This window comes from Brassica rapa, chromosome A01 (assembly GCF_000309985.2).
Source record: "Brassica rapa cultivar Chiifu-401-42 chromosome A01, CAAS_Brap_v3.01, whole genome shotgun sequence".
NCBI lineage: Eukaryota > Viridiplantae > Streptophyta > Magnoliopsida > Brassicales > Brassicaceae > Brassica > Brassica rapa.
This window is the reverse complement of record NC_024795.2, coordinates 19,065,078-19,137,166: the sequence shown is the minus strand read 5'-3', so window position 1 is coordinate 19,137,166 and position 72,089 is coordinate 19,065,078. Positions and strand designations below refer to the sequence as shown.

The 72,089-nt window shown below is 32.5% G+C and overlaps 6 protein-coding genes across 18 annotated transcripts; 2 read left to right on the top strand and 4 right to left on the bottom strand.

The window, feature by feature from the left end:
• Positions 1 to 15,280: 15,280 nt before the first annotated feature.
• LOC103830530 lies at positions 15,281 to 27,241 on the top strand. Its single transcript, XM_009106334.3, is given in 3 exon segments — positions 15,281 to 15,907; positions 15,910 to 16,378; positions 18,064 to 27,241. Coding segments are annotated over 3 exon segments (906 nt in total). The 5' UTR covers positions 15,281 to 15,814; the 3' UTR covers positions 18,408 to 27,241.
• Positions 27,242 to 33,669: 6,428 nt separating this feature from the next.
• On the top strand, positions 33,670 to 34,179 carry LOC103831469 (RING-H2 finger protein ATL16-like). The gene is made up of 2 exons (XM_009107353.1): positions 33,670 to 33,901; positions 33,971 to 34,179. The coding sequence occupies exons 1-2, from the start codon at positions 33,670 to 33,672 to the stop codon at positions 34,177 to 34,179; spliced, it is 441 nt and encodes a 146-aa protein (XP_009105601.1).
• A 4,115-nt stretch (positions 34,180 to 38,294) lies between these two features.
• LOC103830519 (secretory carrier-associated membrane protein 3) lies at positions 38,295 to 40,773 on the bottom strand. Its single transcript, XM_009106323.3, has 12 exons — positions 40,554 to 40,773; positions 40,289 to 40,417; positions 40,126 to 40,188; positions 39,883 to 39,916; positions 39,687 to 39,809; positions 39,525 to 39,587; positions 39,367 to 39,460; positions 39,237 to 39,282; positions 39,086 to 39,153; positions 38,836 to 38,884; positions 38,661 to 38,726; positions 38,295 to 38,548 (listed from the first exon to the last, which is right to left on the bottom strand). Exons 1-12 carry the CDS (start codon positions 40,611 to 40,613, stop codon positions 38,462 to 38,464), a joined length of 882 nt encoding a protein of 293 aa, XP_009104571.1. The 5' UTR covers positions 40,614 to 40,773; the 3' UTR covers positions 38,295 to 38,461.
• Positions 40,774 to 41,479: 706 nt separating this feature from the next.
• On the bottom strand, positions 41,480 to 45,190 carry LOC103830459. 12 transcript variants are annotated; one of them, XM_033277980.1, is made up of 18 exons: positions 44,963 to 45,190; positions 44,375 to 44,386; positions 44,252 to 44,309; positions 44,084 to 44,179; positions 43,867 to 43,977; positions 43,733 to 43,768; positions 43,553 to 43,663; positions 43,380 to 43,463; positions 43,174 to 43,292; positions 42,986 to 43,087; positions 42,779 to 42,895; positions 42,637 to 42,702; positions 42,481 to 42,547; positions 42,347 to 42,400; positions 42,162 to 42,257; positions 42,032 to 42,058; positions 41,892 to 41,927; positions 41,480 to 41,794 (listed from the first exon to the last, which is right to left on the bottom strand). In XM_033277980.1, exons 4-18 carry the CDS (start codon positions 44,153 to 44,155, stop codon positions 41,606 to 41,608), a joined length of 1,287 nt encoding a protein of 428 aa, XP_033133871.1. In that variant the 5' UTR covers positions 44,156 to 44,179; positions 44,252 to 44,309; positions 44,375 to 44,386; positions 44,963 to 45,190; the 3' UTR covers positions 41,480 to 41,605. The 12 variants fall into 12 exon arrangements, with proteins under 12 accessions (XP_033133871.1, XP_018508263.1, XP_033133858.1 ...); XM_018652747.2 differs by having other exon boundaries at positions 43,867 to 43,968; XM_033277967.1 differs by adding an exon at positions 44,581 to 44,614 and having other exon boundaries at positions 44,252 to 44,386; positions 44,963 to 45,185.
• Positions 45,191 to 54,358: 9,168 nt separating this feature from the next.
• On the bottom strand, positions 54,359 to 57,153 carry LOC103830449. Its single transcript, XM_009106233.3, has 5 exons — positions 56,425 to 57,153; positions 56,027 to 56,076; positions 55,862 to 55,939; positions 55,218 to 55,797; positions 54,359 to 55,132 (listed from the first exon to the last, which is right to left on the bottom strand). Exons 1-5 carry the CDS (start codon positions 56,593 to 56,595, stop codon positions 54,566 to 54,568), a joined length of 1,446 nt encoding a protein of 481 aa, XP_009104481.1. The 5' UTR covers positions 56,596 to 57,153; the 3' UTR covers positions 54,359 to 54,565.
• Positions 57,154 to 57,511: 358 nt separating this feature from the next.
• On the bottom strand, positions 57,512 to 64,303 carry LOC103830433 (katanin p80 WD40 repeat-containing subunit B1 homolog). Of its 2 annotated transcripts, none has more exons than XM_009106213.3 (19): positions 63,980 to 64,303; positions 63,539 to 63,669; positions 63,280 to 63,397; positions 62,850 to 63,076; positions 62,673 to 62,775; positions 62,472 to 62,542; positions 62,290 to 62,364; positions 62,056 to 62,199; positions 61,790 to 61,952; positions 60,976 to 61,389; positions 60,623 to 60,880; positions 60,297 to 60,353; positions 59,168 to 60,207; positions 58,870 to 58,983; positions 58,668 to 58,742; positions 58,472 to 58,584; positions 58,238 to 58,354; positions 58,093 to 58,161; positions 57,512 to 57,959 (listed from the first exon to the last, which is right to left on the bottom strand). In XM_009106213.3, exons 1-19 carry the CDS (start codon positions 64,002 to 64,004, stop codon positions 57,899 to 57,901), a joined length of 3,375 nt encoding a protein of 1,124 aa, XP_009104461.1. In that variant the 5' UTR covers positions 64,005 to 64,303; the 3' UTR covers positions 57,512 to 57,898. The 2 variants fall into 2 exon arrangements, with proteins under 2 accessions (XP_009104461.1, XP_009104469.1); XM_009106221.3 differs by having other exon boundaries at positions 60,976 to 61,383; positions 63,980 to 64,301.
• Between the last annotated feature and the right edge of the window lie 7,786 nt (positions 64,304 to 72,089).

Below are 72,089 nucleotides of genomic sequence, written 5' to 3'. Positions count from 1 at the left end.
TTATATTATTTGAGGAGCATTATAGAGAATTAACCTTAAGTTTATGTGTTATTTTCAATATTGTAATTTCCTACGTGGCAGCACCACAAGCTCTCTCACATCCTATATTTAAAAATCCTTTGTTAACTAGAGTAATTACAAAAATTACCATTAATCATTAAATTATAATTTGACTAATATAATATAAGCTTCTTCATTATTGACTAACAAAAAAAATAACACGTCTACGTTTTAATGCTGTCATTATTATTTTCCTATATTTACAAAGGTAATTATATATGAGATTACGATTTTGTGAGTGGCTATACACATGAAGAGGACTGTAACGATTTATACACTAAACCCTAGATCAAAAATATTTGTTCTAGACAGGCCTGGTCCTATGTAGTATCTTCACAAAAATATTGTTTTTTTTTTACAAATATTATTTATCATACATCATTTTATATATAGTTAGACATTATATATATAAACGCAATCTAAGTATAATGTATAACTATAGTGTATACAAATTCAATGTCTAAATATAATGTCATCACCATAGAAAACCCATATAAATCCGTTAAAGGACATATATAGAAATTCTGGAGCCTATAAAATTTAAACTTATTGTAATCAATATTAAAATACAAATTCAAATCTTGGTGATATTAAAGAAACGTGATTTGAAAGGAAAACCGGGCACACGATTGTTAAAAACGAAACTTCTAATAACTTTGATATATTTTTAATTTACGATTTTGGTACCATTTAATTATTTTGGTAACGTTAATAATGAGTCAATAATCTGTTACACATTCAATTTGATAAATTTTTTAATATAATAAGGAGTCAATTATGGTTACAATTGTTTTCAAATAATTGACTGTTGTATATAAGGAAGTTAGATTATGAATTAAAATTATTTGAATTAATTAATAATTGTGCGCCTTGCAAACTTTTTCTCAATTTTGTCATATATATAGAAGTTTGATTATAGTGTCTACAAAATTATGATAAGTTTAGTTTATAATTGGAGCGCAAGTTATGCAAAATTAAATAGGTAATATCAGTATTAATTACGGCGAATCGATTTTGTTTCATTAAACCTACACTGGTTTGACTTCTTAATATAAATATATGTTATCCACAATTCATAAACTCACCACATCCTTATTTTCTACTCCCTATTTATCTAAACATTCTCTCAAGCAAACATCAACATGATTAACATTGATTGGTTTTCCAAAATTATTTTTGAACTCAATGACGTTCTAGAAATCGATGCTTTCAGAAAGAGGTATATCAATTCGTTTAGTGAATTTGGTAAGTAGGTATGTTTAGTTTGGTAAATTAATTATTATTTATTTCTCTCTATAGGATTGCAAACCAGGAGTTCTAAAGACCTTTTTCACGGCATTTTGGTTTTATCAGTTTTTTATTTGTTTCCTTATAATTTGTTTCTTTCGTATTTTATTTTTCTATTACATATATTTCTTTTAATTTTATAATTATAATTTTATTATGAAAGCAGTAATTCTATTTTCTATGTTTTGTGTTGTCTTAAATATATAATAAATTAATATAAGTTATTGCATATTATTATACACCTTTATATACAATATATTTAATTTACACATAACCAATTACACAAACTTTTCTAAAAAAAAAAGCAATTAAGCTTACATTATATATACATGCAGAATTTCGTTTGATATATATCATTAAATCTAATATTTGTGCCTATAACTTTAAATTTTTTAATATCAATAAATTAAAAAATAAAAATCGCTTTTGTTTATTCGCTCCGCGCAGGGTGCGGATCATCACCTAGTTTAGTTGGTAAACTGCTTTATCTACCGAATATTGTCGTATGTTTTGGTATCAAATACAAATATATAAATACTTTTTTTTTTTTTGAAAAAGGGCTTTCAAAAAATATATAAATACTTTCCTCTCTTTGTTTTAATAGAACCAGTCAACGATGAGTATCTATCACCATTTACTATACTTGTCCGTTTTATCACTTCCGTAAATTACTCGCATCAACTCTGTCGAAAATCTCTGATCAAGTTTGCTCTAGCTACACGTGTCATATCTAGTTAGCTCTGGCCGGTGAAATAAGTAACGTATCTTCAGATAGATTCTCCTCAAACCATTTTGACCCACGGGATGTTACCCCTTCGAGATGGCATTATACATACGTGACTCCCAATCATAACGTCGTAAAACGACACGTTGAGTTTTACTCTTCTAAACATTTAAACCATCGCGACAAGAATGTGACCATCCAAAAAAAAAAAAAAAGTGACCATCCAACTCCTATGTGTGAATACTATCGCATGGAGAGATTCTCTAGAGAGTTAAATGTTGACAAACACAGATACAGTCTATACCGTTGGACGAAACTGACAGAGTTACCTATCACTCAAAAACATTTGTCAACTTAACAGTTGAAACTTGTCGTTTTGCTCTTTGGCTATTTCTACGAAAATTTATGTAAACTGTCTTTTGAAATGTAAACTGTCTTTTGAAATGATTCAGCAAACTAAAATAGTTGAACGTAAAAACGAAGCTTTATGATATTTGAGCTTCTGGTGCAGCTATTTGCGACGCCTCGGTCCAGCCTTGATTTGTGTTGTAATTTGTCATCGATCAAATCGTGTTTATAATATGCTTTTAATTATAAGCTCAGCGGGCATACAAATACATATACATGTAGATCATTCATATCATCCTAAATAATTATGGTTTACGAGAGTTGCTCTACTGAGACGTTGCTAACAAAAACTCCTTCGTTTGGTAGTTACTTGTGTCGCATTTTATCTCAAATGGCTATATATCTTAATTAACCATTACGACTACATGTTATAGAGAATTTGTCTTCCACTGAAGAAGAATGAGCTAGAAAATATCTTTGGAAACTTAATATCGATGTCAGGGCCGGGCCTGACAATTTCGGGCCCAGAAGCAAAAAAAAATTTTTTGGCCCATAATCTTAATAAAACATGAAAATATTAAAAGGTGTTCCCATGTTATTCGAACCCATAACCTCTCACTGTTATATATCTAGCTCTTACCACCAGAACTAGAGAGAAACTTCATTTATTTTTGGCCCCTAAAATAAATATTCTCTTGTTGGCCCCAAAGCCAATGCTTGATGGGCTTGGTATCAGGCACGGCCCTGATCGATGTATACATTACTATAATAGACACGCGACAGCCTCACAGCGATTTGAGAATGAGCACGCTGAGATGTCACGTGTATAGAGTTTTTCAGTCAAATTCTATATAAATATGTTCACACTATGTACTTTACGTTTTGTTTTTAAATATAAAACTCACATGTAAGGTTCCAATAAAACTCATACTATCCAGATTTTTTTATTCGAATCAAAACAGATAATGAATCGAAAGTCCAGTTATATATATATTATTTTTATTATTTACGGATAGGCTTAGCAAAATATTCATAAATTTTTTATTTGATTCGTTATCCATTTTGATTAGAACCAAAAAATCCGGATATCCGTAACACTACGAAAAAAGTCAAATACTAAAACGCAATATATGTAAAAAAAAAGCAAATAAAAATACTAATATGTTTAGGAACCTATATATGATTCTATCCGTTATATGCATATATATATACATATATTTAAAGAATTATATATAGATAAGTTATATATATATATTATAGTTTATATAATTTTTACAGTATTTTTATGTATTAAATTTATTATATTAGGTATTGGAGTTTAAAATTTTCATAACAATATATTTTTGTAATGAAATATTATTATTTTATATTATTTTTTTGATTTTTTATTTATTTTTAAAATTTAATTTTGGTTCAAATCGGATATCCGTGAAAATTCTAAAATTTTCGGATATCGATATCGTATATCCGGGTGGCTACGGATCAAATCGACATAAATACTTCCAAATACCAGATATTTGATCCGTGTCCACTTCTATTTACATATACAATTTCATTTTCTTTATATGAAAGAAAATTCACTAATGTCTTGATTTATTTTAATTTTAATTAATTTTATTTTAAGATTTTTTTTTTCATGTGTTATTTTGAATAAAAATTTCATTTAATATTAACAGTATCTTTATATATTTTACCAACCACTTTTATACTTTACTACACATATATATGAACATTCACATGAACACCTATATAACTAAATATTCACCACAAGTGGAGTATCTAATTCTCTTGGAAGTTGAAATATTTTTTTTAATGTTTCTTTTACTGTTGACCAAATTGTAGTGAAATGATTTGCCTTAATAATTTTTTTTCCTTTTCTTTAACTATTATATTTTTAGAAACTATAATTTGAAACCATTGAATCGGCATCAAGACTATCTAAAATTCATATAACCTGAAATCTAACAAATAATAATAATTTTTGGCTATCAGCAAAAAACCAAAAACATCAACAATTTGAACCGAACAAACCAAAATAAATATTGATATGAATTATAGCTATATTTTAGGAGATTAAAAACTAAATAAAACCAACCTAAAACCGAACTAATATTCAGATTAAATACATTTAATGTCTTTTTATTAAAAGAATAACAAAATTAATTATCACGTCATACACAAAGTGCGGGTTATTACCTAATTGTATAGTATTATAGAGCGGTGATAATATATTAGCCAATGAATAATTCATTTATAGAAAGATGGCGTGTAGCTTTTTTTTTAACACTATAGCTTTAAAAAATGAATAGCGTATATACGTTCATATTTAAAAATAATTCCACGGAAATCCTAAATAAAACAAAATTTTCATATTTCAGTTTTCTATTTATACTTCGCAAAAAAACTTGCAGAACAAAATTTTGTATCAGGAAATATTTAATGTTAAGTCCATTTTAAATTTGTTTTACACACTTGGTTATTTCCGTAACCATTTTGTGATTCCAGTGTTGTTTTGCCATTGTCATTTCAGTATTCTTATAATATTATATTTTATTAATGAAAAAGGGATAAAAATTACATAAATAAGCAATATATATATATGTTGACGGAAAACATACACACATACAAAAGCCCTACGTACGTCAATGTGATTTAGTAGACCGACCAATAAGTTTATCCTTTTATAATGGTGAAAATGAAAATAAGTTATCTTCTCAAGTTTGTAGTGATCAATAAAACTAAAGGAAAAAAGAAATTTAGTGGGCACTTCACGCGTTTAGACTTTACAATTTTCGTTTCAATAAGATAGTCCCTTTCAAATATATAAAAGAACTCCTAAACATTATTAACAGACTTGATTATATCTTTTTTTTTTCTTCAACACAATATTCCGATAATGATGTTTTCAGGATCAGGACCACGTGCCTTATCGAGCTGATGGTATAGCGCATTTAAGAGCTGAAGTGAAAGTTTGAATTAGAAATATAAAAAGACTTTTAATCTATTAAGAACATAAACCTACATAACTATAAATAATGATTTCCGTTATTTTCTACTTGTTCATAAGAGAAAATAACATAGAAATACGTATTTTTGTACGCAATGAGACAATGACACTGACTGGTTAAACATTATTATAAAAACAAAAAGTGCGTAGATAATCAGTAAGATGGTTGGTGGCGGACCAGAGTAACAACGCGGTGGCTGAAAAGATGACGCGGAGAAGACTTTAGTGTTCGGAATAATATCTCCGGGAGGCGGAGGCTATCGCAGATCCGTCGCCGCCGGTCTTTTGTCTTCGTGGCGGGGAAGCTCCTTCAGTTCCGCTGTCATTGGATATAGTCTCCGGGGGGTGAAGGCTTCTTCAACCTTGCGTCGCCGGCTTGTGGCTCCTAATCTCCAGGGTTTAGTTTATTTCTTTTTTCTTCGGTCTGGCTTTAGTTCTGGTTGTTTCTGTTTGATGGTGTGTTCGTCGGAGGAGATGGAAGAACTCCGGCGGAAAGAGTGAGGATGCATGCGATTCCTCTGGCGGGTCTCGGCGGTTAATGATGATGGAGGAGCTCTCGCTACGGCGATTGAGCCTCTCCAGTTTGAGAGGCCCAAAGTTGGTTGAAGGTAAAGAGGAACGGAGCGATGGAGCTCCGGTTTGGCCGTGTGATCCGAAGGTTGGATCTCCGGCGACGACGAGACGCGGTGGTATTGCGCTGACCTGGTGACACGTGTTCCCTCGCGGATGAGGATGGCAACACGTGTACAAGCGGCCAAAAGTGGGATTAGAGAGGCGGCCGAATTCATTTCCGCTCGTTCTCTAGGGTTTTCTCGAAGTGGGCCGTAGGTTTTAGCCCATTTGAGAAAATAGGGTGTCCTAATAGTTGTTGGGCTTCTGTTAATATATTGTACTGGGCTTGGCCCGTTTCTTTCAAATATTAAAAACCTTTGACGGAAAAAAAAATCAGTAAGATGGTGGAAGTTGTGGCGCCAGTTGCGAAGTAAAACTTTGGAGTTGGGTCACTGAGCAATACAGCTGGGCACGAGCGGTGTGAGGCTTCACTGCTGACCCAAACGGAGAAGGAATTTTCCTCGTATAACGGTCCCATATGTTACCGCGGTAACATGCAAGCTTCATATCTTTTTTTTTGGCAAGCTTCATATCTCTCTACACATTTCTTCAATTATTCGCTAATTTATATCATTCATGAATTACAAATAATTTGTATCTTAAGTTTCTTATATACCTCTATAAAATTGTGCTTACGTCTTCGTCTTTGTTTTATTGATATGAGTTTAATTTTTTTCAACTTCTTCTATGAATTCGATAAATTACATAAGTGTCAATTTAAAAAGATGGATATCTGTAAAAATTAGTTCCACTTCAGATACATATCTAAAATTCAAAATTTTTTAAAAAAAAATCACGGGCAAACTCTATTAACATGCTAATGTTCAAATCTAGTATATCAATCTGTTATAAAATATAAGTGCAGACTCAAAATATAAATGTCCGTCTAGTATATATTCACCAGTTCAGTCTAAAAATCATCTAATTCTAGAACAATAAAACAAATTACTTATTTTATTAGCCTACACTTTTGAGGTTTAGTTACTTAAAAGTATATATATATATATAATATATAATACTTTACAATTCTAGTATATGTAAACTATGTATAAACTAAAAACTATTTGATGTATTAAATGATAAACCAAAAAACTTATAATAAATAGTTTAAATCTCTCATTCTTACAATTATAATAGGTAGATAGGGTATTAGGGAGAAACAAATATTAGACGAATGATCAAATCTCTCATTCTTCGAACAAATTCAAAAGGAGGTGATTCATGATAAATCATTAAAAGCTTTTTAGGGATAAAAATCAAGACTAAATAATTTAATCTGAATGAAATAATATATATAGTGCTTCTAATACAAAAAATCACTTCAATTTGAAGAAGTGTGTTTCTAGATTGTCAGGATCAAATAAGATATAAGAAACCATCTATTTTAAAAATAATTTGTATATATAAAAGTATATACATTAAAGTAAGCACATAAATCAAAATCAATACCTTTTATAAATTTACAATCACATTTTTCGTAAATAAATCAAAACAATCATTTTATTTACTTTATATGGTATAAATTAAACTTTACTGATATTGACATATATATATAATATGTTTTAATAGAAATATTTATTATTGACATTTCCTACTCATATGATTTTTTAACATTTGTATATCTGTTGTAACAAAAATTTAAACCCTTAATCACAAAACTTTTAATATGAGATTTTTCAATGCAAATTTTAAAATTTAAATATTAAGATCTCAATATTGTTTCACTACAAATTTTGAATTAACATATTTATATATTTTATAGAGTATATGATTTATTTCAAATAATATATATATATATATATATGTATGAAATCTATTACTGAGACTTTATATTCATACGATTTATTAGGACTGGATATTTTATCCGATACATGAGCCTGTATTTGAATCCTATCCGAAAATTCAAACCGAAGTAGTAAAATACCCGAACGGTTATTGAATTTGGAGAGAATGGATATACAACCCAAACGGGTAATATCTGAACCCGAACAGATAATATCCAAACCCGAATGAATATCCGAAGATAACCAAACACAAGTATATGTAGCCCTATATTTATAGTTTACTTCTCTCTTTTTTTCTAAATATTTATATTAATGATGAACATTGCTCAAAATTAGATAATATACATATAATTACGGACAAAATCATTTGCTACTCACTTAAAATAGTATCAAGATCTTGTTATTTGCATTAACAAAAGTTGCATTTAAAATTTCAAAATAACAACTAAATAAGTGTTTTTCTATTTTAAAGTTTTATCTCCAAACCTATTAATAGTTTAATCTTTTAAAAATAGAAAACCAGTTAAGTTAAAAGTATATTTTAAATACAAAAAAAACTTAACAATGAATAATTTATTTTTTTTCTTCAAAAATTAAATATCCAAACCCGACCCAAAATATCTAAGCCCGAAAATAAAATACTCGAACCCGACACGAAGTGTAGAAATACCCGAATGGGTTCTATTCCTTTATATTGAAATATCCAAAATTCCCAAATATCCGATACATACCCGAACGGATATCCGAACGCCCACCCCTACAATATATTTGTATCTTGCCTGAACAAAAAAAAAAGTTAAACCATTGATCACAAAAATTTTAATGTGGGACTTTTACTATTTTTAATAATTTACAGTAGTTTTTAAAAATTAAAAATATAATATATAACAAAAAATCTATTTTTTATTATATGCTTAATGTGATTGCTTAATTTATTTTAATAATATAAATTAAACAAAAAAAAACAGAAGATACAAAAATTGTTATTAAATATGTATTATTCATAATCATTAATTGTCATATATATGTTAATCATATTAGGTAATTTTGTAGTTTTTGCTTAAGGAAATACAAAAATATTATTTTGTACACTACTAATTAATTTGATAGTTAGTTTAATAAAAACATAGTATATATTTATATGAACCAACTTGGTTTTCCAAAAATTCTAAGAACCATCTTGGTAATGAAACGTAGCTACGAAAACGAAAACATGTCGTAATGTTTCAGGATTAACATATAGGGAATATATATTAGTTTTATGTTTTTATATTTTAGAATTTGCAAAATGTCAATTGTCTTATTTTCTCAGCGGACAACAAATACACAACCTTTTATATTTGGAAAATTAATATTAAATAATTTAGCTATCTTTAAGCCTAAAATTGTGGTGTTTATTTATTTTAAAACATACTCCCTCTGTTTTAGAAAGATATATATTTTAGATTTTTCACACTTATTAAAAATAATATATCAGATTTTAGTTACCACTGCATTTTTTCCGATATCAACTATTTCCCACAACTTTTGACCAATAAAATTTTAATAAACACAATTATGTTTTTCGAAGTTTACAATTAGCATTTATTTTATGCATTGAAAATGTAAAACATTGTATTTTTTGAATTAATTTTTTTTTTCTAAAAAAATGAATCTTTTTGGAACGAAGGAAGTATACGGCAGTTTCGAAATCAAATCTTGTTTTATACTTATTTATTTTAAGATATCTATTAGAAAAAGTGATATCTTACCACTTCCATTGAGAAACAAATTTTTTGGGTCAAAATAATATGGAAAACTATGACATCAACATGCTTAGTCCATAAGCTATATTTGAGCTTTTTCCGCGTCAAGACTCTTGTCCCTTCAACACTACAATAAAAAAATGCATTGTTTAATTTTATACTGTATGTAGTAAGTAGTACCACTATTTAATTTGGCCGCACACTCATGTCATTAATATACACCACTTCACTGGTCTCTAGACTAATCTCGTTAGTGGTTATACATCACTAACGCTGGAACGTCCTTAGGAATATACCCTATTGATAATCAATAGGTATTCTCAAAAATTGACAACTTATATTATACCGATGCAAGAACAACTGATTCACAGTCGAAAAGCTTATTGAGTTGCGTATTGAACGAATTAAATATATGATTTGGTGTTGGTATATCAAATGGTCGTTGCTTGAGATCTAAGAAAGCAAGATATTTAATAAAACTAGAGCAGAATTCGCACGGCCGCAAATTTATCTCTACTAATATTATTTGAAAAGTTTAGATGAACTATTTGATATATTCTTTTTTTTTTGTCAACTGTATTATATATACTATACTAAAAGGGGGATATAAGCCATGGAGAGGATGTCCACATAGGATAGAAAAATCAACCAATCAGAGAACCCGAAATTGCCATGTCATCTCATTTACTTTTCGTAAAAAATAAAAAAAACAATGCGAATGTGAGAATCGAACCCGGGTTAGTATGATATATATATAGGACAGTTACCACTAAGCCATTGAAACATTCTTGGCCACATATACAAGAACCACTAAGTATATAATCACAAACTCTTATGTACATTTACAATAATATAAATTCAACTTTCAAGACTCCGATACTTTGTTTTGTAAAAAAAAAAAATAAGTAAGTGACTAAGCTAATATATTCTTAGAAAGTGTGAGAACGTTGACAAATATGAAAAAGCATAGATTTTTGTTTTCGTGACAAAGTTAAGAATTTTGTAAAAGTAAGTTTAACATATAAATTTTCGTGACAAATATGAAAAAGCATAGGAAACAATTAAAATATATTTCTCTAATGTCTTAATAAAATATTATTTAAGGGTGTAATAATTAAATATATTAATTCAATAAATTTTGTAATTTATAGACAAAACAATAACACAACAAATTTTGAAACATTTGTTTAACCTATCGATTTTTTTCATGAGAATCCAACTAAACAAGATAAAAAAAATAATTAGATTTACAAATATTTAATTACCATTTTATTCAATTTTGATTAATTTCAAATTGTCATAATGTATCTTTTTGAAGTTACAAATATGAAAAAGCATAGATTTTTGTACAATTTGACAAAACAACTCAAACATATTTTTCTAATGTCTTAATAAAATATTATTTAAGGATGCAATAATTAAATATATTAATTCAATAAATTTTATAATTTATAGACAAAAAAATACCACAAATTTTTTTAAAACATTTGTTTAACCAATCGATTTTTTTTTCATGAGAATCCAACTAAACAATTAGATTTACAAATATTTAATTACCATTTTATTCAATTTTGATTCATTTAAAATTATAATAATGTATCTTTTTGAAGTTACAAAAAAAATAATGTTCTTTCTTTATTAAACTAACATTATATATAGATTCTATATACACAAAATAAATATAATATAACAACATAAGCTTGCTTTCCCAGATTCATATGAAAACTTTTTAAGTTATCCACCAAAGCAAATTAATTAAATCAATGAAATTGTTAAAATACAGCAAATTAATATATAATTTTATTTTAAATTAAATTATTTAAAAAGTGTATTTTCGTTCAAACAAAATAATAAATAAGTAAAACTGATTTGATGGTAATTTTTATGATATATATATATCAATTATGTGAAAGAAATAGAAGTTTAATATGAAAAAAAATCTTAAATACAAAAACCTCTAAAAAGTAACAAAAAAACTAATAAATTAAACTATGATATCACTTAAAAACTTCTTAGACCATATTAATAAAATATTTAAGTGATAATAAGACAAATTTGATTTTTTTTCCAGCAAAAGTTTATTATTAATTAGCATCAGTTATTTCAAGATGTTTAAGAAATGGTGGACAAAAAAATAGGATGGACATTAATGATATATGAACTATGAATAGTACTTTGTGAAGCAGACTTAGATAACATATATGCATATCCATTTCCAGTCCTTTTTGATGCCTAAATTCAATTTCTTCAGAGTAGTTATTCCACAAGTAGATCATATGAGATATTGTTTTGATATGTAGATTTGTTTTTTCAATGTTAAGAAGATTGATAACTGTAAAAATGTCTCCTTCGAATATGATATGTCTATAACCGAGTCCCCAACATGAAACAAGTTTGTTTAAAAAGTAAATAATTTTATTTTTCTTATATTATATAATCAATATATATTATTTACTGATAATAAAAATATAGTTATTCTTCTATCACAAATATCTATGCAAATATGTGAATCAAGTACAACAATCAAACAACATAATGATTTTCATAAAGAAAATTTAAAAAGTATATTTATGTTATGTAGTCATATTTTATATTCTTTAAATAATGTAATACAATATTATACATTATTTTTTTAGAATTGAGAAATACATATATCAGTTAGACAAATTAAGCGATAATTAAACAAATTTGATTTTTATTTTGTGAGCAAAAAGTTTATTATTAATTAGCATTACTTATTTCAAGATGTTTAAGAAATGATGGACAAAAAAATAGGATGGACATAAATGATATATGAACTATAAATAGTTTTTTTTAAAGCTGACTTAGATAACACATATGCACATCCATTTCCAGTCTTTTTTGATGCATAAATTCAATTTCTTCAGAGCAGTTATTCCACAAAGAGATCGTATGAGATATTGTTTTGATATTCAGATTTGTTTCTTAATTGTTAAGAAGATTGATAAGTGTAAAAATGTTTCATTCGAATATGATATGTCTATAACCGAGTCCCCAACATGAGACAAGTTTGTTAAAAAGTAAATAATTTCATTTTTCTTATATTATATGATAAATATATATTATTTACTGATAATAAAAATATAGTTATTCATCTATCACAAATATCTATGCAAATATGTGAATTAAGTACAACAATCAAACAACATAATGATTTTCACAAAGAAAAAATAAAAAATATATTTATGTTATGTAGTCTTATTTTTTATTCTTTAAATAATATAATACAATATTATACATTATTTTTTAGAATTGTGAAATACATATAATATCTTATCCGCGCGTAGCGCGGTTAAAAAATCTAGTAATATTAAACAGCAAAACAAAAGTCCATAAAAAAGGTAAGAAACATTACAGTAAAAGTCCAACCGATGGACAACAACAACAAAAAGACCAAATACGGCCCAATCAAAAAACTAAAAGAAGACGCCTTTCCACGTACCATCACGCGAAACTGATAAACGAAAGTGGATCAACACGTAGAACAAAGAAAACACACATGTCACACAAAGCAGCCACCATCTTTACAGACGGCCACCAGAACACACCGGAAACAGGACGCCGCAGAAGAAGAGACCGTCGGACGACTTTAGTCAATTAAGAACCACACCACCATCAGACGACTTCACCGAAAAGAACATCTCCGATAACCTCCAATCGTGTGTTCCACCGGAAACAAACCAGAACAAGAACCCAATCAAAGAGATCAACGGGAACGATGATAGAAATTGAGAGAGCAGTCGCCGAAACGCCTTAGCCATTAACATCGGACCTCTAAACAACAGAGGAAACTCGATCGAAGAAATCCAACCGAAGATCGTCCTGCGAAGGCCAGCAAAACGGGAACAAAATTCGGGAAAAACCCCGGAGGTACGCCAACGATTCCACCGGAGAAGAAGGTCGTCAGAATCGAAGCCAGCGGTCATCGGAGAAGAAGATGCTCCGCCGGAGCCAGAAGCTGGATTGCTCCGCCTAAGTAAGACGCAAACAACCGGAGCCAAAAGCCGGCCAACTGTGCTAAGGGAGTCACCAGATGCCAGAACTGGATCTTCATCGCTGGCCAAAGGAAGCCGGAGAAGATCAACAGACGAAACCAAAACCTTTCTCTAAAAGATAATGAAGAGATAAGAGAGAGGTTTTTGTCTTGCTTCCTTTCCATTTGATATGTTCTATAAAGTGATATTTTACATAATTCAGTATTGATTTTTAATTTGGTTTGTGATTAGAATTCTATTTAATAGATTTACTATGTCTTACCATGTATATTAATCAATCATTTTAAAAATGTAAACGTGCTTAAAGCTATGTCGAAACTTTTATACCTATTAAAATAATAAAAATTTAATATGTATTATATTGATTAAAATATTATGTATGTTTTATCTCCTCTCAAGTTTTTGGATGTATATACTGATATTTTGTGCTAAAATAAAATGAAATAATAAATTTTGTACCTTATTTTTTTAAAAAATACTGAAAAATATATATAAATGGATCGAATAACTATTTTATAATTGTATACAATTTTTAAAACACTTATCATCAAATGACATCTTCCGGATTGCGTGTGGATTATAAAAACTGAAAATTCTTTCTATTTTTTTTTTAAATACAAATATTATACAAACAATGTACACACAATAATTGTAATGTCAGTGATGCATATATTTTAGATATTTAATCAAAAAACTTTAATCTAGAATTCTTGATTGAATTTCGCAGCTATTTCATTCATGTATAAACAATCCTTCTTTTGTAGTGGATATATATCCCCTATATATTATTTGAGAAGCATTGTAACATTTTTTGTAGCCACGTGTGATAACTAGAATGAATCTTAGAATCGTTAGAGAAATAGGTTGGTCCATCTAAATATATAATAAGATTTTTATTAAACCATAATAAATACATTATTAATGTGCTTCATTATTTCCTTAAATAAGATTACGGAATTGACTAATGTGGCTAAATTGTATATGACAATTAATAATTTTGAATAATAAATATTTGATAAAAATAAGTGTGTATTATAATTATATTTGTTTAATTTTAAGCTATTAAAATAAATTAAACAATCATAGTAACCATATAATAAAAAATTTTAAAAATTATTTATATATTATATTTTGAATTTTTAAAAACAAGTATAAATTACTAAAACTGTTAAAAGTTTTACATTCAAATTTTGTGATCTATGATTTAAAACTTTTGTTATGGCATGATACAAATAATTAAAAAATAATATAAGTTGAAAGTCTCATTTAATAAGTATCAAAAATAAAAGATATATAAATATATGTATCATTTTAAATTAAATTATATGCCATATAAAAATACATAAATATCTTAATTTTGAAATTACTTTGAACATTTTTTTGATAAAAATTTTGAAAAAATATTGACTGCTTAATTTCTTAAAATATTATAAATTACTTAAACCATTAATCTCACAGTAAAAATTTTGTTATCACTAATTTAGACTTTTTGCTATAACATATACAAATGATAAAAAAACAAATATGAGCAAAAAACATCATCTAATAAATATTAATATTAAAATACACTATATATATGTTACTATCATTTAAATTTAATTATATATCATATCAAGTAGAAAAAATATTTTTTCGATTTATAAAATTTATTTATATGTTCGCACCAATTTAATTATATAAGTAGTAAATAATGACTTTTTAATTATTCAATATATATTTATTATTTCATAATATGTTTTAAACATATAATATATAAAATAATTTATATATATATTGTTCATCCCGCGCAAGGCGCGGATCTTAACCTAGTTTATATTAAATTTGTAACTTGTAACATATTGTCATCTATCTATATAATCATCATACCGACATTTTAACATTAGAATAAATTTACAAATTCCACAAGTAACTTTCAACCGGGAGTGATCGATCATACATCAGTATTTATTACACATATCTAAACATGTAAGAGATAGTATTAATTTTATGGTCATCCTTAACTATCATGATAATGTAAATTAAAATTCCTGTGTTAACCACAGCACCAAAATTGCAATCGTTTTTCATTAATTCTAACCGTCCATTTAATCAAAGCGTAGATCTAACGGCAGATATCAAATCAGAGGCTACTTCACATAATTTCCCTCCCTATATAAATCACAACATAATCCTGAGCTTGTAAGTTGTAACACATATCCCCACAATCGTGACAGAGAGAGAGAGAAGAGAAAATGGTTTCGTGGCTGATGACTCTCAAGGCGGTGCTAATCTCGAGCGGCGTCGCTTCCGTCGGACTGTTGCTCAAGGTCTATGTTCCGATATGATGGCTGTTGACTTCTCCGTGTCGCAAGCTCCGGTCCTGTGGAGCTCTTTGCTTTCGTGGCTGAAACCGCCGTATCTCTACGTCCTCACAAACGGAATCATCATCACTATCGTTGCTTCTTCGAAGTATTACCGGAACTCTAGCCACCATGAACAGGAAGGCGATGAATCAGCTTCTCCGCGGATGCTGGAGGTGAAGGATTTGGATCCGGATGCGCAATTCAGTTTTGTAGCCGCCAAGGAAGAGAAGATAATAGATGCAGTGGCGATGGTGGAAGATGAATCGGAGCTTAAGAACTTGATTATGGTGGAAAATTTCGATTTGGTTGGATCTGGTGGAGATGAGGATGTCATGATGGCGTCGGCGAATTCAAATCGGAGTCATGTGCCATTAAGGATGACTGAATCGGAAAATCTCCCTCCCAAGGATTCAAGATTTGACCACCGGGAGTCGGTGAAAGCTAGTACAAGAGGTACGATCCTTATTCTTTTCAAATTTAATTTTGAATTTGATACTTATCAAGTTCATTAAAAGAAAAAGAAAACAGAGGAAGAAGATGATGACAGTTATGTTAACAAACGGTTAGGTAGATTTTAAATTGTTTTTGAAAATTCAAATTTGGCGTCGGTGGTTTGAAAAGGAAGTTTCGGAGGGCCCAATAGAAAATTATACATCGTTTTTAAATAAAACTATATTTCGACCCGCACAACCGTGCGAGTGTTTATTTTCACCTTATAAACATATACATCTGTTTTTATATTATTATTGGTATATTTTTTTTATTAATTAATCATATATTTAAAGTTTATATACTTTTTTAGATACAATAATTTTATAGTGTGCATGTTTGTCTATTCAATTAATTTTTTCGAACTATTACATGTAATTGTGACTTATATATTTATCTTATTAGATTTTCTCACTAATATATGCAAAGTTCAACAAATTTGAATATTATTTGTATTTATATTCTTTTATTGAAATAGAATACTACCTATAATTTTTTAATTAAAATTATAAGTAATATAAATAAATATTTTATTATTTAGTAATTTTATTTGTATTTATGAACATATTAAAATATTCATCTACACTAATATTTGAATATTATTACTATTGAACATTAAACGAAAAACACTGATATCTGTTTTTAATATGTTAAATTAAAAACAAAATTCATGATATAATATACGTAGAAATTCATGGTGAGATGAAACTATTTTCTAGTAACTACCAGTGGACTCCATCAATTTAAGTTTAGTGAAATTTTTAAATCTACGACCAATATAGCTGCGGGCAAATAATATACCCGTAATTTGAATTTAGTAACTTTTTGAATTATATTATTTAATATTGGAATATATTTTTCCTTGATATTATGCTGGTAGTTTTCCAATAATGTTACAGTAATAGAATTATAGGATTATACCATTTATATATGATTTTTGTAACAAACAACAAATAATGTTGTTGTTAAATGAATATACCCGTATTTGAAGTTTTATTATTTTGAATACAACTAACTTCATCTTCTCCAAATGATGTATGTGTTTCAGTATATAAAAATTAAAGATCATATAATACAAAGAGAACAATAACTCAAATAAGGCTAACACAAGTGCAACAATAAATTCAAAGAGCATCGTAACTCAAATATCACTGAAGAATGTTTACTAAAAATAAAACGCTGTTAGTAACAAAGTTAGTTTGGTCAAGCATTGTCATAGAAGTTATGGCCATGAGATACGTTTATATGTATATGGTTAAATATAGTACACGATTAAGTATTTAATGAAAACGACAGAGACACATGAAGTAAGACTATCATAAATTTATGAACTAATATATACCCTTAGTAACAGAAAATGTATGGTCTTTTATAATAAATCTGGTCTATGAGACGCATGTCATTGATTTTTTATATAGTAAAGAGAAATCATCACGATTAATAAAAGATGAGTTGGTAATGTGAGATTTTAGGTGATATTAATTTGAAAATAAATGACAAAACAATTAATATGATAAATGTAACATGATTTTCTAGTAATAGGTCCATTAGGTCTATTTTAAAAAAAAAATCACACATGAATTAAAGTTGTGACTTCTCTCTTAATATATAAGATATATAAGATACAAAATACATTGTGTTTTTTCAAGGTGGAAGAAGAGGGGTGTTGAGAGTGCATAACGATACACTGGAGAATACTTGGAAGATGATAACGGAAGGTAAGTCAACGACGTTGCCCAGACAGCTATACCGGAGATCGGACACGTTTAGCCGTGGAAATTCCGGCGAGGCGAATCCGGTTTACAGGAAATCGGAGACGTTTAGGGACATGACTAACCATTACCAGTCTCAGGTGAGGAAGGAGCCGTCACTGAGTCAGGACGAGTTGAATCGGCGAGTTGAGGCATTTATTAAAAAGTTTAATGAGGATATGAAGTTGCAGAGGATGGAGTCACTGAGACAGTACAAAGAAATAACCGATCATGCGGTTTAGTCTTTTTTTTCTGCTTTTTCGTTGGTTTTCGTTTAGTATTTTATTGGTTTTTTATACACAGTTACCAGGTTTCTTTTTAACCTTCTCTTCGTTGTTGTTGTTGTTGTGTATATAGCTTTAGTAGCTCTACACGTTTGGTTTGTGTGGATAGTCTTTTCTTTTGTGTATTTTATGTTCGTATGTTTATCTGTGTAATGGACTTCCCTTGGGCCTATCTTTCCGGCCCCAAGTTTATGGTTTTAATGAATTAACTATACATCCGTCCATGAACCCAAACATTTTTTAAAAAGAACCCATGCATATTCACTTCATTTCCCTTTTTTGGGAAAATTGTTTTTTTATAAAACAAAAAAATGATAACTATATCACTTTAGACTAATCTCATATACTTTATATCTCATTAAGTTAATTATTTTCAAAATGACAATAATGCCCTTAAAATTGTAATTTTAAATAATGGGTTCGATCAAGCGGGATCGATCGATCTGAAATTACAAGGTCGAACGGATCGATCGATCCTGATCATTATGCGGAACAAAAAAACACGGAGCATATACTGATCGATATGGTCTATTTCACTCGATCGACAAAGGTCGATTTCATACAGATAGACTGATCTCGAATTATAGACCGATCGATCCTGTGCCTAGGTAAGTATTCCAAATCGATTTCTTGGTTTTCTTCGGTTATATCCGGTTTGATTCCCACTTGATTTGAACCGACCAAACACGCTTTCAACTCTTTAAACTCGATTTATTTGGGATGAAACTCATAAATTTCTCATCTCCTTCACGAACAAAGGGGGAGAAAATCAAAGTCTCAAGTTCATAAACTCTTAACTCACTCAATTTTCACACTGATTTGGTTGAAATAATGTGAACTTTTTGTGAAAATTTTGTGAACAATCAATGGAATATAGAAGACGGCGTGAGAAGAAGGTTACCACGTTTTTTTTAAGTTTTTTTAAGTTTTTTTTTTAAATCGATTTTCAAAATATGAAAGTGAATATTCCCAAATATTTTGTTTCCATATTTTTAGGAACTGATTTCTTATCCGTAGAATACATCTAATCTGTAGAAATCGGTTTCTACAGGTTTTTAGAATTATAGTAATGTGTAGATTTTGATTTCTACATGTTTTAGCTTTACAAGAAATCTGTAGAAGTCGGTTTATACGTGTTTTAGATTTATATTAATGTGTAGATTTTGATTTCTAAAGATTTTAGATCGGTAAGTTAAGCGCGGAATGTGTATTCTAAATATTTTTAGAATACTCTTATTACGTAGATGACATATTCTAAACATTGCAGATTCAATAAAAAAGTGGATTTCGTTTTGCTAATTCGTAGAATGTCATTTCTACTTTATTTAGAACAGAATATGAAAATTATGATTTAAACATTTTTAGAACTGAAAGAAACACCACTAAGTTCATATATGTATTTTATCAATAGTTACTATTTTTCTAATTTTTTTATTTGTAAAACTCTTTACTAAATTTATTTTCAACTATAAAAGGGTATTATAGAGAAAAATGACACAAAATATATATTAGTCTAAACAGACATAATTATCATTTTTTGCTCTAAAAAACAATTTTCTCTTTTTCTTTTTGCAGTTCCCTTGTATCTAATATTCAGTGACGCGATTTTAAGAATATTTTAATACCATGGGAGTCGCTGAATTTGATGTACCCTCTAAAATTATTAGAAAATTTCATTCGACCAACCTTTTTTTTTCCTTCGACCAACTTTGATATAATGTAATTTTTGGGTAACACCATTCCAACATTTTTAACAACAAAATATATACTTGATTTCTAAATATTTTAATTGTTTATAACTGAGGAATTTAAACTTAACAAAACTAAGTTATATAAACATTTTAACAGCCAGACTAATTACAGAAATGTACAAAAGTCCATATGAAAAATCGTTTTCATGAACCATGTGATAGATGGCCTTTTTTAGTTGATAAATAACTCAGATTCGAAAATATTCCGATGCATTCCATCATATGTTCAAGTGGATATGAGTCTATTATTTAGAATCTATTTGAATATTAGTGTTGGTTCTTCTATAAATCTAGTACTAGATTTTGATCTGTGCTTTAAAAACGAGAGATTATTCTCGTTTCAATTCTATTTTGTTTTTTTTTTGGTTTTAGTTTAATTTTTGGTTTTGATTTTTTCAATACAAGATATAAGAACCGTTCAATTATTTATGTATTTAAATTTGGTTTCAGTTTGACTATTTTGGTTAGGGTTGGACAAAAAAACTCGAATCTGAAGAACCAAACCGAAACCAATCCGAAAAATAGTATCAAACCAAAATTGGTTATATATCCGAATAGATTCAAAAATTTTGTATTTATATAACCAAACCCGATCTACACCAAAGTGTTTTAACTACTTAAAAATATCCAAAATAAATTTATATACTTCAATATATTGATTAATTTTAGATTTAATATATAAAAAGTATCCCAAATATACATGATATTTGAAAATTTTCAAAAGTAAATGTCTAAAATAGGTAAACAATACTCAAAATACCAAAAATACTTGAAATATCTATCGATTATCTATCAAAATATTCATACCAAACCAATTTATATGTTAAGTTTAGGTATTTTGGCATACATTATTCAAAGTCATATAATATATTATTTTTATTTTTAAATTTTGAGAAATTTACAGTATATATGAACTTTTAATTTTTAAAAATAATTTAAATGGTTTATCTAAACCCAAACCAACTACCAAAAGATCTAAACCGAATCTAATCTGAAATTTATAAATTAACTGAAATCTTTAATCATGAAAACCCAAAACCCAAATAGACATAGGATCAAACCCGAATGGGTACCCGAACGCCTACTCCTAATTCTTTTTTTTTGCTTGGTTAGAATAATAATGCGAAGAATATTTGGTAGATTAATAAAAAGATTTAATTAGTTAATGTACATATATCATCTTAAGATTCTTAAGAAATCGGATACAGCAACAATGTGTATCTCGGATTAAACTTCCCATTTGTATTCCCATTTTTATTTATTTATTATATTCAAGAAAACTCTAGTTGCATAACATTAATATTGTAATTATAAAAGAAAGTTATAAACATGGAAGAGAGATATTTAATCTTCATTGTTATACACTTGATGTATCATAACATTTTGTTTAGATAAATTTTAAATAATTAATAAATATATTCTTAAATTTGATAGAATTCAAAATTATCAGTGTCAATAATAAAAATATTGATAGACATATATGAAATATCTGAATTAATACTAAATTGGTTTGAATTTTGCTTGGAGCTTGGTCTTCAACGTTAAAATTTTGGTTTGATTTTCAAAACATAAACATGGAAGAGAGATATTTGATCTTCATTGTTATACAATTGATGTATTATAAATTTTGTTTTGATGATTATATATACTAATGTCACATAAATAAAGAAAAAATACACTTTAATGAAAACCCCTTCTTAAATACATTTATTGAAATTAAAATTAAATGATAATGACATGCCGTGTTGTCAAAAAAAAATGATAATAGCATGCCGTTATAAATAAATTGTTAATAAATGTTAAAAGAAAAATAAAAATAAATTGTTAATCTAAGGGCAGAACCCTACTGCTTTAATAGTATAGATACCTCTATATTAATTTAAAAAAAAATCGTTTTCGACTTTTTTTGTGGAGTACGATCATACGCTGGTTGGACCAAATATACTCGGTCAGTAGACATGTAGGGTAATCTTTTGAATGAATTTTCTCTCAGTTGGACTTTTCTTAGAAAAGACAGAAAAAGGTCCAAACAAGTTTGTAAAGCATTGAAGATATATATTTAACTCCCACAAAAAATACTTAAAAAATAATATTATAAAATAGTTTATCCTGTACAAAAAAACCCAACCACAGCCACTTAAGGTTACAAGAGAGAGAGAGAAAAAAAAATAGACGACTACCGAACACACATGGAAAATTTAGTTGAAATAATTTAGATATTTATAAGATTTCTAAATAAATAAATAAGATTATAGATGAGGAATGGCACATTTTTATAAAATATATATATATATATATATATATATATATATATATATATATATATATATATATATATATATATATCTAATCTAACAATACTAAAAGGGAGATATGCTGAAAGGAGAGTCTGTCCACGTCAGATTTAAAATTCATCCACTAAAAATCGTCCAAACTGCCATGTCATATTGATTTCTGTAGAAAATAAAAATTACTCTCTTTGCTGGGTTCATTATACATGTTAAAGGCCCAAGATCATCCTTCGACTTCGTCTTCTACTTTCCTCTTCATCAAATCTCCGTTACTGAGCTGAGTCTCATCTGCTATCAATCAATGGTGTTCTTCAATACTTCTTAATGAGTTCGTTTCACCTTCTTCTCTTTCTCTTTCTTTATAAACCACTTTGTCTTAAATTGCTTCCATTCAATCCCGAAAACCTCATTTCAAGAAGTTGACACTATAGCGATGAAACCAAAAGGCAAGTTCACTTGCTGGTACTTTTGTCTTCATGGATGAAGCTATTTGTTCTTTAGCAAATACTAAAGGCATGACCCACTATCTTGCCTTTGTTTGGTAATTCCTTATTCAATTAACCAAAATAGTGTCAGTTTCAATTAAACTGCCCTGTTGATCTTAGCAGCCGTTGTTTGCCATTGCTCTTGCGATGCTCCCACTGATTTATTCTTTATCAATGCTGATTTAGTTTTCTCTTCTTCTTTTTTTCACACCAGGAGATGTGTAAGGGATTTATTTTGGGAACACTTTTCTTACAGCCTAGCTTCCTGGTTTCGGTTTAGGTAACGCAAGTCTTTGCTCGATTTGGTTTAATGATGTGGTGGTAAGGCTCCTATTTTGTTGCATATCTGTTCTTCTCCTGTTGGACTTGTGAAGAATAGTAATTTTGTGAGATTAATTGAGCTTAGAATCATAATTCTGTTTTCTTTGGCCGTAGTTTTCATTTGTATGTTATACTTTCACTTTCCCATTAAATTTCCAATCTTTTTAAATAAGCTTTTTGAATTTTTCAGGCAGGAATTTATATTCAAAAAAAAAAAACAATGAAGATCCTTTTTGAATCTCCAAATATATAACTTTCTCAGCAGATTCGTAAAATGCTCCTAAAGTCTTAGATCTATGCTGGCTACTCTGAACTCCAATGAATAAGACATGCTGGATAATCTAATGATAATAAAGAAGAGAATGGAAGAACTCTAGAGAAACAGAAAATTATCGATGCTTTTTTGATATATATTATTAGTACAGGCCATGAATCCTCTGGACTCACCATTATTTGGGCTTCCATTTCTCTGCAGGAACACCCTAAGATTCTCCAGAAGTTAGAGGTAACATGAGAATATATGTTTTTATAATCCTTTTCCATTTCACTTTACAAGCTTTAATAGTGATTTCATTCTACACAGGGAGAACAAGATGCTATTGTTGAAAATTGAGCACCGGACCAGGATTTGACTCTTAAAAGAGACATGTAAAATGGACTAACAATCACAGGTGCCTCATTGCAAAACAAGTTTATGGTGTTTTTAAAAAGGTATGATTCGTTACATATTCTCTCACTGAATACAAAATGAGGCTTTTTATGAAGGTTCTGATGAGACACTTTGGGTACATTCTATCTAAGGCCTTCCGGGAAGCAAAGAGGGATGGCCAAATGAACGGTCAGTCTATGCTCATCGCCTACATGGAACACAACAAACAATCTTTAAACCCTTTTTGTATATTCATTTCTATGTTTCTGTAATTAGGCATACATCATACCAAAAGGCTGGAAGGTGATGACTTGGTTCATGTAAGTTCACCTGGATCTTGAGATTGGCATGAATCCAAATAAATATGAACCTTCAAGATGGGAGGTATGTAGATATAATAGATTTGTGACGCATTCAACAATCTAACTGTCTTTGTAATTTGAAGTTGGTGTTGCAAAAGAGTAACTGAACATGACAAGTTCATTCTACAGGGATACAGACCTTTACCAGGCACATTCCTTCATTTTCATTTAGGAAGCGGTCTTTGTCCCGAGAAAAATCTTGCCAAGCTCGAGATTCCAATTTTTCTTCATCTTTGACCATTGAAGATGGGTTTAGCTACGCTAGCTTTGAAGCTGTGGGTTATGACTTCAACACTATTGAGCTGAGTCAGCTGGTGAGAAGGGTCCCGTTCTTTGATTCCAAAAGTTCTCTGTAGCCATGCACTGGAGTGGAGTGAACGCGTACAAGCCGGAGATTAGTGTATACTTGGAGTATTGTGGGTGCGCAGAGAGAGAGAGAGAGAGAGAGGACATTTGAGTCTCGAGGAGAAGAGGGTAGGACAGTGATGTATCATATGTTTGACTCACAGGACAGATGTTTATAGCTATGGAATGTAAGTTCTTGAGATGATTGGTGCAAGGAACAAAGAAAGCGCTCATCTCTGCCTCTAACACAAGTTCATCAAGGAACAAACGGTTTGAGAAGCCTCGCAGGCAGTGTGCGTTGCCTAGCTACCTTGAAGTGGAACTGGAGCAGAAATCATTAACTGCAGCAGCAAGGACACGAGAGAATCTAAACTATTTTTGGAGCTTTCTGTTTTTGCATTTTCTTGGTGTAATGAATAATGACTTGTGAAGTTGAGGTATTCCTTTACGAGAATATGTGTTGGGTTTTTCGTGCTGTATAAGTTTTGATATATGGAAGACTTTTATGTTTGCTATGATTTACCGCTTTTTAAATTACTCTAATTGTGTTTTTTCTTTAGTTGTAAAGGACTGAATGAAAAAAGACATGACCATCAGGTATATTATTCTTGAAGTTTAGAATCTGCTCATATCAAACAAACGGGAGTTTCTTACTAAGACATGTTCTTCTTGCTGGTTCACACTATCTCAAAATCATTAGCTTCCTATCAATTGTGCAACCTACACTACCAAATATCTCACTAAAGAGAAATGTTGTGAGAACGAAAACGAAAAACTACAAGGCAAACTTTAAAATTTATTACTCATTGCATATATTGCGTATATGTATTTTACCAATTTTAAAACGAATATTTTGAATTTTTCCCAAAAAGAATATGGTAGTCAGGAGTACTAATCTCTAAACATTTAAAACCATATAAAATGTTCAACGCAGAGCAAACAAAAAAAAATAACAATATGATCAGTGAGGAGTTAATCCTAATTTCTGACCAAATAATTATAGTTTTCCTGATTTTAAGGGTGCCATCAATGGTATAGTAAACTATTTATTTACTGTGTTCTTGAGTATATGAAAAATGTTATAGTTGCTTATAAGTCTATAAAAATTATTATTTGCAAGACTGCAGATATCATAAGCATTATCTCCAGATATAATGAGATGATTGGTAAAATTTATATAAATATTTTACGTTAGTAAACCATATACGTACAATCTATACTACTAAACTAGAATCATGATTTTGACCTAACCTTAGTTCACTATGTGATGTTATCAAATTTGAACCTAAATAGTTAATGGAACTTTGTGGCTTGTGGTTTGTACCACTGAAACAAATAATCATATACAATGCGATTAAACTAAAAAGCAGTTAAGATATCTTCATGGTTACATTTTTTTTTTGATAACCGTGGAGATCCCAAAAGTTTTCTAGACCCAAAAATTAATCCCGCAAGACCCATAGAAATCTCGGTTTTCTTGCAACTTAAAGCGTCTATGGGTGGACCAATGCTATTCGAACCCCTGGCGGAAACACCCAGGCGACTTGGTTAAAAAAACAAATTGTTACCTCCAGTATATCATATATACCAAAGATTTTCCCATCTTTTTTTATAATGTTATATCAAATAAGTTTGTGTAAAGATCAATTTAGGTTAGCACATCACCAATCTATTTGAGTGAGCTTTATAGTATTTCCATAATTTATTCTATTTTTTCCAAAATAAAATATCTTATAATATAATATGGTTATACTCCAATGATATTCTAACTTAGAATAAACAATAGAACAATAAACAAAAAAAACTTTATATATATATAGAGTAAACTCATTTTCTATTCTATTATAAAGTCGAATTAGAAATGTTTTTACAAACTTTAGAAAATTAGTAATTTTCTTCTCGGTATTACAGCTCCAATAATTTATCGAATCATTCTTATCGGTCACCAAAATTTAAATATTTAAATATTCAAATTAAATACACATTTAATATATATATCTATATATATATATAATAAGGTTATTTACCTATTCTTCAAATAATAGTTTGATATTAACGCAGACGATGTATAAAAAAATATATGATACATAAATAATAGAAAATTAGAAAATATTAAATATATAATATTTGAAATTTTACAAAATAGTTAGACATGATTACTAACAGATTAATAGAAACTTTAATTATGTTTGCATCTAAATATATATATATATATATATATAAATATAAATTAATGTTATTTCAAAAAAAAAGTTATTTCAGAAACAAATTAATTATATAACACAAAAATAAAAATAATTTATTGATAAAATTGTGTTCTAAATTATATTTAACATTTAAAATATACATATATATATATATATATTACAAATAAATAAACTGCGCGTAGCGCGGTAAAATTTCTAGTATATATAATAATGGCACTTTTGTTCAGCTACGTGAGGTGGAAATATAATCTGCCAACACATTAACTGTTTTTTTTTTTTTTTGGTAAAAATGTTAAGATATTATTACCAAGTTTTTAATTTGTGACAGAAATACATAGATAACAAGAAGCAGAATAAGAAAAATAAAATCCTAAACACACACTCGATCGAGTAGCGATAGATAAGCAAACACGACCACCACAACCACAGTCCCAAGACACAGCTTAGTCCGCACCAACAGCTTGCCACAAAAGGATGAGCCAAGTTCAACCGAGAGTCGGAACCCAGTAATTTTGGCCTCCCCGGTGATCCGCTCTTAAAGATAATGACCCACCCGAAAACAGCTCGCCGAGCGCCTCAAAGAAATGCCCATACGAACAACAGCAGCAGTGCAACTCACCCACAACATCCAAATCGAGCAATTATTAGACCCGGAAACGGCCTGTACACTACGCCGAACCGAGCAAAGTGGGCCGCCACCTCCGCTATCCCTAATCAGAGCCCAAACCTGCACACAACTGCCCCGCACACCACCACAAGAGGCTCAAGCAAACCTATGAAGTGCTGGGATGTGAGCGAAGACCGAGCATTCGATGCGGCGATCAAAGACACGAGAACCACCACACGCCCGTAGCCGTCGAGAACCAACGAACCGAAATTGGCGCTGTTAGAACCATCAATTGCGACCGCAAAGATGGAAATAGAACCAGGGCTCAAACCAACCCAACAGTCCCCGACTTCCACAACAATCTAAAGCCGGCGACATTGGAGAGAGACAATTAGGGACCACGAACAGGAGGTCCGAAGGTGAGGATTCGAAGCTCACGGCCACTGAAGCAGCATAGACGACCGCCCTTTAAACCGCAAGCAAGACCTACGCGAGCCGGCCACTGAGCTCGAGCACCAACCCGCCTGCGTGCTCAACCCCACAACCCGCCGCCATGGTAATAGGACCCACCAGCACACACCCCGGCGAAAGGAAAAGGACCCAGACTCGACGAACCATCGAGAACCTAGAGCATCCTCTCGAACCCAATGGCTTCCTTGACCAGAAACAGCAAGCCACCGCCGAACCAGAGAAGCCACACCGTCCCTCCCACTTGCGGACAGAGAGAAGTCAGACAAGATCTAAAGTGAGAAAATCGATCTCGAACCACAACCCAAAAATCCGACTGCAACAACTTCCAATCGCTCATCCTTCTCGCCGGAATCACAGAGAAAGAGGAGAGGCCAGCGGAGAAGAAACTCCTCTGCAGCAGAGCACACCCCGACACCAAACCCTAGCCCACGACGCCGCACATATCGAAAGGGAGCAGACTGGGAAAGCGGCAGCAAAGCGAGAAAACCTAGACTAGAAGGAGAGCCCTCCGGTCGCCGGTACGCGCCGCCACGCGCCGTCCGGGCCGGAGGAAACGAGAATTACTTTTTTTCCTGCAAGAGATAAGGTCGGGGAGAGAGAAGCGCCGCTTCCCAACACATTTACTGTTTGCAATAAAGTCATTTTAGGTTTATATTTCCAATTTGCAATAAGACATCATACGAAAGGACCGGCCATATTCGGATAAAGAGAATTTTCATCTTTACCAAAAAATTTTAGTATTATTATTCAAGTTTACCAGAGATATTTTCAAAAATATTTTTTTCATTAAAAACAAAAGAACTTTTTCTATATATATAATTAATAATTAATTAAATAAAAAATAATAAGTTTTTTTTTATAATTTTTAATTATACCTTTTCAAATTTTAATTTTTTATAACTCTTTTCGAATTGTTTTTTAAATTTGTTTTTGAAAATCAAAAATTATTTTTGAAACTATTTTCTTTAATATATATTTAAAGTATTTATTTATATATTTATTAGAATCCTAAATTTTTCATTCTAAAAAACTTACAGAAAATTGCAATAAGTATCACATTCATGGTACCACTTTTTATGTTTACACAAATCACTTTTACTTTCTTTTTTAATGAAGGATAAAAAACATTTATACCCCTAGAATTAACTAATATAGATTTAGATTTTATAATTGAGGAGTGTGGTAGAGTTTTTGGAATGTGAAATTTAAGATTATAATAAATATATAAATAAATTTTTAAAAAATTTAAAAATATTCAAACATAATTTCGATTTTCAATAAGAAATTTTGAAAAACAAAATCGAAAAAACTTTAAAAATATTATTTTTTTATTTTTTCTTCTCTTTTTATTATTTTTTTATATATTTAAATAATTATTTATTATATATATATAATAATGGTATAAGAATATTTTGCCATTTAATAAAGAAAATATTTTTGAAAATGTCTCTTTATTGGTGGTAAAGATGGATACCGCGAAAGTGGTAATCATGAAATTCCCCAAACCCTACCTGCACCTCAATTCTAAACCCGAAGTATATATTAGTTAACCCAAGGGTAAAAATGGTTAGTTTAACATGAAAAGTGATATTATTAATGTGATATATTTGACAATTTTCCTTCGGATAACTATAAACTTTAAGATAGAGACATGAGTTTATTTTTACTCCTTTCTATATTTCAAAATTTAAACTAAGTTTTATCATTACATAAATATCATATCATGTAAAATATATGATATGACTAAACAATTTTCTGTTTTTCAGCACGACAAAACAATTTCTGAAATAACCATATAACTAATTTTATAACTAACTATATTTTACCATTTAAAAAATATTTTAGTAATTGGTAATTTCTAATAGGAGCTAATAATTTTTAGTAAATAAAGATATTTTCAATATGTTCAAATTATTGAAAGTATTCCTTTGAGTAAGGCACATATGGTGGATAGGAATGGATGGCACTTCATAAATAATGAGAAATATTCGGTAAAATCAGGATATCAGTTAGAACGGGTCTATCCGGATAAGGAAAAACCACCAGCATTTTATGGTCCTACAGTGGATGCTCTAAAAGCGTTCTGCTGGGAGGTTAAATGTCCTCTGAAGATTAAACACTTTTTATGGCAAATGGTATCCGGATGTATAGATGTCAAAAAAATTTGCAAGCAAGAGGAATGAAGGGAGATATTTGTTCTATTAGATGTAGAGCTGAGGAGAACTCAATAAACCATGTGTTTTTTGAGTGCCCTCATGCACGTCAAGCTTGGGCCTTATCAAAGATACCGTTTAATCCAGTCTATTTCCCCACGAACTCTCTATTTACGAATATGAATCATCTTTTCTGGAGGGTTCTCCGTAAGATGGAAGATCATCATTTTGCGTGGATATTATGGTATATTTGGAAAGAAAAGAATAATAAGGTTTCAGTAATTTAGATATTGATCTAAGAGATACACTTAAGCTTGCAGAAACTAAATCAACACTTTGGACTGAGGCTTGGGAGATGAAAACTAAACAGGCTCCGCAGTAGACGGAGGTTTTGAATTGTCAGCTGAAAGTCGGTTGTTGGTGCTTTATCGATGGTTCTTGAAAGGATAAAGAACCTTATTCAGTTCAAGGATGGTATAGCATACTTGAGGGTTTTCAGGGATTGATGGGTGGAAGGAATACTAGGACATGTCATTTACCCCTTCATGCAGAGTTAGAAGCGCTGATATGAGCAATGGAATGTATAAGGAATTTACATCAGTTTCAGATTACTTTTGCTACGGATTGTTCTCAACTGGTGAAGATGGTTTCGGAACCAGAGGAATGACCGGCGTTTGAGAGTTACCTGCATGACACAAAGCTACTGAAGACACGTTTTACTAGCTCAGAGATCATTCATGTACCCCGGACGGAAAATCAAAAGGCAGATAGTCTAGCACGATGTGCCAGAAAACAACCATCTTTCGTCGTCCATATAGATGTGGAGTTACCGGATTGGTTCGCAGAGTCTGTATGAGTCTGTTTGTAGCTAGTCAATTAAATAATGTATTGTAACGCTTCACCATTTATTTTCAAAAACATTTTTTTCAACATCATTCTTATTTTATTTATTCAACGAGCAAATTTTACATATTATTTAGATATATTATGCATTACTGATTTAGTTATCTAACACATTTTAGATTTTTACTTGATATATAATAAAAATCGAAGTTGATAATTAATAATATGATAATAAAATAAACATTTCCAAAAGAACACCAAAAAAAAATTAATGAACAGAATTAACTTGAAATTTTAAACAACCTCAATAAATAAAAGACAATCTCCATTTAAAAAAAAAAGCAAATAATGCATTTACATCTTAATTTTAATACTAACAGTACACAAAATTAGAAGCTGCTATTTTAGAAATACACTGATAATTAAAGTTCAATTCGTTTGGAAGAAAAAACAAATTCACGGAACATAACTTTAACTATTTTAAAATACTAAAACTAAGAGTGATATATATTACTTTATTTAGTAAGCTGTTTCTTTTAAAGTTATATTTTATATACATTTACACTTAAATTTTTCAACTGTAAACAAACCATTGAAAAATGAAACCTTCTATATATTTACATTTTGAATGTGTTGTATTTAGCTGTATAATTTTACCCTAGTTTCCTTGATTTTTAAAATATGGCATATGGCTTTGCTTTCATTTTTTTTTCAACTATCACCAACTTCTCCTCCAAATCAATTAAATACTTTTTGTATATACAATATCTATTTTATTAAAACTGAAGTACAAAAGTATACTTTCCTAAATTTAAGAGTTTTTGTTACAATTTTCATCTTCCTTTTCTAACACATTCTAATCATTTTAGTTAGTGTTTTTTCATAATAATTCGACAACATTTATTATAGAAATACAAAGCAGAAATTATCTATTTTAAAGTGTTTTATTAAATTTTGTACATTCTTTTTTTTTTCCACTCTCTTAACTAATTCATTAATTATATTTACCATAATAATTTGACAGATTTAAATGAATTTTCTCGTGCAAGAATTCAAAACAGTTAACAGAGAATTTTTTATTTGCTTACATAATTAGTTAGGCATGGACATTTGGGTACCCATTCAGATATGGATTGTTTTTTCGGGTTTAGGCTTTTTGGGTTTTAAAATAGGCTCCGATTGGATATTATAAATTTCTGGGTGGGTTGGGTCTGGATGAGTTCAGTTATGATGTATAAGAACCTAAAAATATCCAAATTATTAATATATCTGAAATGGGTTCAGATATTTATACCAAATAACTATATTACCGATTTGATCCGGGTCTTTTGAATACAATTACTGTAGTTATATGGCGGCATATATGTGTGCTCGCTCTAGTTCCTTTTATACAGCTAGAAATAGTCTCGTACATAAACATATCTATACCAGTGTTTTCAAAACCTGACCGACCCGGTGGTTAGACCAGGTTCAACCATGAACCGGTTATGTAGTCGTGTTGAATCTAATAAATGGTTCGACCATGAACCGATCAAATGGTCGGATTGGATCTCAAAGTTATTGAACTCTATAAAATTTACTAAAACCATCAAAATTATATAAACTAACAATATAAACAAAAAAAATATGTATAATATTTTATATTTGATATACATTTATATTTAATTATGTATCATATTTAATAATTTTAATTTTAAATTTATATATTTAAAAATTATTGAACTAGATTATTGAACTATGTTTGATCTTGTTGAACCATATTAAACCGTAACCAAAATAATTTTCGGTTTGGTCTGGTCTTAAAAACATGGAAGATTTCTAAGTAGCCAAACTGTGCGACCAGGTGTATGCTTTTCTAAACTTTTCTTTGATAACTTGATATTAGTACATATATGAAAAGTAGAAAACTAGAAATACATATCTAAACAGATTTATAATTAGGTAGACATGTTTCTTATTTTACTGGACGTCTGGACAACATAACTATCTTTGATTTAGTATCTGTCAAATTACAAAAAAAAAACTTATTGTTAACATATCAATCGTTGAAAAGTCAAATTTATTTACGGTATTTGAATATCACATTGTGTGTTTACAGAGTTAAAACAGAGAAACTATATATTACTATAACGCTGTAAACACACAATGTGATATTCAAATACCATAAATAAATTCGACTTTTTAACAATCTCCACTGTATGTATGTGGCTCTGATCTTCTCTACTCTATAGGTCGATTAAATGCATTGTGTACTTAAATCAAGGAACTTCCTAGTAACAGAGCCTTAACCGAAATGATTCTGTTTCTAAACCTAAATCATTACAATGTCTTTGCTCATTCTAAACATTATGAACCATCATAACTTTGAAACAAAACATTACTACACATACATAACACGACTCAAGAACTGAAATGAAACTATTATGCAAAGGATATAGAATCCCAATCTGTTTGTTCCATTAACCCACTTCGTATCCTTAAATATTGTACAAGTTTTTAAAAAATTTACACTAAATTAATAATCTTGAAGAAGCCTAAATAAGGAAAGGTCAATATGTATAGATTGATCTAATATACACAAATCACTCAAATCAGTTATTCTAAATACTTCTCAGTTAATTCTCTGAAATATTTTATTCCCATTTCTGTCAATTATCTTTTAATATAAATGTAAACATCCTTTCAAATATACTATTCATGCACTCTTTCTCCATCAAAGCTTTGTTTGTATAGCTATGGACTTTCAGATCATAGCCGCCGGTGTGATAGGAATCTTGGCGACAGCTTTTTTACTTGTAAGCTGTTATGTTTTGGTTAATAAATGTAGGCGCGGAAACGACGTTCTTGACAGAGTGACCTCATCGGGACGGTTAAGCAACGACCATGATGACCATTTCATGTTTTATTCACCAGAGTTCAGAACCAGCGGAGAAGGAGAAGAGAAGCTCTCTCAAAAATGCTCTGCCTGTATGAATGAGTTTCACGTAAATGAGACTGTGAGGGTTATACCACACTGTTTTCATTTGTTTCATATAGATTGTGTCGACCCAAAAAATGTCAATTGCCCTCTCTGCCAAACTAGGTTTTCTTGTGAGTCAAGTGTTCATGCGGATGAGATTACTGCTCCCAACAATTCCCCAGTGAATGTGTTGCACACCGTCGTGATTAGAAGCGAGGATGAGTATGAGATCATTGAGATGGGTATATGGAACGGTAATAGCACCAGTAGTGATGAGATAGTCTAAATTCTTTATTTTGAACCCTAATGGGCCGCTTGGCTTCTTTGTTTTTTGTTTTTGTTTTGTTTTCGTGTTTAATTCTATAATTATTTTCTTATTCTTAATAATATATTGAGATGACTTTTTCTTAGTCAAACGAGTTAATGAGTTCTATTGTGACGTAGGAACTATTGGATTTTTACGTTTGAGAAACACAAAAAATCCCATTTTACTTATGAAAGTTAACTTTAAAGTTATAAATGTCTTTTTTTATATGATATGTAAGAAATATCAAGTGATGTGGCAGTAACGAGTTATAATACCTAAAAAGTTAATTCTAGGGTTATAAATCTCATTTTATATATTTAGTGTTTCTTCTTTAAATATCTTAACAGAGATGTTGTGTCATACCGAAGAACTTTTCAACAATTGTTTTTTTTTTCCGATGAAAATCAGATTAATCCTAGAATCTGCATTTTAGCAAAAGAAAATAAATCCTAGAATCTACACCATATCACGATTATTAACTAAAATAATGTAACTACATTAGAGAAACCTTATCAATAAAGTTTCTCATTTTGATATCTAAACTTTATAATATTAATATTTTAACATCAATTAATTGATTGACTAAAATTTATTACATAAAATAGATTCAAAATATCCATATGCCAACACATGGTAAAAAATCTTTCAAGAGTATCTAAAAGAATCTATTTTTAGATACTTTTATATTCTCTCTCTTATTTATTCTAGTTTTTTTAATTACTTAAATCCCTATTAGGTATCTTCTAGTGGAAGTGCTCCTACACACCATAGCCATTTAGATTGATTGAGTTGTTTTGGAACCTTTTATTGATAAATCTATTTACCTGTGATTTTTCTCTGCATAGAAAAAAACTATAATTTTCTCGATATAAATTAATTTCTGTTGAGATTTGTTTGGCTTAATCTTTGCTAAATATTGTGTGATAATTATATTGATGTTTAACTATTTTTTATTATTAAGTTGTTAATAGAAACTAGGAAACTCTTACACTTATATTTGAATATAATTGTGTATATATATTACAACTGATTTTAAAGTATTAAATTGTTAGAAATTTAAATTGTTTTGTATTTATCCATTGTCTTGTGTCTAACAAATTTAAAATAATTTAACTCACAAATTGTTGTTATTATTACTGAAATCATTTATAGAATGATAACTAAGATGAGTAAAATTTAACTAAACATATTTATGATTTAATTACATTTTATCTTATTTATTTAGTTTTTGTGTAAAACAATTGTAACATTTACAGCCAATTTAAACTTTTTTTTAACTTTAGAATCATTGAGCTATAATACCATATTGAACAGTTTAATAATAGAAATAAAATTGAATCAAAAATAGAAAATTTTCATATTTACCAATTTGTTGGTACCATTATCCACGTTAACCATCACTAAAGAGACATTTTCAAAAATATCTTCTTTATTAAGAGTCAAAAGAGTCTTATATCCTTACTCTCTCTCTCTCTATCTCTATATATGTATATATATCAAATAAATAATTATTTAAACAAATAAAAATTAAAAAAATTTAAATGATTTTTTTTTGTGTTTTTGAATGATACTTTTTAAATTCAAAATTTTTATAATTTTTTTGAATATTTTTACGTAATTGTTTTTTTTTTCAAATTTTCTTTTTGAAATTCTAAAATTCTTTTTGAAACTATTTTCTAAAAAAAAGTTAAGTATTTATTTATATATTTATTAAACTCTTATTAAATTTCACATTCCAAAAGCCTTAGCTCACCCCTCAACTATGAACCATAAGTATAGATTAGACTACTTAGGAATAATTTGTGTTCATTACTTATAAAAAAGGCAAAGATGACTAAGTATAACCATTGGTTCCTTGTGTTTCGCAAACAGAAGACCATTGGTCATTCTCTTGATTAAAACAAACCTATGTTGTTTCTTCTGCAGAGAACTTATTCAATTTAGAAATATCGTATACATGACTAAAAACAAAAACAATAAGATACTGCAGATTGTACATGTACATTCATACAAGTACCGAGGACACTTGAATATCCAAACACCAAGCCAAAACTCAGATATGCTAATAGCAGGACTTGATTACACTTGTTTATCCTATCATTTTGATTTAAGAGGAAGAAAAAGAGCACAATTATATCAACACTTTGGTCTCAATCACATACACAAAGATGTTGGCGAACACTTATATTATGATAAATTATCAATGAACGGCTCGGCTCATAAGACGTTCAAAAATTACTATTGAAAGAGGCTCCTACATTCACTTGAATTAATCTCTTGCATCAATTTTACTTTCAGGTGTGACAATAGGTCTTGGTTTTCCCTTACTTCTCTTGCTTCTATTTCAAAGCACTGATCAGATTCGTGCACTTTAAGAAGACCATGTCCATGTTTGGTAAAACTTTTCTTGATGTTCTTAGATTTTTCCCTCACTTTCTTGAACATTTTATTGTTAGTGCAAAGATGACACCACAATTGAGTAATGCAGAAGATAAATCAAGAGACAAAATAGATACAAACAACCAACTATGCTTTATTAGAAATCGCTTAAACAATCTATTACAAGACTTGTTTATCAGCTTTTACACGTCAGTGTTAACACCCTAACACACGTTACAGACAGATTCCTAATCTACCCAAACATGTCTCTTTCCCGTCAGTACTTCAGCATCTGCTTCAGCACGACCCAAGAATACCCCTAAGGGATTTTCACCCTTCCTCTATAATAATAGCCAGTGTCTTATGGAATACAGACGACTCCATAGCTCTTTTATAGTGATCTCCACGTTCCTGAAACCCTAGTCTCCAAGGCAACATGAATATGGACAACTTCCATATCAATAAGTACACTTTCCTTTTCTTGAAATGTACTTATTCCTCAAGGCATAAACTTGCTCCCCAAGTTTATCTCTTGCCTTTTTCTCCACGGTATAAACTTGCTCCTCAAGTTTATCCCACGCCAGCTCAGCCTCTTGCGTCCACATGGTCTCTACCACTCTGCATGCCTCCTGGTTCACTCTCTGACAAACACTGCCTCAGCAACTACTTCAACGACTACGTCAAGACATAAACCCTCAGTTTATCCTTCTCCATCTCAACATCTCTTGCATCCACATGGTAACCCACCACTCCGCATGCCTTATGTAGTAACGACTAATGCCTCCAGCATCAGTGACTTCGTCGCCTAGTTAGTCACGGAAGACCATTGACATCTACAAGCTCCACTTGCATCTTCATTTATTTGATCCATTCCTTACATCCTTTTCTTCCTCTGCCCCTGACTCTTTCAACCTTGCGTGATACATATCTGATGTGTTCCTCGCATCTGTTTTTACCACCAGTGTCGGTTCTGGGGTAAAGCTGGTAAAACACCAGCTTTAGACGCCAAAAGATATATAGATATTTAGGGGCAGTCAATTGATGTTAATCAGCTGTGGTTTGGTGGTTGTTAAAGACTTTAAAATATTTCTTGCCTAGAGTTTGAAGCTTTCTTGTTACATTTATTAATTTCTTTTGTGTAATAGGCCAAATTTCTTTTTTTATGCTTTAGGTGTCCAGACATGAAGGGCCGGTCCTATTTACCACATTGACAAAACTCCAGTCCAGTTCATGTTTTTGTTTTCACTCTTTAAGTTAGAAATATTATGATGAAGAGATTAGTTTAGAAATTACCTTATAGCATCTCCTCGCTCTGTTTCACTCTGAACGTAAAGATTCGTCTTTATATCATCAGTCTTCAAGAGAACCACAAAAGTTTACTACAGAAGTCGGGTATATGAGAACCACGCACTACTCATTTCCCCCCTTCAATAACTCTTCTTTGCATGTTATCTCATATAATTTCCCTGCAAGAAGTGTTAGTCCATTTGTATGCATAATATGCATAATAACGTATTTAGGTACAACGGGTCAAAAATAGCCAAACGCTATGCATTCTAAACAAAATCAGTAAACCAATTAACTGGTATTATGTACACCAATTTATAAGATATCATTATCTAATAAAGAAAATCAAGAAGTTATCGATGCTAAAAAGCCATCAGAATATTATAATGTAGAAAGAACACAAATGCAAAAAAAAAAAAGTTCAAAAAAATATGAAGCTGAACTCTTGACTTTTTGAATAAACACAGATTTACATACAGAAAGTATAAACAAAATAGAATCTTTTTTTTTTTGCTTAGAAAACAAGGAGAAGAATCTGAAAAAGGAAAGAAACAGTGAAGATTTCATACACAAGCCAATATGCTACATAAAGCTATCATACGGCGGCTCTGAGGGCTCCTCTTGCTGCTTCTCGTCTCAGCTCATCTTGTTTCCCACTGCCTCGGAAGTACATATACACTTGCTGCTCAAACCAAAAAAACAAAAAAACAAAAACGATTTGAGATTATAAACACTGTTAAAAAGCAGATAGGTAGATAGATAAAGTAGTGACTGGGAGTTGAATAGAGAGAGACCTGAATAACCCAGATGCTGACCACTGATTCGAGGCAGAAAAGCCCAAACCCAATGAAGTAGAATATCTGTAAACAAAGAAAACAATATGGTCAATGATCCATAACAATAAAGAGATCATGTTTGATGCTTTTATCTCCGGATTTGTTTTAAGATCATCAAAGGGTGAATGCTTACCCCAACCAATGTATTACCGCTTAAGACATCTACTGCAGGCAAGATCCCACTGTTACATGAAGACAAATCGATTGTAAGAAAATTTTTTTAAGAACCATAACTACCTACTGCACCTACATGCGAGTGTATTTTGGAGTTTTTAATAAAAAATAGGAACCAAAACTTGTCTTTGCGTTGATAATATACCAAAAGCAATGACAAAATAAACTTCAAACGTTGAGGAAATGTTTTTCTTTTAACGAAGACTTACGCAAGAGATTTGCCTTTGAAGACAACAGGTGGAGCAACGGCAGCAAAGACACAGAAAGCAATGTGGAGCTGCAGCAAGAAGAAGGATTCAGATTTGATATTACCCAGAAAAAAAAAGGTAAATAACATCATATAAGCTAATCGTCGCTCACCATATAGAACATGAAAAACCATCCAAAGCTCAATGCACTATCAGTTCTGCATACATTCAACAAAAACATATGAAAAGCGCAGTAACAAAAATACTAAAACACAGGACTATGAAATTAGAGAACTCCAAACCTGAAGGCACGGTAGAGGGGACGATACCATAACACATAGCCTCCTGGGACACCGGCTATGAAGTAAATAAGGGCAAGAAGCCATATCGTCACTCCTGAACACAAACAAACCATGTAAGTTAACTATGCAGTAATGAGGAAACATGAGATAAGACAAACCTTCTCCTTTGATCCAAGCTGTAGTAATGGCAATAATATTCCAGAATAGACAAAGAACCAACCCTGCCGAAGAAAGAACCACTTCATAAATGTCTCAACAGAAGGAAGAGAAGAATGAAAATGTGAAAAAGTAGGAAGGACTACTTATCATAAGAAACGTACCCAAATAGGTAGCAAAGGCAACATACTGCAGCCTTTGGAGATGAACAGGAATTTCATTTGCAATGTCATGGTGGATAAGTGGGAAGATAGGCGGCCAGTTTTTCACTTCAATACTTATTCCAGCTGCATAATAGAGAAAAGAGAAAACAGTTAAAAGTGTGACTTGTCGACTAGACTTTTTTGTAAGAAAAAGTACCTCGTGCAGCAGCATCTTCTTTCCGCTTCACCTCCTACATCGAACCAAAAGAAGATAAAAGAAAAAGCATTCAAAAGAGCAACAGTGCTGCGGCTAGATAATAGCACCAAGAATTTGTATGCATATTGATGCCAAAGGCTGTATGTAACTTGTACAGCTTAAAAACAATTCAAGAACCGAGAGGAAACGTGTAAACAAGAAAAGAGCAAAAGAAGAAGACACAGTTGAGCAGATAAAAAATACCTGCTCCCTTCGTCTAAGGTCAGCTTCTTTGGCTTGAAGTTCCTTTTCTTTCTTCTTCAAATTCTAAAATTTTCCCAACAAAGCTTTATTATAACTAATAATCCCCACATAAAAAAAAAAATAAATTAAAGCAGCTCCTCAAATCTCAAACAAACCAACCAACCTGTGAAGCGGATCTGTCATTGTCGAGAGGAATGTCAACGGTTCGACCATAATCGAAACCAACAGGCTCTGGAGGCAAAGGCGAGAGTCTTGAGTTCGATGCAGCCGGAACACTCCCACTATTATTATTCTGTATTTGATTCCAAAATCAATTTTGCTTAACGAAAACATTTTTTGATTAAATCAACGAAAGCTACCCATCAAGATTTCCCACAAGTCAATTATTAATCCCACAAAAAAGTTAATCTGAAGTGAAGAAAGCTTACAGCGAAAGGATTGACTTCTTCTTCCTCAGCGAATGGATTCCGATCATACTTATTAGCCATCGCTTCAGGAAGATTAGAGCTTCAGAAGACTTTGCAATCGATTTTTAAGATCTCTTAGCACACGGACCGAGAACTAGCCAAATACTATAGTTTATTTTTTCCTTTTTTTTATATATATCTTATACTACACAAAAGCGCGTCTTATTAATACTTCATATTTGAGTATTTCGTTTTCTGAATAATACTATGTAGTTTATTATTTTGTTAAATATCTTTGATCTCTTTAAGTACTGTCATCGTCGTTACAAAAAAAAAAAAGTACTGTCATCAGCAACGTAAGCAAAAAATTAAGTACATTAGTTTTAAAAAAAAAATATTATTATTCAACGATTGTAGTTTACAAACAGTTTGAAATTTCTAAAGAGAGAGAAATGACATGGAAAAAATAGAAATGGTCCTTTGGTCAATGGATCTTGTCAGCTTCTAAGAACCTTGGAAAATTGTCTTAAAGTTTTTAGAAAATAAAAACGAGAATAAGCCATTAAAACAAATTTGATTGGCATTTCAGAATTATTACAAATCCATTAGTTTTGTTTTCTCTAATCTTTCATCAGATTTTATTTGGAAACTTTCAAATTTCATAATGAGGAAACAAAAATGCATCCGCCTTCGCTACATATAACAAACTCGAACGAATTTGATGAGACAAAAATGTTTTCACATCTCAGAAACTAGAAAATAATATTTTTAATACAATCTGTCTAATTTTATGAAAATGACTGAATGTTCAGTGTGATATTAACCAAAGTTTTATAAAAGGTGTTTTATATAGGAAGAAAAAAGACTTGAATTCTTATCCTAATTTTTTTTATAATGACCCCAATTTAATATGAACTTTTTTTAAGAAAAAAAACATGCTCAATCAATTAGGGAAGATAATAAAAAAACTACACTAATCAAAGCGAAGCGAATGATGATTAACTATTTAACAATGAACAAAACCTTTTTTCTATATTTTATCTGATTTTTTTTTAAAGAAAAACTGCATGTGATTATTTTCTAGTCTCTTCAGCTTGGCTCTGCAATAAACTTGAAATCACACTACTCCGCTTAAATCTCCGGTTATTGCTGATACGATTCCTGGTCGATGAAGACCGGTCGATCCAGTTCTTGTCTTCCTCAACCGCTCGGTTCCATCGTTCTTTAAAAGTTCGAAGCTCCCATGTTGACTGCCTCCGTATCTGCTCATCATCAAACACACACAAAAAGATTACACACCCCTGCTCTCGACGCAAAGGCAACATATTCACCATCTGGTAACAATAAATAAGAACTCACCTCTGTTCTTGAATCAAAAGTTGCAGAACCGCGTCTCTGTATAATAAAGTAAAAGTAACCGAAGTTATGATATTTCTGTTGTTAATGTACAGCAGTACAGTCTAAGAAATGAGATTTTAGATGCTGAAACAGCGCCTTACCCTTGTGACTCCGCTGCGAGCTGAGTTCTGTGGAAATAAAGAAAAGATCATTTGTTAAAATTTCGTGTATATACAAGGAAGAATATTGTGGGGGAAGTAGAGGAGGAGGATATATATATATATATATTACCTTCTTGTCGGGATAACCACTTCCACCTAGAGTTTGAATGCCTTGATGGAATATATATTCACTGTCCACTATCCCAACTTTCTTGCTACGGTCACCCTATTAACAAAACAAACAGACACATATAGATAGAGAATGCCATTGGTGAAATGTCTCAAGGTTCTTTTAGAAAGATAACTGGATTTTACCTGAGCACAGTACCCAAGTTTCATATCCATTCCCCACCCATGAACCAGATCATTCTACAAACCGCAAAAAATCAACAATAAGTTGGACGCAATGTCATTAGAAATAGGTTTAAGGTGTGACAAAGATTAACTACTTGTATTAGATTCCAAGTGCAAAACCAGGCAGATCTTGAAAACACTGGAGCCATTCCTTCAACAAATCTGGAAAATAGACAAACAACAATGAGAGAAAGTGGGAGTAATGGTTGTAGAGAAGTCTTACAACTTTATGTCACTTAAAGAAATATTACCCGGTGCATGGAGGCCCTTCACTAGTATTTGAGCACTTCATATTGCCTCTACTATCATAAACTCGTCTGCGGTTTTGGTAACCAATTTGGTTTAAGCAACAAAACATCAAGAGAAGGCCTTAACAACTAGGAACTCACTCACCTATGAAATACATTTGTTCTAGACCGGACTGTGATTCTATGGTGAACTTCGGTTGAGTTTGGGTGCAAGGCCGGTTGAGAGATCTCAAGTCCTGCTTTTTTAACTATCTTCAAGTATCTGCGGCAGAGATAAAGAATGCTTTAGGAACTAATAATAATTCCACCTTTATGAGTTGTAACTTTACAAGTGAAGGAAATGGAATATTACTTTTGAGGGTTGAAGTTCTCAACTCCAAGATCTTCATCCCAAAGGAAAACATAATCGTAAATGGAGACGATATCAGGATGGAGAAACCGTTTCGCAAACCACCTGAGAGTACAAACCAAATCTTGTTCCACTATAAGAAATTAAATAGACACATACGATTCTATATTGAACACAATCACTATGTCTACCATTTTGTCTGGTTATGTGCAACAATGTGTATGGCTTTAGAGCTCCACTCCAGATCCCACCATTGATCCATGTTTCCGTCATAATGAAACAGAATCACAGTGAAATTCGCCGGAAGAAACTGAATATAAGAAACAAAAACAAACATTAGAGAGGCCTAATCTCTTTGCCGCCATAAGTAAATTCACTACACACAAAGCATGCTTACCTTCTGTACAACAGCGTTCACATTATCCTTTTGTTTAAGTCCTACCGGCATTGCCAACAAGTTACGGTTTGTCAATTCACCTCCCTGTTATTAAAAAAACAACCATTCATCACAACATCCTCTAGCGACATTTATATTTGATTCTTCATTGACTAACTGAAGAAAAATCTAACCTTTGACCTCAAACTAGTACTTGACCAAAGAGGCTTTAACTCCAAATCTGATCTAGGCTGTATGATGCCAAAAGGCAACCCTTTCAACTTCTCACTCACCGGTTCAGATTCCTTAACAAGATCAAATCAGAATCAATCTTGTTAGAAAGAAAGAGGAGGAGGGGGTAGAAATAATGTTACCTTTGCCATCTCAAAGGGGTAATCTGTTTCTTCTATCTGAGCAACACATAAGTACCAAAACAAGAGAAAGTTACTTGAATTGTCACTCATAACAGAAGAAGGAAAAAAAAAAAACATTTGACCACATAAATTACCTGTGTCTGTTGATACTGGATATTAGTGGTCTTATACCAAAATATCAAAAGAAGTGTACACATGAGAGCCATGACCGGTTTCATTTTCCACGATGACTTGCCCTGCAAAAGCTTTCCCACATCAAAATTCAAAAGTCTTAAAACATCATATAGACCCGTCAATCACGCAGACATCATCACCGAGTAACACAAAACCAAAAAAGAAGAAAGCTTTTACCCCTTCTTGAGGGTTGTTTCTCCTCTTAACAAGTGACTTCCATGATTTAATAGACGGTAAATCATGCTCCATTATCTATTTTATTTATTCACCGACCTACACACAAAGCAAAAGTTAATTTATTTCCATCCAGAAACAAAGTCATTTCAATAAATAAGAAAAACTCACCAAGAGCCAACCACAGTCCTTGTGTCCCCTTGACAAGGAGAAAATCAAACAGCTCTCTCTACAAGAACAGATACCAAAATCTCAGTTCTCTATAGGCTGATCTAGGCACATGCAAGAAGGTACCTGTCTGAAAATCTACACGTTACAAACATACAAAATTTTCCGAATCAGACGCTCCAGCTACGTAATGATCTTTCAGAGAGACAAAAATGGAAACTTTTCTCAAAAACCATCAATGAGATAATATTTTCGGAGATTAGGAGATGATAGATAGCACAGCTCAAAGAAAGAAACAGAGATAACACACAATCACTCTCCCAGAAACTGACCAGCACAATCTGGACCACTGTGAAAGCGAAACTCCTACGGAATCGAATAGAAAACGATGAGTTTTTATTTAAAATAATAAAATTTATTATAATTTTCTTTTTTCAGATCTAGTGGAAGTAAACTCAAAAACTGACGATGATATGGGCAATGAGAAAAATAAAATTAAAAAAAAAAAAAGGCTTTGCTTCGGTTACACATTAATAATCAATTAATAAACATCAAAACATGGTCATCAAAGCTTTTGTTGTTTAGACGGTGCATTTAATTTCGAAGATGGGATCTTTTAACTACAGAAGACAACATCATAAGACAAACACGAAATAAAAATAATAGAGATTCGTCCTCACTAAGAACATCAAAGAAAGGAGTGGAAAGAAAAACCTTGAAAAGGAGAAATCTGAAGATTACAGAATCACTGTGATGAAGCTCGTTAATGGCACCAAGAAGATAACTTTAGAGATGATAGATAGAGAGATGTTTTTTCTTTTAAACTGGGATTTTTCCACCAGAACAGATTTCTAGAATCGATCGAAACCAAACCCAACAACAAACTTTTCTAAAAGCGGAATCGAATAGAAGACAACAAAATAAAAAAGGAAAAAGCTTTGGTGGTGGAGTGACTCGTGTCATCTCTCTCCTAATTATTTATAAGAAGAAAAAAATATAAATTTAATCGTATTTTAAGAGTTGGATTCTGGGACCGAATATGGGATTTGGAAGAATAATTTGATAGAATTGAAATAAAATTTAAAAAAAAATGCATTAACCGTGTCTTGCGTTTACTTAATTATTTAACAACTTCAATAAGAGACAGAACATAAGTGTCTTTGGTTTGCTCCTAAAGCAACTCCAAATGCTTTCTTTCTTCTACTTTCTCGAGTTGTTCAACTAGAACATGACTTCTTTGCCTAACTCGATTTTTGATTGGCTTTTGTTTTTCGGTTTTGCCAATGTTTATTTAACTCAAGATGTCTAACCCTTCAAACCAAAGTAAACCATCGTTGGCTTAATTATATGACAGACTAAAATTACTGCTTGAGAAAGTATGCCTATTTTAAACCGGAGTAGATCATTTTCGATTTCTTTTCTTGTTTTTTTTGTCTCACGAATCAGACGTAACTAAGGCTCCAAGGACTGAAGTGACTAAAGAATATACAACCGGGTCTCAACCAATTGATGAGATTCAAGTAAGAGCAGAGTGTTGGGGAGAAAGAGACATGGCGCAACAAAAGTACAACGATTGTGTTCTCCTGACTTTGTGTATGTGAACCTATGAAAAAAAATATTTTGACAATAGCAAAATATAGTATAAACAGAAACTAAATGAGACAAAGACTTTTTACTAGGGAAATCTCTTTGATGTGAGAAGAAAAAACCTATGAGATCGTAGTCTATTAAAAAAACACACTATATAAATGTATATGAATACAACCACATCCTCCATGTTTAACAACCTGAACATAACAGAGACTCTAAGTACAAAGAGTTATCTCCAACACAAAAACAACAACAAGAGGATAACACAAAATTTCACAACCGGCAGCAATAAAATAACCTCTGCTCACTAGGATTCGAGAGAGAAAAGAGTAATCTCACCATAAAAATCCAATATGAACAAGTCAGCAATACATCTGCCAAGTTTAAACCCAATCAGAGAAGATTTTAGTGTCGGATTGACCAAACACTTAAGACATCAATGCTAAAGAACTAAGACGGGCAACTTCACTAAACCTAGACAACATAAAATCCAGCCGTTGAAATACAAATTTTTTTAATGAAACTCTAACCCACTGAATGAAAAAGCTTTCCACAAAATATCAGCCTGATTAGAATCTGTTTGACCCTCCAAAACTTACCTTGACAAATTCAAAAGAATTATATCTCTTTCTCTCTTTTTTTTTTGCCTTCTAGCCACAAAAACTGAGTAAAAAGATTTTACATAGTATCTCATTAACCCTTAAGATCCAAGTATTAATCTTATGAACTAATATTGATGACCCATTTCCAAATTTGATTATTTCCAACCAAACTCACTGGATTTTTTCTATCTGAGAGGAACCCAACACATAGCTAAATGCGAAGATTTTTTTTTTTTTGACAGCAAAAAAAAAAGAAAAAAAGAAAAAGAAAGGAAGCTTTAGACATATTAGCCCATGCGAAGGTAATTGGGGAACATAAACTCTTTTCGTATTAGCCAATTCAGAAATTAGCTCGATGTCATTTGTTTGTTTTCTAAAGCTAAACAAGAAAGTAAATGTGCAAAACAAATTAATATATAACAAGTATTAGACATAAATCCTTTTGCAGAGATTCAAATATGCAGAAATTGATGAATCAATAAGATTATCATTAAGCAACATTCTGAAAGTTAAATCACTAGATTATATCAAATTCCTCCAAAAGCTTTACATCTTGGGGACCAACCGACCTTGATTTTGTTGGAAGCTTGAAGTAGCTTGTATTACAAGCTATCCTAATCCTACCGAGATATGGTTTATGAAACGGATTAGGAATTATCTAAATAGATTAATACTAATAAGATTAGGAGTTATCTAGTCTTATATAAGGAGTTGCAGAGTTGTTGCATCCCAAGTGAGTTTTATTAAGAAGTTTGTGAGCTTAAGGTTTTGAGAGAATTTTCCTTAAGAGTTTAATAAGAGGGTGATTCTTATTATTGTTGTGATCTTACAAACTACAATCGTGAAACTCCATTACTAGATTTGGTATCAGAGCTTTAGGAAAAAACGATCAAGTCATGGGAGATATTGTTGCGATTAAACCTAAAGAAGTAGGACCTTCTACGATAAAGTGTCCTATGCTTACGGCGACGAACTATACTGTCTGGGCAATACGAATCAAGTTGTTGTTGAAGGTTCATAAAGTCTGGAGTGTAGTGGAGATCGAATCAGATATTGATGAGAAGAATGATATGGCAACAACATTGATCTTCCAGTCGATACCCGAGGCACTTGTGCTACAAGTAGGTGAACTAGATTCAGCTAAAAAAGTGTGGGATGCGATTAAATCACGTTATATGGGTGCAGAACGAGTGCGTGAGGCACGATTACAGACGCTGATGGCTGAGTTCGAGAGATTAAAGATGAAGGATAGTGATACTATTGATGATTTTGTTGGGAAGTTGTCTGAGATTTCATCTAAATCAACCGCTCTAGGAGAATGTCTTGAGGAGTCCAAACTAGTTAAAAAAATTTTGTCGAGTCTACCTCGAAAGAAGTATATCCATATTGTGGCATCGCTTGAACAGGTACTTGATCTCAAGACTACAAGCTTCGAAGACATCATTGGAAGATTGAAAACTTATGAAGAACGTGTTGCAGAAGAAGAAGAAGAAGAAACGCAGAACAAGCTCATGTACACAAACATGGAATCACAAACGACCTCAAACTCTTCCAATCGAGAAGGCAATGGCTATAGAGGCCGTGGACGCGGAGGACGCTACTATAACCGTGGTAGAGGCAGAGGAGGACGATACAATGATAGATACAATGAGCGATACTATGACAACTTCGACATCTCAAAGATTACGTGTTTTCGTTGCGATAAAACCGGTCATTACGCATCTATGTGTCCTGACCGTTTACTAAAACTTCAAGAAGCTACAGAAATCAAAGACACTGCCACACAAGAAGCAGAGGAACTAATGGTTCATGAGGTGGTTTACCTCAACGAGAGGAATGTAAAGCCACAGGAGTTCGAAACAAACAACGACAACGTGTGGTATCTAGATAATGGGGCGTCAAATCATATGACCGGGAACAGGACTTATTTCAAAACAATCAATGAATCTATTACAGGGAAAGTAAAATTCGGAGATGACTCGAGAATTGATATCAAAGGTAAAGGGTCGATCTTATTTTACACTAAAGATGGCGGAAAGAAGATCCTATCAGACGTCTACTTCATCCCGGATTTGAAGAGCAACATAATTAGCCTCGGACAAGCGACAGAAGCAGGTTGTGATGTTAGGATGAAAGATGACCAGCTTACATTGAGAGATAAAGATGGCAGATTAATAACAAAAGCAAAGCGTTCAAGGAACCGTTTATATAAGGTGGAGATCGACATCGTCAACGAACACTATCTACAACTTACAGCATCAAGTGAGTCTACAAAGTGGCACGCAAGATTGGGGCACATAGGCAGAGAATCAATGAGATCAATGATGAACAAGGGACTTGTGATAGGAATACCGAAGATAGTAATTGAAAAAGAAACATGTCCCTCCTGTTTGCTTGGGAAACAAGCAAGACATGCTTTCCCACAAGCAACAATGTTTCGAGCTGAGCAAGCACTTGGTCTCATTCATGGGGATCTCTGTGGTCCAATCTCACCCGCCACTCCATCACAGAAACGATATATATTTGTACTAATTGACGACCACTCACGGTATATGTGGACAATACTTCTAAAGGAGAAAGGGGAAGCATTCGAGAAGTTCAAGAAGTTTAGAGCTATAGTTGAGCAAGAGTCTGGAGCTGCTATTAAAACTTTGAGAACAGATAGAGGTGGAGAATTCGTATCAAACGAATTTCAAAGTTTTTGTGAGAAAAATGGAATAACAAGGCACCTTACAGCTCCTTACTCACCTCAACAAAACGGAGTGGTTGAAAGACGGAACAGAACTCTCTTAGGAATGACCCGAAGTATCTTGAAGCACATGGAACTACCCAACTACCTATGGGGCGAAGCAGTAAGGCATGCCACATACCTGAGCAATAGGGTTGCCACACGAGTATGGAAATCATGGAATAGAAAAGTGGTGGTGAGCAGAGATGTAAAGTTCGATGAGGATAAATGCTGGAACTGGAAGAATTGTGATAAGGAAGATGATACAGGATCTATCATCATCGACTTTGGAGAGTATGGAAATCATGGAATCAACGAAGGAGAGGTAAGCGATCTTAAGCACAAGGAAGAAGACGAAGTTCCTGTAGCAGAGGATGTAACAGAGGAGGTAACAGAGGATCAAGAGCTAAACGAGGAAGAAGAAGAGGTATTAGAGGATCAAAACGAGCTAAGAAGGTCTCAACGGGAGAGAAGACAGCCAAGTTACTTAGATGACTACGTCTTGCTCGCAGAACTGGAAGGAGAGCAACTGTTGTTAATGATCAATGATGAACCATGGAGTTTTGGTGAGGCAAAAGATAAGAAAGTGTGGAGAGATGCTTGCGAGGATGAGATAGCATCGATCATTAAGAACAAAACTTGGGAACTGATGGAACTTCCGGTTGGAGCTAAGGCTATTGGTTTGAAATGGATATTCAAAATAAAGCGAAATTCAGATGGGAGCATTAACAAATACAAGGCAAGACTAGTAGCAAAGGGTTACATTCAACGACATGGAATTGATTTTGAGGAAGTGTTTGCTCCAGTTGCACGGATTGAAACGGTCCGACTGTTGTTATCACTAGCAGCGTCAAAAGGATGGCAAGTACATCATCTAGATGTCAAAACCGCTTTCCTTCACGGTGATCTGAAGGAAGAAGTTTATGTGTCGCAGCCAGAGGGCTATGAGATCAAAGGAAAAGAAAACAAAGTGTATAAGCTGAATAAAGCTCTTTATGGTCTACGACAAGCTCCAAGGGCATGGAATGAAAAGTTAAATAAAGTTCCAGGAGACTTGAAGTTCGTTAAGTGTTCTAAGGAGCCAGCACTATACCGACGTCAAGCAAAGGACGATCTTCTTCTTGTTGCAGTCTATGTCGATGATCTCCTTATAACAGGAACAAGTCTTGAGTTGATCAATGAGTTTAAGAAAGGGATGTCTGAGAGATTTGAGATGAGTGATTTGGGATTGCTTACATACTATTTAGGCATTGAAGTTAAGCAATATAAAGACGGGATTACCTTAAGCCAGGAGAGATATGCTAAAAGAATATTGGAGGAAACAGGAATGAAAGATTGTAACTTAGTTCATGTGCCAATGGACCCAAGCTTGAAACTCTCGAAAGCACATGAAGAAAAGCGAGTCGATGAAAAGGAATATAGGAGGAGCATCGGCTGTCTCAGATATCTGCTCCATACCAGACCAGATCTCTCGTATGCGGTCGGAGTTATGAGCAGATACATGCAGGAACCGAAGACTTCGCACGCAGCAGCCATGAAGCAAGTATTGCGTTACTTGCAAGGAACTCTTGCGCACGGTCTAACGTTCACAAGGGTAGCTAATACAGATCTTGTAGGATACAGCGATGCAAGTCACAATGTTGATGAAGACGACGGGAGAAGCACAACAGGTCACGTTTTTTACTTCTTAGATTCGCCAATCACCTGGTGTTCTCAGAAACAAGAAACGGTGGCTCTTTCATCTTGTGAAGCAGAGTTTATGGCAGCAACAGAGGCAGCCAAGCAAGCTATTTGGTTACAAGAACTTCTTGGTGAGATACTTGGCCGAACGTGCGAGAAAGTGGTGATTCACATTGATAACAAGTCAGCCATAGCTCTCACTAAGAACCCGGTGTTCCATGGACGGAGTAAGCATATTCATCGAAGATATCATTTCATAAGAGAGTGTGTTGACAACAACCAAATCAAAGTTCAACACATACCGGGAAGTGAATAAAGGGCAGACATTTTGACTAAAGCACTTGGGAGAATACGTTACAAAGAAATGAGAAGCTTAATTGGAGTTGAGGACCTGTCAAAAGATAACTTCAAGCTTAAGGGGGAGATTGTTGGAAGCTTGAAGTAGCTTGTATTACAAGCTATCCTAATCCTACCGAGATATGGTTTATGAAACGGATTAGGAATTATCTAAATAGATTAATACTAATAAGATTAGGAGTTATCTAGTCTTATATAAGGAGTTGCAGAGTTGTTGCATCCCAAGTGAGTTTTATTAAGAAGTTTGTGAGCTTAAGGTTTTGAGAGAATTTTCCTTAAGAGTTTAATAAGAGAGTGATTCTTATTATTGTTGTGATCTTACAAACTACAATCGTGAAACTCCATTACTAGAGATTTCAAGTGGTCGATCTAGTGTTATCTTGCAAATTTTCTTCTAGCCAGATGAACTAGTTTTCAACAAAATAAGCATAATACAAAAATGAGCTTAATCCATCATAAAAATTTATCCTCTAAACATAGTAAAAAAAGAAGGTGGCCGTCAACAAAGGCGTAATGAGTGATTTTTTTTCTTATAAATACTATACCCAACTTTATTTCTTTTATTTATAAACCGAAAATTCTATAATATTTTTATAAATATGTATATATATTTGCTTGACATAATCACAAATTTATCACAATTTCTGTAAAATATATAAATACACTAAAAATCTTATGTAAGATTAAGATAAACAGAAAACATATGTGGTTGATTCTTTTTATTATTGATAATAATTTACATAATAAATTAATTAACAGTTATGCAAAAAAGTTAAATTTCATCTTATAACTTTTTATAGAAATCAGTTAAATGAAATCATGCATTTTATTAAATGCTAATATTATAAATTTAAATAGTTATTTTTGTTATAATTTAATATTTTTAGAAAAGGAAATATCAAATATAAATTTTCACACACACACACACACACATATATATATATATATATATATATATATATATATAGTTATAAGACATTCATGTATTTTTATCTTTTGTTTAACTGATTTTTCATATTTCAGGTTGTTTAAAATATCTATATCCACACAAAAATTAATTTAAAGATAAAAGTACTTTTCTAACCTGTTTCTTTAGTAAATTATAAATGTTTTAATATATTAAAAATAATATATTTGAATTTTAGACATGGAAAACTTATAACAAACATTAGAGAAAGTATTGCAAATACATTATGACAAACAAAAATACTCTATATTAACATTTATAATTTCATTGTATGTTTTAATTAGGTATTTAAATTATATATTATTTTTCAACATTTGGTTAAATATGATAATTCAGTAAATTAGTTTAACCAATTATATCTATATTTATTCTGGATAATTTACTTGATTTGTGTTTATTCTGCTTGTATGTTTGATCTACATATATATTGTGATATGTATCATCATTCCAATCTTAATTACATACTTGACTCGAATTGTTTTTTGAAAAAAAGGTTAAAAATTGGTTAGAACAATTTTTAGGTTAGATTTAATAAAAATATATAAATCAATAAATCCAGTTTAAAAAGTATTTTTTCAAACTTTTCATATTTGTACTTTGAAAAATGATAGCGGAAAAGTTATATATATATATATATATATATATATATATATTTTTTTTTTTTTACAACCGAAAAAGTTATATTTTAGCCGATTATAATAAAACTAGGTGTTTCACCCGCTCATGCGGGCATTAACATTTTATAATTATTTATTAATACATTTGCTACTAATTAAAAACTATAATTATAAATTATTATTTATGTTTTCTTTTTAACCATTTGTCATTTCTGTTTTCATTTGAATTTTTTACATATAATTCTTTTGAAAATTTCTTTATACACTATATTCATTAATTAATAAATAAATCTTATTATTCTCTTTTTAATTATATAAAATTAAAGTTTTTACTTGATTTATATTTAGTTATGTGTGTTTCTGTATTTTAATTTTTAACTTCTTATCAAAGAAATATTTTCAGATAACAGCGCCACATATATACGAATTATCTTTTTATTTTAAAATATAATTTTAGATTTGATAATTCTTATTATTATTAATTTTAATCACTTATCTAATAAAATAATTGAAATTCATTTTTTGTATCTAATTTATATAATTTATTTATTAAGTATATAAACGATATTAACTGATCTAACTTTTGACGTGAGAGCTCGAATGAGAAAAATCAACTCGTAAATAATAGTATATATTCAGGTTTTATGATGTGGTCATGGAAAGCACCAATGAATGGGAGCATGAACCTGAACATGAGGAGCTTGTAGATGAGGATGCAACATTGAAAAATGCTTTGAGACAAGAATACATTGGTCTTGGCTGAAGCTTGTTCATCCAAGACGCCTTCACCATCACTCAAGCTACTCTACCTTCAAGCTGATCATCATCTAGAAAAGTAACTTGTGTGTGCTCTTTTTTCCTGCCTTTAGTTTTGTTCCACTGAATTTATCAAATGATGGTTTTTAACGAGGCCATAAGTCTGCTTCTCCTATCACCTAGATGATTGACCTAAATGATTGATCCCGGACCAACCACCTATTTATCTTATGTTATATTTTTATTTAAGTTCTTGAGTCAAACATTAGTTTTTGTTTCTATTTTCGAGTTGGTCTTTGTGTGTTTTCCAAGAGGAGCATTTTTTTTGTTAAGCTAGATGGGCTTCCAACCTAAAACCAATTGGTGCTAAGTGGATTGGCTCATACATTTTATATATTGCTAAGGATCCTTTCCAATATCCGATGTGAGACATTTATCCCTAATAGTTTTTACTCCTTGTGTTTTCGAGATGCTGTGCATGTACAACATTTTCTGTTATATATTATGGACAAAAATCAGTAATATGACATCCATCTTTTATTCTAAAACTTGTTTTGTTCTTAATCACTTCTGTTGAGTTGCTTAAGTGTTGATGTGTAATATCCAACTTCTGGTATATAATATCCAGAGACTATAAGGACTTTTAAATTGGTGTGTCATATCCAATCTGGCCGCCTAGAAATATCAAGAGATCATCCATCTCTTTTGTCACCATTTGATCCACTGCCTTTGAGAAACTTGAGTCTTTTGATTCGTTTTTGCAAAAGATTATCCCATCTATTCCAGAGAGCATCTTAGGAGCGCATCATTTTCTCTAACAATATAACGATAAGACATTATATATGAGATGTAACATTTTATATAAACAGTTAGTTTCACCCGTGATCTGATCAGAGAGTAAATCTATGCCTGCAGTATCAAATTGACCCACATATAAAACTACAAAGATAAAATAAAGGCTTTCTCTGCCTAACTACCAACAATAACATATGAAGTAACAAACACTTCAAATGAACAAAATCATCTCACTCTATTCCGCTTTCTCCCTGCCAATGCAGGAGAATCGTGTCCACCATTCACTTGTTTAGCATCTCTTCTTCTCCTCTCTACCGCCGTAACTTTCTTACTCGCCGCTGAGGATTTCACTGCAGCAACTGGTGAATCCGTAACAAGCCTTTTTCTACCACCGCCTGAAGTCGTCTTCACCATATCCTGCTCAACCAATTTAAGAGGGTGCGCCCCGGTTCTTGGTTTTTTAACTCCCACGCTCTTTGGGACAGAAGGAGATTTAGATGCCAAAGCGGGAACTGGAACCTTGGCACTTGTAGTACCGCTGCTGCTGCGATGAGGAGGATGATGATCTTCTGTCAAATAATGTCTAAGAGACTTGGTGACAATGTCTCTGAGGGACACAGCTGATTTGTGCTCACGAGTGTTCTTAGAGTAAAAAATGGCTGCATTGTTCGCCAACAAAAGAAAGTCCATGAAAAGTTCTTTAGCTGAAGATATCGAACGACCGTTGATTCTTGATTTTAAAGTGTCTAAGTCCATATGCCTCCGGACAAGTTTCTTGTACCTTGCCCTTTTCTGTTTATTACAAATCAAACACAAGACATTAAGCAGCTGAGATGAAATGTATGGAGACTGTCATTAAATGATACTATCAATCAACCTGACTATCAAGCCGTCTTCGAAAGACAAGAGCACATTCGTTCTGTGAGATAGTGTTGTATATCTTCAGAAGCTCTCCTGGTAAAGCCAAACGGTGGCCTCGGCTTTGACTGTTGCTGCTAGTAGAAGCAGCTTCTTTACTCCTAGAATTGCTAGCAATATCATCCAACATATGGCTTTCCTCCACAGCGGTAACATCTTTACTGGCGCTGCAATCTTTTCGTTTTCTCTTGCCTCGTTTCTTTCTCATACTTGGAAGCACTTGTCCTCCTCCTCCTCCTACTCCGTACATGGACCGAAAGATGTCGCCGTGTAATAGATTATTCTTCTTGTCTTGCTCTTTAATTGCTTCTGACTTGGCCTGTGGTGGAGACCAGTTAGTTGTGGTGAGCTCTTGCTGTGTGAAACTACCAGCAGATGACAGGTCTTTGGATGTATCTTTGCTCGTGCATTCACCACCGCCTTCAGACTTGGGGGAGGGTGGTTCGAGGGATAATGTTCGGCTTGAATCATAGTCATTGTTTTCATGACATTCATCATTGCTTTCTGATTTCAGACTCTCAAGCTTTGATTCCAACGACCTGAATTACAGAATATTAAAACATTTGCAAGAAGTTGGGTGATATACAAACAAAGGGGGCTAACCCAATGGAGTCTTGGGATTTAATTAAAGCTGCCTTAAGCTCAGCTACTCGTTTCTTCTTAACCTCTTCATACCAAGATCTACACGAATTAACACCATAAACATAAAGACATTAAATTACTTGGTATCAGGTTAGAAAGACAAAAAAAAAAAGAACAAATCATTACTTGCATCCCAAATAACGTTCACGCAAGTCCTTGTACTTAGCCTTGCATATCTGCAATACGATTAGGATTATTTACCAAAGGTGAGAAGAGAAACAAGACTGTGACAAAAAAAAAAAAAGAGAAGAGAAACAAGATTAGGATTAAGGTTACTCAGTCTACAAGAAGAGAAGGAGCACACGTGCGTCTTCTTCACCTTATTGTCTAATACGAATAAACCATCTTTTACTCTCTTTTTTTTTTTTACACTAAACTTTTCTTGAGACACAAGTGATGGATCTATACCGACAAACAAACAGTGTTTTTTTCCTTCGATTAACAGTTCGTTAGAGTATATTTTTTGGTTCTTATGCTGACATTTGATCTCATCGAAGTATGGATAGTTTAAAGAGAGACCAAACCTCAGGTGTGAAAGTGAAAATTCCGGACATGGAATGAGAACGGAGTTCTTCGGAGACGACGGTCCAGTCGCCGGTTCCGTGACGGAGTACTGCGCCCCCGAGAAGAAGCTCCTCCCATGTTCCCCAATCGCTCTCCATCTCCATCTTCTTCGTCAACATCATCATAACCATCAATCAAATCAAAGTCGCGTGTAACCTACGCGCTCCTCGATTTTGAATAAAAAAAATCTAATTAAACTACGCACCGCGGCGCACGTTAGCGCGTTTAACAATACCTCAGAAAAAATAAAAATGAAAAAAATTTGAGACAGGGACAATTCAAGAAAAAAAGACAAGGAATTTGGAAGAAGATGTCTCTAGCGGGTTTGTGTCGGAGGTTATTACACGAAAGAGGTTTTCCGACAAGAAATCGGGGGAATAATAATGAAATTAAATTCAAAATTAGAACGAAAGGAAATTAAGAAAAATAATAAAATCTGAGGCGGGGAGAGAAAGGGTTGACGAAGGAGTCTGTGTCTATTTCTCTCTGCTCGATTTTCGTAAACGGAAAATTGATGGTTCTGTTTTTTTAAACAAAAAAATTCAAAAGGCAAAGAAGATTGTTTGTTTTTGAACAAAGCCTTGGACTAGATTTATTTTCCTTTCTCTAAATAAAGTAAATTATTTAACAGAAATTTTCTATTGTTTCTTTATTATTCGTTTTTTTGTCATTACCACCACTTGTAGAATATGTATCTTCCCTCATGACTATATTCAGCAACCAAACTACTTTCATGAAAAAGTTATTTATTACGTTTAAGAGTCGAGAATTGACTTTATAAAATTTTACTGTTCATAATTTTATATTCCTTAAACTTTGATTAGGTAATATTAATTTGTACGTCCGAAGAAGTTTCTTCGTACACTGTTAATGTCTTTCGTTACCTCTGTCTTGGAAGGCAGCCTAAAGGCCCTAAACTATTCAACAACAGGGACTATTATCACAAAACTTGAGTACTAACAACATAAAACATGTCATCGTCGCGTTTGGTAGATGACAAATATTTAATTAATCAACTTACTTAACCTCCACACGACCCATTCCAAATGTAAGGTTCAAGTGGACCTAACGTAGATTGCCAAATGAAAAGAAATATTCATATACCCGAAATCTCCTCATTACATCCACGTGGAGAGATAGAGAGAAACATTGTAAACTTCCATTGCAGCTAAACACTTGTGAGTTACTGAATCACGTAACATCCATTTACAGCATGTACTGATTTTTAGGGGGAGATATTCTACGGGAAGGGCGATTCTAGAGCAAAATTCTGCCACAAGAAACTGCGAGTTCTCAGCGAATCTTCAAAGCAACCGATGCCAAATCGCTGGAAGGAACATGGAGACAGTTCTTGATAACATACATATTGCAAAACTCATGGAGAGAACACAGTTTCAAAATGATTCCGAGTGGTCTTGAATCTTGGACCTGTAGTTATGGTGTCTGAAGAACTAAGTTTAGTTCTTGAGCCTTTCTAGCTATGAGACCTCCTCTTCTGTATTTATATGAAAAATAGAACAAAAACAAGAGGGAACAAAATTACACAACCGAAGCAAACACCAACCATTAGATTTACTCTCCAACTAGACACGGCTGATTCAGAACTAGGTTTTAGATGTTTCTTTCACCTGGTGAGTAGTGGAAGGATCTTTTGAACCTTCTGCAATTCCGCAGAACAACTTTGGCAGATCTGTAATCTGCATTTCCTCAATTTTTTTAAACTTTCCGATAAAAGAGAATTAAGTGTGAAAGAAGGTAACGAGCGGAAATTACCTTTCTTCTGCATGAAGATCAACACCAACACTTCGTCTTGCTGAAACATTTGATTGTACAACTGCACCGAACACTGCTACTAATTTCAAGAGCATTTCCAAGGAGACACTTACAGGCCTATACAAAATTGTAATCACATGTGATAAAGACATTTTGCTTTCCTCTCTTAAATTAATTTTATATCTGAAGCTCAAAGCAAACCATAGTCCAAGACAAAGAGAATATATAATTTACCTTTCAGTCCTGCTCCCCAATAAGCCTGTGAGGACAGGTGCTAATTGCGAAAACAGATCCAGCGTAAGAATCTCTGGTTTGTCTGTTAGAATACTGATCACATCTGCTTGAACCTGTTCCAGTTTAAGTGAGTCAGCATTTTCTAGACATTTAAGCATTTAAAGGATATGCAAAAGTAATCTACTGGGATACATACCGAGTGATCGGACAGCTTTTTCAATGCCATGATTGCGCCTTTAATATCGTTACGTTCCCAAAAATGTCTTACAATCTGCACGTTTGTGATATATCAACAACCGCTTAACCCACGCTAAGAAAATAGATTTATGAAAAATCAAACAATAAGAGGAAAAAAGAACAAGAGACAAAAAGAACAGAACAGGAGAGCTAAATTTTACCTGTAATTTTGTCAACCTTGATTGAAGAGTGTTTAAGACCTCATTATGAGTTTGCATTAATGTCTCACTGATGTCATCTTCATTCTCCCTCTCAGATATCCGAGGATCTTCCTTCTGCACAAGCCAAACAAATCAAATAGTTGTGTTATGTTCACATATCTTTCAACTTTGTCAGTCATCCTTGCAAATTCATATTTCTTGTGTAGCATCGGAGACGACAATATCCAGCAAGATACATTTCAAAGATGGAGAAAGTCATATATCTATTAGTTGCCCAAACTTATCAATTGAAGATTACCTGTTTCGAGATATCATAATCTGGTTGAGTTTGTGTTATATGTGCCTCATCCAGTGTCATATCAGCCATTTGATCAATTACTGAAGGTGTTGCCAGCGTTTGAGTTGGGCTAAATCGATGCCTGGATCTTATATGTGATGCATCAGATGTCACATTATTTGCTTGATTGATTTTAGAAGGAATTGCACGAACAGGAGAGTTCCTAGCTGACCGTGTTAATGCAACTGGAAGCTCATAAGATGGGATATCATCTGCTTGACTGAGTTTCATAGGTATTACACGGGCTGGTGAAGTCCTAGCTGATCGTGTTGATTGTACAGGACGCTCGTCATGCGTGTTAGTTGTTTGATTGAGCATCACAGGCCTTATACGCGTTGAAGAACTCCTCAGTGGTCTTCTTGGTATTACATGAGGTTCATCAGGTTTCATGTTAGTTGACCGACTCCGATTGAGTATCAGAGGCGTAACTGGGGCTGGAGAAGTCGCTTGTCGTCTTGATGATACAGGAGACTCATCAGATGTCAAATTAGCAGCCGAACTCCTATCAGGCCGTGTTGATGTTACAGGAGGGTCATCAGATTTCATTTTTGTTGTCTGATTGATTACCACAGGCATAACCGGGGCTGGGGAAGACCTAGATTGTCGTGTTGATGTTACAGAAGACTCGTCAGATGTCAAATTAGCAGCCGAAGTCCTATCAGGTCCTGTTAATGTTACAGAAGGCACATCAGTTGACATGTTTGTGTCCCGACCAAGAACCACAGGCATTACTCTGGCTGGAATACTCCTAGGTCGTCGTGTTGATACCACAGGAGCTTCAACTGTAGTCGAGTTAGTTGCCTCATCAAGTTTAACTGCCATAACTTGGGTAGGCGTTGTGCTAACTGCTGGTATAAATGCTGATTTGGCCTCTTCCTCCACAGAATTAGTGCTCTGAACTGTTGCTGCACTGGCTGCTTTATCTTCTTCCGAAGGAGTAATTGTTTCTCTTCTCTCAAACCTCTCAACCAATGACCGTGTCCTCCCGGAAACAACTTTTACTGCAAACATAGCAATTCTTAATAAATCAATAACCAGATGATTTATATGCTACCAAAGAAAACAAAGACAGAAACTTTGAATGGCTAACCTCCTCTAACAACCTTCACAGAGTCTGATTCTTTGCTACCTCCAGGGGATTCCACGCCTGCACAGCAGAATATTTATATCAATCACTTGCAAACTGACTGTAGCCCCAAACCAAGTAACTTGACCCAACCAAAAAAAAGTGTGAAGCAATTCAGTGTAGAAGTAGCAGAAATTGAGATTTAGCAACCTATACGCTAATGCTATTATTTCTCTGCTGCCTTATTCATCTTTTTCAAGATTACGGTTCTTAGTAATTTCAAACCCTAAAGGAGCTCAATGCCCATTAATTAGTCAGATCTGATTTAGAATAAGTAATTGAGTACTTACCTTTCTGCTCATCGCCAGCTTTCTCTGGCGTTAAAACTCGTTCTGGCTTGCTTAAAATGATCGCATCACTGGCATCCTCCTCAGTCGGGTTACACCCTCTGTCATCCGCAAGCTCTATTGGCAAGTCTGCGTCTCTCGATTCCTCAAGACCACTTTGGTGACTGTCTAAATTTTCAGAATCAACAGACACCGCCCATCTTGTCTCATTGTACTTGGTATTTGGTGATCTCTGCACGCGAGGCGGTTTCAGCAGCATAGCTGAGACAAAATTGAAAGAGATTCCAATAAGATAGGATTATACTATCTGAAAGCTCAAATGTGGAGAAACTGAAGTGTGCACTGGGAGAACTTACATTTCGTTTCATCAGTTGGTGATTCTGGAAATAAAGCCTTCTCAAACTTGCTGGTTATACTCTTGATGATTGAATCACTGGCGTCAAATGGTTTTCTACCACTCTGTTCCGAATCAAGAACAGTCTTAGTATCCAGCGTTTTCTCACCGTCCGATCCGCTTTGTTTCGGAGTACTAGATTGAACAGCCACTGACTGCTTTGATGGCGTTTTTCTCACATGAGCTGGTCTCAGCAGCATGCCTGGCTTAGTTTTTGAGAAAGTGATAGATTCCTTTCCTGAATCAGAAGAGTCCTTCCCAGTATCACCATGCAATATGAAAGACTTATCCCCTGCTTGTCCAGTAGATGTTGCATTGACTTTAGATGTACTTCGTGATCCTGGCTTATCAGCAACAGTTGAATTTCCACCTGTGGCTTTGAAAAACGAGAGAATATTAGACCAAATTTAATCATAAGCATACCGAAGTAAGAGACGTACATAATTACGCAGATGCAGCACACAGGCTGACACTAAAGACTGAAAATCACAATCCAGCTCACAATAGTTATGGCTATGAATAAACACATATGCGGGAAAATATATGACTAGCTTTCTATCACTAAAACAGGCAAAGTGGAGTTATTGATCTCCGTTAATGTTCCATTGCAAATAAGCATTTTAGTACTGACTCGAATGGTAGCATGACAGCAAGTTGTAGGCTAGCGTACAGGACTTTCCTACATCAGAATGTGATTGAGCTTGTTCTTTCAAGTAGAGTATGGCAGGATTCTTTTCGATTTTCATTTCAAAGAAAGAAAGTTAACATTCACTCACAGTCGATGTATATGTTTTTGATCTCTTTTGTCTCATAATCTGGAGATGGGCTGCGCCTGGCACCACTCTTAACTCTCTCGGAAGACTGATCGTCCAGAACGCTGAGTACTTTCTCCACGCATTCTTTTTTATCCACAGATCCAATGCCATATGGTTCAATTTGCTGCTTACAATTAAGGACAAAAGACAAAAGAGCATTTTGAAACTTTAATCATAAGCTTCACATAACTTTCGAAAGGAATAGAGAATCACAATAGCTGACATACTGATATATCAGAGACCCAAATCCCTACGGAATTTTGGTAGTATGAACAGCCCATGAGCTTCCCTTCGCTGATGCATAAGTCACCAAGAGTTGACCATCCCATATCAACACTATCATGACAAACCACTGGCTCCCAAGAATAAACCTGAATTTATGAGCATTATCTATCAATGGATCAATTCTTGAGATCTCTAAATATGGCATAGCTCATCAAAAAACAAAGACAAATCAAAACCTTTAAGCCATCATCCAAACCACAAAAAAGGGTTCGCCCATCTGGATGAAATTTGATTGAACGAACTCCAGTGTCCTGTGAAACAAATAAAAGCACATGCAAAGAAAAAGATCGTTTCAAGACCAAGAAACTCTGTGATAGATTCTCTTGAAACATTAAAACTCTCCTAGCAGATTAGTTACCTCTGGTCGGGTAGACCCAATCAATTCAAACGTTTCCAAATCCCAGAACTTTACGGTCCTGTCAGCCGAACCTGAATAATGTAATCACAAGACCTCAATGTAAAATTTGTGAACAGAGAAGGATCGATAGTTAAACAACCAACAGAAAGCTGCCGCCAAATTACCACTAAAATGCCTAAAATTGAAGAATTGTAGACTAACCAGTAGCTAGGAGGAACTCAAGTGGGTGGAAGTCTAGCGAACGGATAGATCCTTCATGAAACTTAAAATCATGTATAAGCTTTCCAGCAGTCAAATCCCATACCTATAGGATACGATCAAAAGTATATTGTTAAAAGAACACATGTATGAGCACAAGAACAACAATGCAGTTCTTACCTTTACAGCATTGTCAAGTCCTCCTGTCACTACCCAACGACCATCGGGACTAAATTTGATAGTGTTGATGTCACGAGTATGCCCCTTGTAGGTCTGTATGCACCCCTTCTTCCTGATGTCCCAAATCTTCAGATTCGTGTCATTTGATCCGGATGCCAAAAATTCACCAAATGGATGAAACTCAACAGCAGAACAACTGGATCTATGTCCAGTAAAAGCTCGAACCACTACACTTCAAGAGCAAGAGTCAAAAATGGTAGACCTCATTATTCTAAAGTAAAGGATAGATATGCTCAAAAGAAAAGATCAATAGTCCACATCTACAATAACTCAACCGGTATCGTGTACGTGCCCATTCAACTGAACTAGCTCAAGCCATATAAGAGGCAACAAAATCATGTAAAGGAGAGCAGAAAATGAATCAACTAACTCTTTGCTTCTTCGAGATCCCAGAGCTTGATCAGACCGGAAGAAGCTCCACCAAGAACCAAAACTTCAGCCGAGTCAAAAGCTAGTGAATCCACTGCACTAGTATGTCCACACAAACTCTGCAAATAAGAACATAGCATCATTCTTCTAACCAAAAATACAGTCTTTCGTTACTAGAAACAAAAATCATTTTGATACACGTTGAGATGGAGCAGAATAAAACAAAATCTTAGAGAAGGGAGGAAAATGTGAAAAGGTACCATTAAAGAAGTAGGCTTGCCGATGGCCCAAAGGTTGACCTTGTAATCATCACCGCCAGTAATAAGGAGCCGTGACGTCTTCTTTCCGATGCTCAGGCAATTTACATTAGCAGAATGTGCCAAAAACTCCTCTAAGTCCCCAAATCTAGTCAAGTTTTAAACAAAGTCTACTCAAGAACAGATCAAACAGCCTTTTTGAAGCAAAACATATAGCATTTAATAGAATAATTTTGCTTTTCTACCATATACTATATAGATTTGGTTAAGCAGACAATTAATTATTGAAATGCTGACTAAAAACTGAAGCTCATCAAAACCATTTTATCAACTAACAAAAACTAGAAATGGGTTCTTTGGAGCTAAAATCTATTCTTTATTCAATTTTATTTATCCATCTTAAAATATAAAAAAAATGGCCATAAAGAAAAGTATTAAGGATACGCAGCTTATATCCACGCTTGGCCATGTTATCCTGCAAATAAAAATCTGAATCCAGAATCGAATCTGCAGCTTCCGAAATCGATCGAAAAAGGTGAATCGGAGCTGCGAAAATCCGAATTGTCACTACACGACAGAGCTCAAGATTTTGAAGAGATGCAAAGGGAGAGGAGGAGGAGGAGGTTGCGATTTCGAAATCCAAAAGAATCTGATTCCAGGGGGGGGGGGGGGGGAAGGAAACGTAGCCAATAATCAGATTCAAACAGTGACACGGAAGAAGAAAATGGTAAAGCGACGAACAAGTTTTTTTCTTTTTCTCAGAATTTCACATTTTATTTAATCTATATCGGTCGGTCGGTCGTTTTAATTTTTTAATTTTTAAATTATTTAGCCATTTTTCTTGGACAGTGGACCTGCACTGTAGTTTCTTCGTCCCTCGTTTTTCTCTATTCTGACGAAAATACCCTTTGTCTGGCCACTGAATTGTTGAGGTTACGGAAACACCCTTGCTCTCAACTGACTCTACCTGGTTTCAGTTTTCCCCCAACTCCATCGATATTAAACTATTTGTCTTTATTATTTTTATTATATCGGAAATATTATTGGATAGCTGAAGGGACACGTCATCGTCTCTTCGTTTTGTTTGTTTCTCAAGACATTGTCGACCTTATTTTTTTTTTTGAATTATACAGAAGTATCCTGACCCCACAGAAGTGATCCAGACTAGTCAGGTGTTGCCACGTATCGGTCCTCTGTTCCTGACGATGCCGAAATGTTAATTCTCCAGTGGCCGGGATTCGAACTCAGGTGGCAGTACTTACAGCTGTAAACCCTTTACCACTAGAGCTAGAAGCCCTGGTTAACATTGTCGACCTTAGCACATTTCTAACCTCATTATATTTTGAAATATTTACTCTCCTATACACTTTAAGTTTTCCAATTACTCGATTAGACACTTTCTGATTGACACACACTTTATGAATATTGAATGATCAATATACCCTCTCAACCATATCTTTCTCTTGTTACTTTCAAAACCAAGCTTCTTCTTTTTTTTCAACTTTCGAAAATTTTATCTCATCAGTTTACCTTTTTTTATTTCTAATTCATAATCTTAAGTCTCTTTACTTCCTATCGACAAAGTGATGAGGCTCAGTCCATGAAAAAGGTGGGATGATGGAGGACGTGGTCGTGGATACCACAGTGGAGGCGGTTGTGGTGGAAGACGTCAGGATGGATACAGTGGAGATGGATACAGTGGAGGTCCATCATGGCAGCCGTTTGGAGTCTTCGTCAAATTTTTGTTATAGAGAGAAAGCTCTAGAATTAACAATGGTCAAATTATTCTATTTTACACATATGATCCTTCTGTGTTTTAGATTTTTACAATTTGACCCCAACATTTTTTAATTTTCTTATAAATCCTCTTGATTTTGTCTCAAATTTTTAATTATTTACTTTAACTCGTAACAATAATTTTCTTATCAACTCATATCCACATTTTTATGTTCATTAGAAATTACTTAATAAAATATCAAAAATATATATATGGATACAAATATATTTTGTCTGCAAAAACTTGTCCACAAAATTTTTATATTTTCGTATCCACATAAATTGTGTCCATAGAAGTGTCCACAAAAAAAGCTTAATCCCTTTCTCTCTTATAAAAAGTCACAATACGTTCTCTATATGGATTATCTTCAAACAAACAAAACAAATCCTAGATAAATTAACTTCAAACAAGAGCTTCGTCTAGAATAACATGCTCACAAAAAAATCATAGTTACACAACTATAATTGTAAGAGCTTGTCCATAAGAACGCGTCCACCACAAACTTGTTTATAAAAAAGACATTCACGTGACTCTTGTCCACAACATATATATCCACCTGAAAACTGTCCACGATGTTAATATATGTACCAAACTAAAAAAATTGAAGTATTATAATATATATACATATGGATGTCAAAATAAAAAGAAAAAAAATATTTTATTTTAATGTCTATATTTTTTTATATATTTACATATTGAAAGTATTAAATAATGATGAATAAAAGGTGATGAGAGAACTTTAATCATTAAAAATCACTATGAAACTAATCCTAAACCGTTGGATCTTCTTCTAGGAAAACCGATCTAACAGCCAAGAGTAATTCATTACACCCCATACGACTAACTAGTCTCGTATTAAATATTCAATTTATTGTAAACATTCACAAACCAATTTCCTTCTAGTTAACTATCTCAAACAAACTTTTTCGCTTTGGGTGATTTTTGTTGTGTATTTTCAAAACTTGGTTGTGTCGATCTTCATGTTCTTCAAGTTTTATACTTTCCTAGCCTGGTTTTGAAATCAAATAGAGTCAAGTTGAGTTTTTCTCCTTCCGCGTTGATATGTTTACACTGGTGGATTGGGAAGCTGGATTTCTCTTTGTTAGACAAGCTCGGCTCTTGAATCGGAAGTGGTATCAAGCTTTGCTCATGTTCATGCGTAGTCTCCACGAAGATCAAAAAATAAGATTTGGATCATGCTTCAGAGGTCCATGACATATACTAGATGAGTCAGAGCTGCCATAAGGGTTAGTGTTCTGACAAGTTTCAATCATTTTCTTCTAAAGCTCTTCCCTAGGATCAAATCTAACAACTAGAGAAGAAGATCTTACAACTGACAGAGATTGAAGGTGGACAAACATGCAAGAAGGCTCACACAAGTTCGAGATGGAGATTGTTGGCTTTCCGACAAAGATTCCGGCACTGCTTTCTTTGATCTCGTTTGAAGAAACGCGGACACGCATCAACCACGTGTCAACCATGCTTTCATTATTATCTGTTGGTTGTATGGGCTTTGTTTCGTGATATCTTGCATATTTACATTGTTTTATCCATTCATCCATCAGCATTTTCATCATATAGATTAGGAATTAGACATGTTTAGGTTGCATTTTGCATACATGAGTCTCTATTAGGTACTGGAGTACCACATGAGGTTATTTGGAGCTCAAAAGAGGTGAAAAGGTGACCATTGGGCTAACCGAGCATGGGAGCGACCTCCCGGAACGACATCACGAAGTCGCTGTGTCCCACTTCTCAGAGCGACCTTCCTAAAACGATGCCATGAAGTCGCTCGCGTTCTCATTACTCCGAACAGTCTTAGATGACCCTGGAGCGACCTCTCAGAGCGACCTACCAAGGTCGCTCCCGATCCAGAGCGACCCGTTGGAGCGACACACCAAAGTCGCTCGCGACCTCTCGCCCGGAGACACCAAAAATCGACCCTGGAGCGACTTCCCGGGGCGACACCTGCAAGTCGTTCCGCGTTATTTTGCTGCCGAAAATCATGATTTCTTAAGGACCTTTTTGCAATTTATTTTGGACGTTTTGCACTTGGAAAAAACCTATGTTTTAAACATCTTTTGTAGCCACCAGGCAGATTATCTTTTGATCTATGGAGAAATACACAAAAACTCTCTTGAGAAGTTCATCTCTTGGATTTTGATTGTTATGTTCTTGTGTTCTTGTTGATTTCTTATCTATTTCTCTACATGATTAATCTGAAATCCAATATGGGTTTAAGAGGAATCATGGAGATTAGTGAGTAATCACCTTTTGAATTTATGGGTTAGGGAGATTAAGGGTGATTAGGTTAGTTCTAGGATGTTTTAGTGTAGATCATTCATATTTCCTTGCTAGTAGAGTAATCATAATGCATCTTCTGAGTTGGCCACTCAGTTGTTGATCCTTAGGCATTTCTCACCCGAAAGGTGTTCGATGAAATGCCCGAGACAACTCTCCTAGGCTTTTAGTATACTTTGCCAAAGACATTTGTTGTTAAAGATGCTAAGATAGCTAATAGACTTGTTAGTAATGATTGCTTTCATATTATTCAACCAAAGACATTTGATGTTTGAGATATGTTAGCAAATGAGCATTCATCTAGACATAGAGCTTGCTTAGAATTGTGTCTAGGCTTAAGGTTGATAGTTTGATTGATCATTTGCCATCCTTAGTTCGATACTTGATCACCCAAGGTCTAATCCCTATGCCCATGAGTTCTCTTTTTCCTTAGTCAAGAAAGTATCAATCTGTTATTGCTTTCTAGTATTAGTAGTAGTTTAAAACTCATCTAAATCATTGGTTGCACTTAGATTAAGTGAGTACTTGCATTCTCAGTGCTTTGATATCCCTCAGAACTGGTTCGACAATCATTTATACTACCACATTTGTCTTAGGAGCCTTGAAAACTCCTAACATCATTTCGGGTCAAATTTTATGGTTGGGTTTGTTTCTAAATTAACCTTTGGGCTTCGTTTAATAAAACGAAAAAATGACAGAAAAATTATATAGTGAGAAATAACATAAAAATAGAATTAATGAGCTATTTCCAGACAAAATTTTTTGTAAAACATCAGATGTCTCTCCAACTATTATCTCATTATATTTATTCCAAATAAAAAATTTTGATTTTATTTTCCTACAATATTAAAATTTCAGATTTATATAGCTCGAAATTAAAAAAATTATAAAAGTGACTTATATTGGTTTACTGTTTTAAAACAAACCGTAAATAATTTTAAACAATAATTAACAAATTAAAACCCGACTGAAACCTAAAACGTTAAATAAAACTAAAAACAACCAGTTTTAGAACCAAACTCGATGAAAATTATTAAATCATTTCAACTATCTTGAATGTGATGTTTTAGTCTCTTAATTTGGTCAGAGAAGATGTTTCCACCCAATTCTGTTTTTGTACCCGAGATCCAAGCTCTTCAAGCAGTCTTTGCTGTTGCTTATATATAGTGAGAAATAACATAAAAATAGAATTAATGAGCTATTTCCAGACAAAAACTCTTGTAAAACATCAGATGTCCCTCCAACTATTATCTCATTGTATTTATTTCCAAATATAAAATTTTGATTTTATTTTCCTATAATATTAAAATTTCAGATTTATCTAGTTCGAAATAAAAAAAATTATAAAGTGTTTTAAATTTGTTTACTGTTTTAAAACAAACCGGATATCATTTTAAACAACAATTAACCAAATTAAGACCCGACTAAAACCTAAGATGTTAAATAAAACTAAAAATAACTAGATTTAGAACCAAACTCGATTAAATGTATTAAATCATTTCAACTATCTTGAATTTGAGGTTTGAGTCTATTAATTTGGTCAGAGAAGATTTCTCCACCCAATTCTGTTTTTGTACCCGAAATCCAAGCTCTTCAAGCAGAGTCTTTGCTGTTTATTATATCAGTAATCTCACGGCGGAGTTTTACCCGGAGATTCCAGTGTAGAGAGCATCGACTCCGTCGAGCTCATGGTACAGTAACAGTTTATTAGAGATTATTACTTCAACATTACTACTTGTTGATATGTCATGATACTCTGATCAGATTAAGGATAGTCGCCTGGAGGTAACTCATCCACATAGACTCATATAGCTCGTTGTGTCCTCTTATCTTTAAACCATGAATCAAAGACCAAACACTCCTATTTTACCATTTGTGTTACTGTTTATCATCACTTTGAGTATTGTTCATCATCTTCTTCAATCATTAGTTCTATTGTAACAAAGGTATCAAAGCGTCTTCTTTATATGGAATCCATGGCAACAACACAATCATAAGTCGTACATAGTGAGATGGGTGTTTTCGACACGAAGTAACTCTGGAATCACGAATTGATTTTTTTACAATAGCTGCTCAAAACACCATCAGCAATATGAAGATGTCAGAATTGGTATAGCAATTCGGTTACTCTTTGTCAGTATGGGAAATGCATCGATGGCGGTAGTGAGTAACGATGAGAATAATTCATTTCTGCTACAGACTTCATTGTCAAAATGTGACTGACTAATTTTTTGACAAAAGATTGAATAATATGTCGGGTTTATTAAGAAATATAGTGGCGGATTGGGGTTTATGTCTGGTCAGATTTTATGTATGGTCAGATTTCAGTTTGTTTGGTTTAGTTTCGAGAAATAAAGATTTTGAATTGGATTTGATATAGCTAACATTTGTGGAGAAATAAGACTAAAATTTTATGTTTCGGACAAAGTGAATGACATCATAGTTTGGGAAACATCTGATGATGTTATATGATAATTTTTTTGGAGAAGTATCTCATTGACCTAAATCACTATAACACATAAATACTTGAATAAATATGACTTATAAAGACTTGTGCGGATAGACTAGACTCTGTATACAAATAGAAAGTTGAATAGCGATAAATTTGACGAATATAGAGTGATATAAAAATGGACCGATCTCAGTTATAAATGGAAAAACAATTTAATTTTGAAGAGGACTAAACATAATCTTGCTAAAAGAAAATCTTAAATTAACTGTTCTTTACTATGTTTTATTTGTTTGTAAATATTATTTTAAACACTTCTCTGTTGTAGTTATATAAAATATATATGTGTTCAATTTAGATAATATAAAAAATTCAACATTAAAATTTATTTTTATATCAAAGGAATAATAAAAAGTGTAGATAAGAAAAACATTGCTTTCTCTTTCTACGTGCTCCACCTTTTCACTAAGATCATTTCAAAAAGAGTTCTAGCACTGGGGTTCTAAAAAAAAAAATATATATATATATATATATATATATATATATATATATATATATATATATATATATATATATATATATATATATATATATATGTATATATTAATATTAGTATTTAATGATATAGTTCTTAACTTTACGGAAAATTCAATCCAAAATATATAGTTTCGGATAATTTCGGTTGAGTTTCCTCTAAAGCTAATAATCATGTAGTTACATACACCTATATAATATATACATACACATATATGTATTTTTGAAAACCCTAGATCTAGAATCCCCCATTGGGGGAAGAATGCTCTAATCCCTTATACATTATTTGAGAAGTGATTTGATACATGTCATCTTTACAGTCAATTTCACTAAAAAAAATGACATCCTCTATATATTATTTAAAGATCGTTTAAAAAATTGTAACCTTCTATTTTGTAATATTTACAATACAAACTTTCTGATGTGTCGGTTTCCTACATCCTAATTTTGCTTACGTAGCAGCACTATAATTGATTTAAATAAAGGTTAGGCCAATTTAATTTCACTAGGAAAAGTTATATTACCAACGTATATAAAATACAATACATTAACGTTATTTCATTAACTAAAAAGTTAGCAAGACATTTTGATAATAGAAGAACGTTTTTACGCTGATCTTTTTTTTTTGACATTATTACGCTGATCATTAGAAAAAAATATTAACATGGACACAGAAAAGTGTACTAGCTAAAATAATAAGTATATCTCGACAAACAAAATCTTTGATAAACATCATCTTTGCACATATACACATTTATTTATCATCCTCTCAGAAGTTGTAGAGTTATTAAGATTTCATCAAGAATTTGATCATCACGGTTTGTCAATTAATTAACGAACCAAAAAACGATCCCATGTGTTTGCTTATGCAACTATGATGTTGGTCAAAGATTTTTCCAATACATTTATGAAAGAATATATATAATCTCTTCTACTCTGTCAGATTCTATAAAGTTTTGTCTGAGAGGTGTGCGAAATTTAATTGATCTTTGCCGTATTTATGTGGTGGTGTATACACAAGGCTAATTAAGTGATGGAGTCATAGTTTATGTTTAGTGGATATTTGTTGCTTCAGGAATTAGAATGCGTTATTTTAGAATCTGCTTCTGAGACGTTCTCTTGACATTTAGGTGGTGTGATGTTGGTGTTTTGTGTTTTTTTTTTTTTTGCAGAGAAAAGATAACATACACTAAATTTGAAGAGAGAAGAGGAAGTATCATTATATATTACATACTGTTTTTTTTTTTAAGTTAGTTGTATTAAATTTGTGCACAAAAAAAGTTGTATTATTAACTAATAAATGGCATTAATTGTTCCATTCTAAGAACTACTAGATTTTAACTCGCGCTTTAAAAGCGCTGGATTTGTCGCTTTTATAAACATTTTATTTTATACTAATCTATAAATTTTATGGTATACCATGATTTAAAAATCTTACAATTACTTTTCTTGTCTATGAAAAAAATATATGATGTGTTTTGTGTTGATATGTA

Coding starts and splice junctions, on each gene's coding strand:
- LOC103831469 (XM_009107353.1), top strand. CDS start 33,670: ATGGACTTTCAGATCATAGCCGCCGGTGTGATAGGAATCTTGGCGACA. Junction 33,902..33,970: donor CTCTCAAAAATGCTCTGCCT/GTATGAATGAGT, acceptor TGTTTCATATAG/ATTGTGTCGACCCAAAAAAT.
- LOC103830519 (XM_009106323.3), bottom strand. CDS start 40,613: ATGGCTAATAAGTATGATCGGAATCCATTCGCTGAGGAAGAAGAAGTC. Junction 39,917..40,125: donor ACCTTAGACGAAGGGAGCAG/GTATTTTTTATC, acceptor GGTTCGATGTAG/GAGGTGAAGCGGAAAGAAGA. Junction 39,283..39,366: donor CCCCTCTACCGTGCCTTCAG/GTTTGGAGTTCT, acceptor GAATGTATGCAG/AACTGATAGTGCATTGAGCT.
- LOC103830459 (XM_033277980.1), bottom strand. CDS start 44,155: ATGGAGCATGATTTACCGTCTATTAAATCATGGAAGTCACTTGTTAAG. Junction 43,088..43,173: donor GCACATAACCAGACAAAATG/GTAGACATAGTG, acceptor TTGTACTCTCAG/GTGGTTTGCGAAACGGTTTC. Junction 42,896..42,985: donor GAGAACTTCAACCCTCAAAA/GTAATATTCCAT, acceptor TCTCTGCCGCAG/ATACTTGAAGATAGTTAAAA.
- LOC103830449 (XM_009106233.3), bottom strand. CDS start 56,595: ATGGTTATGATGATGTTGACGAAGAAGATGGAGATGGAGAGCGATTGG. Junction 56,077..56,424: donor TTTTCACTTTCACACCTGAG/GTTTGGTCTCTC, acceptor ATCGTATTGCAG/ATATGCAAGGCTAAGTACAA. Junction 55,940..56,026: donor GAACGTTATTTGGGATGCAA/GTAATGATTTGT, acceptor TAATTCGTGTAG/ATCTTGGTATGAAGAGGTTA.
- LOC103830433 (XM_009106213.3), bottom strand. CDS start 64,004: ATGGCCAAGCGTGGATATAAGCTGC. Junction 62,200..62,289: donor GTTTGGATGATGGCTTAAAG/GTTTTGATTTGT, acceptor TCATAAATTCAG/GTTTATTCTTGGGAGCCAGT. Junction 58,743..58,869: donor CAAGGTTGACAAAATTACAG/GTAAAATTTAGC, acceptor ACAAACGTGCAG/ATTGTAAGACATTTTTGGGA.